The sequence below is a fragment of the Hyla sarda genome, chromosome 1 (genome assembly GCF_029499605.1).
Source record: "Hyla sarda isolate aHylSar1 chromosome 1, aHylSar1.hap1, whole genome shotgun sequence".
Classification (NCBI taxonomy): Eukaryota; Metazoa; Chordata; class Amphibia; order Anura; family Hylidae; genus Hyla; species Hyla sarda.
This window is the reverse complement of record NC_079189.1, coordinates 57762025-57834113: the sequence shown is the minus strand read 5'-3', so window position 1 is coordinate 57834113 and position 72089 is coordinate 57762025. Positions and strand designations below refer to the sequence as shown.

The window sequence follows — 72089 nt, the reverse complement described above, 5'->3', positions numbered from 1 at the left end:
CTCTGGAATGCTTTTAGTTATCATTCTGATTCCGAGACTGTTTTTTCGTGACATATTCTACTTTAACTTAGTGGTAAAATTTTATGGTAACTTGCATCCTTTCTTGGTGAAAAATCCCAAAATTTGATGAAAAAAATGAAAATTTTGCATTTTTCTAACTTTGAAGCTCTCTGCTTGTAAGGAAAATGGATATTCAAAATATATATTTTTTGGGTTCACATATACAATATGTCTACTTTATGTTTGCATCATAAAATTTATGAGTTTTTACTTTTGGAAGACACCAGAGGGCTTCAAAGTTCAGTAGCAATTTTGAAATTTTTCACAAAATTTTCAAACTCACTATTTTTCAGGGACCAGTTCAGTTTTGAAGTGGATTTGAAGGGTCTTCATATTAGAAATACCCCATAAAAGACCCCATTATAAAAACTACACCCCCTAAAGTATTCAAAAAAACATTCAGTAAGTGTATTAACCCTTTAGGTGTTTCACAGGAATAGCAGCAAAGTGAAAAATTCAAAATCTTCATTTTTTACACTCGCATGTTCTTGTAGACCCAATTTTTGAATTTTTGCAAGGGATAAAAAGGAGAAAATTTTTACTTGTATTTGAAACCCAATTTCTCTCGAGTAAGCACATACCTCATATGTCTATGTTAATTGTTCGGTGGGCGCAGTAGAGGGCTCAGAAGGGAAGGAGCGACAAATGGTTTTTGGGGGGCATGCCGCATTTAGGAAGCCCTATGGTGCCAGGACAGCAAAAAAAAAACACATGGCATACCATTTTGGAAACTAGACCCCTCAGGGAACGTAACAAGGGGTAAAGTGAACCTTAATACCCTATAGGTGATTCACGACTTTTGCATATGTAAAAAAAATATATATTTTTTTTACCTAAAATGCTTGGTTTCCCAAAAATTTAAAAATTTTTAAAAGGGTAATAGCAGAAAATACCCCCCAAAATTTGAAGCCCAATTTCTCCCGATACAGAAAACACCTCGCATGGGGGTGAAAAGTGCTCTGCTGGCGCACTACAGGTCTCAGAAGAGAAGGAGTCACATTTGGCTTTTTGAAAGCAAATTTTGCTCTGGGGGCATGCCGCATTTAGGAAGCCCCTATGGTGCCAGAACAGCAAAAAAAAAACACATGGCATACCATTTTGGAAACTAGACCCCTCGGGGAACGTAACAAGGGGTAACGTGAACCTTAATGCCCTACAGGTGTTTCACGACTTTTGCATATGTAAAAAAAAAAAATTTGTTTTTTACCTAAAATGCTTGTTTTCCCAAAATGTTTACATTTTTAAAAAGGGTAATAGCGGAAAATACCCCCCAAAATTTGAAGCCCAATTTCTCCCGATTCAGAAAACACCCCATATGGGGGTGAAAAGTGCTCTGCTGGCGCACTACAGGTCTCAGAAGAGAAGGAGTAACATTTGGCTTTTTGAAAGCAAATTTTGCTCTGGGGGCATGCCGCATTTAGGAAGCCCCTATGGTGCCAGAACAGCAAAAAAAAAACACATGGCATACCATTTTGGAAACTAGACCCCTCGGGGAACGTAACAAGGGGTAATGTGAACCTTAATAGCCTACAGGTGTTTCACGACTTTTGCATATGTAAAAAAATATATATTTTTTTTACCTAAAATGCTTGGTTTCCCAAAATTTTTACAATTTTAAAAAGGGTAATAGCAGAAAATACCCCCCAAAATTTGAAGCCCAATTTCTCCCGATTCAGAAAACACCCCATATGGGTGTGAAAAGTGCTCTGCTGGCGCACTACAGGTCTCAGAAGAGAAGGAGTCACATTTGGCTTTTTGAAAGCGAATTTTGCTCTGGGGGCATGCCGCATTTAGGAAGCCCCTATGGTGCCAGGACAGCAAAAAAAAAAACACATGGCATACTATTTTGGAAACTAGACCCCTCGGGGAACGTAACAAGGGGTAATTTGAACCTTAATACCCTACAGGTGTTTCACGACTTTTGCATATGTAAAAAAATATATATTTTTTTTACCTAAAATGCTTGTTTTCCCAAAAATTTTACATTTTTTAAAAGGGTAATAGCAGAAAATACCCCCCAAAATTTGAAGCCCAATTTCTCCCGAGTACGGCGATACCCCATATGTGGCCCTAAACTGTTGCCTTGAAATACGACAGGGCTCCAAAGTGAGAGCGCCATGCGCATTTGAGGCCTAAATTAGGGACTTGCATAGGGGTGGACATAGGGGTATTCTACGCCAGTGATTCCCAAACAGGGTGCCTCCAGCTGTTGTAAAACTCCCAGCATGCCTGGACAGTCAACGGCTATCTGGCAATACTGGGAGTAGTTGTTTTGCAACAGCTGGAGGCTCCGTTTTGGAAACAGTGGCGTACCAGACGTTTTTCATTTTTATTGGGGAGGGGGTTGTATAGGGGTATGTGTATATGTAGTGTTTTTTACTTTTTATTTTATTTTGTGTTAGTGTAGTGTAGTGTTTTTAGGGTACAGTCGCACGGGCGGGGGTTCACAGTAGTTTCTCGCTGGCAGTTTGAGCTACGGCAGAAAATTTGACGCAGCTCAAACTTGCAGCCGGATACTTACTGTAATCCTCCGCCCATGTGAGTGTACCCTGTACGTTCACATTGGAGGGGGGGGAATCAGTGCAAAACTACAACTCCCAGCATGTACGGTCTATCAGTGCATGCTGGGAGTTGTAGTTTTGCAACCGCTGGAGGCTCCGTTTTGGAAACAGTGGCGTACCAGACGTTTTTCATTTTTATTGGGGAGGGGAGGGGGGCTGTGTAGGGGTATGTGTATATGTAGTGTTTTTTACTTTTTATTTTATTGTGTGTTAGTGTAGTGTTTTTAGGGTACAGTCACACGGGCGGGGGGTTCACAGTAGTTTCTCGCTGGCAGTTTGAGCTGCGGCAGAAATTTTGCCGCACCTCAAACTTGCAGCCGGATACTTACTGTAATCCTCCGCCCATGTGAGTGTACCCTGTACGTTCACATTGGGGGGGGGGACATCCAGCTGTTGCAAAACTACAACTCCCAGCATGTACGGTCTATCAGTGCATGCTGGGAGTTGTAGTTTTGCAACAGCTGGAGGCACACTGGTTGTGAAACACCGAGTTTGGTAACAAACTCAGTGTTTTGCAACCAGTGTGCCTTCAGCTGTTGCAAAAGCTACAACCCCCAGCATGTACGGACAGCGGAAGGGCATGCTGGGTGTTGTAGTTATGCAACAGCTGGAGGCATACTACTTTGGCTGGGGATGCTGGGGATTGTAGTTATGCAACAGCTGGAGACACACTGGTTTGCTACTTAACTCAGTGTGCCTTCAGCTGTTGCAAAACTACAACTCTCAGCAGTCACCGACAGCCAACGGGCATGCTGGGAGTTGTAGTTATGCAACCACCAGATGCACCACTACAACTCCCAGCATGCACTTTAGCTGATTGTGCAAGCTGGGAGTTGTAGTTACACAACAGCTGAAGGTACACTTTTCCATAGAAAGCATGTGCCTCCAGCTGTTGCAAAACTACAAGTCCCAGCATGCCCATAAGGGCATGCTGGGAGTTGTGGTGGTCTGCCTCCTGCTGTTGCATAACTACAGCTCCCAGCATGCCCTTTTTGCATGCTGGGAGCTGTTGCTAAGCAACAGCAGGAGGCTGTCACTCACCTCCAACGATCCTCGCTGCACCAGGTCAGTCCCTCGTCGTCTCCGCCGCCGCCGCTGCTCCTGGGGCCCCGATCCCAACAGGGGCGCCGGGGATCGGGGTCCCCAGCACCCGGGGTGCACGTCCCGCACCCGCTCACGTCCTCCGGAAGAGGGGCGGAGCGGGTTGCGGGAGTGACACCCGCAGCAGGCGCCCTGATTGGTCGGCCGGTAATCCGGCCGACAAATCAGGGCGATCGTGAGGTGGCACCAGTGCCACCTCACCCCTGCTGGCTCTGGCTGTTCGGGGCCGTCGGAGACGGCCCCGAACAGCCTGTAATTCCGGGTCACCGGGTCACTGGAGACCCGATTGACCCGGAATCCGCCGCAGATCGCTGGACTGAATTGTCCAGCGATCTGCGGCCATCGCCGACATGGGGGGTCATAATGACCCCCCTGGGCGATATGCCCCGATGCCTGCTGAACGATTTCAGCAGGCATCGGGAACCGGCTCCGCTCCAGATGGTTGCGGGGGGCCGGTAAAACACATGACGTTCTCATACGTCATGTGTCCTTAAGGACTCGGAAATGGAGACGTATGAGAACGTCATGTGTCCTTAAGGGGTTAATATACATAATTTCAATATATATTAAACGGGACAAAATTCCATTCTGATATGAGACTTTTTCCATTTTAACATGGGACTTCTTTAATGCTCTAATAATAATAACTGTTCTTTTATGTATTATGTTTAATGAGAATATTGTTACCACACTGGCAAGGGCCCTACTAGTGGAAATATCCTTTCTTTTTTTTTGAGTAGATTTAATAATAATACCTTTTTATATCAGTTTTATTGTGCCATATGTGACAGACCTTGAGCACTGGTTTCTGTTTTGGTTTCTAACATATATGTTTATGCAGCGTGCTGCTGTATTCTACTGTTGCTGCATATTTAGCCCAGCAGCCTGCCTGTAAGCCAGGTCCATATAATAGTTTGGAATCAATAGTGCTGGCTAACTTATCCTTTGTCTGTATTGTACATACGGGGGAGTGGCTACCTCCATGTTGGCTCTTGCACCCCACCCACCTCTATCAGGTGTATATAAGGTGATTTGGATGTTCCAGATCCTGCAATGCCTGCTGATCTATTCACACAGAGGCATATTCATAGTGTAGGGTCCGTCCCAATAAGATCACCTTAGTGTGGTGGGACGGTTCAAGCTATTTGGCCGCCAAATTGCAAGCTAAGTATCTCACTATTTCATTACTTCACAGTTTTATACTTTCATTTACTGCACCATAGCTGAATAGCTTCTCATGTTGTATCTATATACTCATGTTTTATCTATATCTTTGTACCAGCAGTGTGCTGCTGTATTCTCCTGTTGCTGTATATTTAGCCCAACAGCCTGCACCTGTAAGCCAGGTCCACATAATAGTTTGGAATCAATAGTGCTGGCTAACTTATCCTTTGTCTGTATTGTACATACGGGGGAGTGGCTACCTCCATGTTGGCTCTTGCACCCCACCCATCTCTATCAGGTGTATATAAGGTGACTTGGATGTTCCAGATCCTGCAATGCCTGCTGATCTATTCACACAGAGGCATATTCATAGTGTAGGGTCCGTCCCAATGAGATCACCTTACTGTAGTGGCACGGTTCAAGCTATTTGGCCGCCAAATTGCAAGCTAAGTATCTCACTATTTCATTACTTCACAATTTTATACTTTCATTTACTGCACCATAGCTGAATAGCTTCTCATGTTGTATCTATATACTCATGTTTTATCTATATCTTTGTGCTAGCAGTGTGCTGCTGTATTCTCCTGTTGCTATATATATATATATATATATATATATATATATATATATATATATATATATAAAGTCTTCTGTCCTAGCTGTCTCGCCAGCTTTACTCATCATCACTTACAATTGCCATTGTCTTTGTTAGGAATGAGGCAGTACACTCTGTCTCTCTTTAAAGCCCTGCTACTTGGTGGATATTTCAACAAGTACCATGTTAATTGATAAAACATATCATCATATCCACCACGTTACATCAAGTGGTGGATGGCATCATCTGACCTGCTTAATATCTATACACCATTATTTCAGTGCCATTGCTGTGTCACTTATTTACATCTGGTCCCCTGAAGTTAAGTACAACTTTATTATTCTCTTTTATCACAACTTGTCTGGGAACATTTTCTATATGCATCTCAGGTACAGTATTCTGATACATCTTTGTGTGATATTGAAATTATAAATATTGTTAAATGCTCGTTTCTGCTGCTCATTCTAAGGGCAGTTCAACCATCTAGACCAAGGGCTATTGTATTTTGAACCCCGTTGTAGGGTTAGTTTCTAAGGTCCTTATAAGATTGGTGTTACTTACCTTAAACCCGTTAAGGACCACGGGTGTATGGGTACGCCCTGATGCCCTGGTACTTAAGGACCAAGGGTGTACCTGTACACCCGTGGGAATTTCGGACTGGGGTGACTGCTGATATTGATCAGTAGGCACCCCGCGCAAATGCCCAGGTGGGTCATCAGACCCCCCATGTCGTTGATCGGCGCAAATCGCCGGTGAATTCACACTGGCGATTTGCGTCGATTCCGGGTCATACAGGTCTCCGGTGACCCGGAAAATAAGGGGGATCGGGGTGTCCAAGACACACGATCCCCCTGAAGGGATAGGAGTGAGGTGGCAGGGGTTCCACCCCTTCTATCCCTGCTATTGGTTGTCTAAAAGCGACGATCAATAGCAGATCGCGGGCGGTTAACTTTTGGTTTCCCTGTTCTGCCCACCCACAATAGGCGGGGCAGAACGGGGAAACCGACGAGGACTGGCGCCGAAGTCCACTTATCCATCGGCGGCGGTGATTGGCGCCATAAGAGGACGGCGATGCAGCTCCCTGGATCCTACGGAAGCCGGTGAGTTGCCTAGCAACATCTGAAGGACTACAAATTGAGACCACTATACAGTGGCCTCTAAACTGTAGTCCTCCAGATGTTGCAAAACTACAACTCCCAGCATGCCCAGAAAGCTGTTTGCTGTTTGGGCATGTTGGGATTTGTAGTTTAGCAACAGCTTGAGGGCTACAGTTTGGAGATCACTGTGCAGTGGTCTTTAAACTGTGACTCTCTAGATCTTGCAAAACTACAACTCCCAGCATGCCCATACTTTTTATTTTCACAAGCGTAAAAGGAAAAAAAGACCCCCAAAATTTGTAACACAATTTCTCCTGAGTACAGAAATACCCCATATTTGGGTGTAAAAATGCTCTACGGACGCACAACAAGGCTCAGGAGTGAGAGCGCACAATGTACATTGGAGGCCTAAATTGGTGATTTGCACAGGGGTGGCTGATTTTACAGCGGTTCTGACATAAACGCAAAAAAATAAATACCCACATGTGACCCCATTTTGGAATCTGCACCCCTCACGGAACGTAACACCACACAGGTGTTTGACGAATTTTCGTTAAAGTTGGATGGGAAGAAAAAGTTTTTTCACTAAAATGCTGGTGTTACCCTAAATTTTTCATTTTCACAAGGGAAAATAGGGAAAAAAAGCCCCCCAAAATTTGTAACCCTTTCTTCTGAGTAAGACCATACCCCATATGTGGATGTAAAGAGCTCTGCGGGTGCACTACAATGCTAAGAAGAGAGGGTGCGCCATTGGGCTTTTGAAGAGAAAATATGTCCGTAATTGAAGGCCACGTGTGTGTGTGTGGGGGGGTCCGTAGTGCCAGAACAATGAACCCCCCCCCACATGTGACCCCATTTTGGAAACTACATCCCTTAAGTACTGTAATAAGGGGTACATTGAGCATTTATGCCCAACAGGTGTCTGACAGATTTTTGGAACAGTGGTCCATGAAAATGGAAAATGTAATTTTTCATTTGCACAGCCCACTGTTCCAAAGATCTGTCAAACGCCAGTGGGGTGTGAATACTCACTGCACCCCATATTAAATTCTGTGAGGGGTGTAGTTTCCAAAATGGGGACACATGTGGGGGGGGGGTCCACTGTTCTGGCACCACGGGGGGCTTTGTAAAGCACATGGCCCCTGACTTGCATTCCAAACAAATTCTCTTTCCAAAAGCTCAATGGCGCTCCTTCTCTTCCGAGCATTGTAGTGCGCCAGCAGAGCACTTGACGTCCACACATGGGGTATTTACATACTCAGAAGAAATGGTGCTTACAAATTTTGGGGGTAATTTTCTCCTATTACCCCTTGTAAATATGTAAAATTTGGGGAAAAAACTGCATTTTAGTGAAAAAAATATATCTTTCTTGAATGGGTTTCCGCTTTTGTTGTGTAATCTCTATGCTCCTAATGCTTCTCAAATCCCTTTCTTGCGCAGGGTTCTGGCCATGCTTCATAAATACCCCTCCTCCGCCTGGCTACTTGGGGGGACTTTAACCTCACCTTCTCTCCTTCTCTGGACCGCTACTCTCTCTGCTGCCCCTACTACCCCTTCTCAGATGCGCCAAGCTTCCATATTTAGACGGTTATTCGGGCCTCCTCACTGTATGACTTGTGGCGGATTAACCACCCGACGGACCGCTCTTTTAGCTTTTATTCTCACCCTCATAAATTGCACACGCGCGTAGACTATGGTGCGCATGCTCTCCGCTGCGTCTATTGAACCGATCTCTTGGTGTGACCATAGTCCCATCCTCTTTTCTTTTTCTCCCTCTCCTCCTTTTCTTCAGAGCTGTCACTGGCGGGTTAATGACTCTCTTCTGAAGTCGCTACCTTCCCGGGAGTCGATCCAGCAGTGTTTGGTTGACAACTTTGCTACCAACGGGGAATCAGTCTCCTCACAGGCCATCCTCTGGGAAGCACACAAGTCGGTCGTCTGGGGTCATTGCAATGCTGTGGGTGCGCGACTTAAGCGCAAATCTTTGGCCCGCTCCCGGGAACTTTGTGCTCAAATCACCCACCTAGAAGCCCTCCTCTTGCTGTCCTCTCCCTCACTGTCCACCTTGAGGTGCTTGATTGCTGCTCACTCCCAGCTGGGTGACCTGGCCCTCCATAGAGTAGAGCAACACTTTTATGAAAAGGGCAATAAGGCACACACCATGTTGGCCAGGTGCCTACAGGATCGTGCAGTAGCTCAATCTCCCTCTGCTTTGAAGGACCCCTCTGGTGTTCTTCACTACCACCCCGCTGATATTTCCCGTCTTTTTACTGATTACTATGCTAGTCTTTACTCTCTTCTAGTGATGAGTGGCATTGCCCATATTCAAATTTGCGATATTTCACGAATATATAGACGAATATTCGTCCTATATTCGCGAATTTCACGTATGTGAATATTTGCATATTCGAGGAAGAAAACAGTGCGGTGGTTATTTCCATCATTCTAATTGGCCCACAAGTGAAAAGAAAGAATTTGTGAATATTCACATATGCGAATATTCACATATGCGAATATGCGTGAAAAAGCGAATATTCGCAATTTCAAATATATAGGGAATATATTTGCAATATTCGCGAATTTGCGATATTCGCAATAAAAATTCAAAATGCAAATATTCGCGCCCAACACAACTCTCTTCCCTCTCAGCTTCCGTCTGACCCGGGGGCACGAGCGGATGCTTTAGATCTTATCTCTCCCTGTCAGAAGCCGATCGTGAGGTCCTCAATGCTCCCATTTCTGAGGAGGAACTCCTGGAGGTCCTCAAATCTCTCCTTGCTGGTCGCTCCCCCTGGCCCAGGCGGCTTCACATACCTGTACTATAAAACCTACTCCTCTATTCTCGTTCCTTTCTTTGTTCCTCTTTTTAACTCTTTCATGGGGGTTGAGGAGATCTCGCAGTCCTTCTTACACTCATTGATCACCTTGATACCTAAACCCGGTAAGGATCATCATGACTGCCCTAGTTACAGGCCCATTGCCCTCCTTAATTGTGACCTAAAGCTTTATTCTAAGGTCGTAGCTGTCAGACTTTGCTCCTTTCTTCCCTCTCTGATCCATAAGGACCAGGTCGGGTTTATCCACTGTCGCCAGGGTGGTGACAATACCAGGAGGGTAGTGGATCTTGTTGACTTGATCAATCGGAGGTCTGAACAGGCGTTGATTTTAAGTTTGGATGCTGAGAAAGCCTTTGATAGGTTGGGATGGCCATTTCTTTTCGGCACTCTCCAGAAATGTGGTATCTCAGGCAACTTTCTGACTGCATTGCGGGGTCTCTACTCCTCTCCCGCCTCTCTTAAACTCCCACACGCCTCACCCCCTACCTTTCCTCTCTTTAATGGGACTCGTCAGGGCTGTCCGTTGTCCCCCCTGATTTTTGCCCTGTGCATTGAGCCTCTGGCTGCCATGATACGGAGAGACCCAGACATCACTGGCATTCCCTTACATGATAGAGACTTTAAGATATGCCTCTTTGCTGACGATGTCCTTCTTACCCTTTCCCGGCCTTTACTTTCTCTTCCGAACCTCTACAGAGCTCTCCATGACTATAGTGTAGTAACTGGCTATAAAGTTAATCTTTCTAAATCTGAAGCACTTCCTCTTAATCTTCCGTTGCCTTTGTCTACCCTCTTGCGCTCTCAGTACTCTTTTATATGGTCTACCTCAGCTATTAAATATCTAGGGGTCTATATCACCTCTCACTATTCCTCTCTTTACTCTACCAACTATCACCCCCTTTTTCGGGAGCTCCGTGCACTCCTGGAGAAATGGCGGTCACAATATATTTATTTTTTTGGTCGTATTGCGGCGGTTAAAATGACGATTCTTCCAAAACTGCTCTATTTTTTTTAGATGTTTCCTGCCCTTGTCCCGCTCTCGGCCCTTTGCTCTTTCCAATCAGCGATTTTTCATTTTATTGGGGACGGGAAGAGACACCGCTTGCCCATGTCGGTCATGATGGCTAGTCGGGCTATGGGATGGCTGGCAGTTCCTGATATAGTAAAATATTACTGGGCGGTCCACCTTCGCGATCTAGCGGCATGGTCTTCGTACCATGTGTACAGCCGATGGATGGAGTTGGAGAAGCTTTGGCTGGCCCCTGTTCACCCTAATGCTCTTTTATGGTCCCCCCGGAGTCTACTCTCTCCCCTCTGCTTGGCCCTATGTCCTCTAAGAATGTTTGTGGGTACTGCTCAGTCAAATTTAAGCTGTTCTCTCCCTCCTCCCCTCTGCGGTCCTTCCTCTATCATCCTGCCTTTCCTCCTGGTCAGTCCCCTGTTATGGTTCGGGAATGGGTTTCTAGGGGACTTTTCTGTTGGGCTGATGTGCTAGACCCTATCACTCGTTCCCTTCTGTACTTTGATCAGTTGTTGGCTCAATGGGAGCTGCCCTCGTTTGAGCGCTTCCACTTCTTACAATTGCAGTACTATATGTCCTCTATGATTGGTTCTGTGGTCTCTCTGCCTACTGGCCTTGAGAGGTTATGCCGTGGAGGGCCTCAGACGAGGGGTCTTCTCTCCGAGATCTATTCTTTGCTTCTTCATCCCCCTAGTGGAGACCCCCCGTCACACCGTTACATGGGCCTTTGTGAAGCTGCTCTGAACACTGCCATCACTTTGCCACAGTGGCGGGTCATATGGGAGAGGACTTCCAAGGCCTCCATTTGCACGGCTTATAAGGAAACTCAGTATAAACTGATTATTGGTTGGTATCACACTCCGGAGTTATTAAATAGATTGAACCCTGACATCCCTCCTCAATGCTGGCGTTGTGGGGTGGGTTTGGGTCCTGTCCTCTCCTTATAGACTACTGCAAAATAGTTTATAATGTGATACCCTGGGTGTGTTGTTTCCTTCTTCCCCTATCTCCTCCTACTTTCTCTAAGAAGCTGTTTAAGCTATTTATGCATATAGCCTTGGCTGCTAAAACTTTGGTGGCGAAGTGCTGGAAGAGGACCCTTCCTCCCTCTGAAGCTGACTTGTTGGCCCGTATACGTGAGCTTCGCTCCTTGGGATACCTCACGGCCTCTCTGAACAACTCTATTCCCTCTTTTCTCTCTGTTTGAGAACCTTGGGACCGATTCTCCGATAGGCAGCCACCCTGAGTTCTCTACCTTTCTCTCTTTCAACTCTTTTTTCCTTCCTCTTTTATCTTTCCCTCCTTCTCCTCCTCTTGTGTCTTGGGGTTGTTTTGTGTTCTATTTTTGTCTCTCCCCTCCTCCTTTTCCCTCTCCTTACCTGTGTTGGTGGCTCTCTGGGCCCACAGTCTGTCTTTGTGGGCTGGCGTACCATGCTCCCTTAGTTTTACTATAATTGCTGGTAAGGTTGTTTTTGTGTTATTGGCATTCTGACAATGGAGGCTTCCTTTATATGCATATGGTGTCTTCTGCCTACTGAGGTACTCCTTATTGTTGTTAATATATTCCTTGTCACGCTGCGCGTTTTTGGGCCTCGGCCCTGTTGATGTGGCCTGTCTGTTCTTTTCTTATCTTTTCTTTGGATTTGGATTTCTGAAAAATTCTTTAATAAAAATTTACAGTTGAAAAAAAAATGCAAAATTCTAAATTTTTTCATCAAATTTTGGAATTTTTCACCAAGAAATGATGCAAGTATTGATGAAATTTTACCACTAACATAAAGTAGAATATGCCATGAAAAAAACGTTTCGTAATCAGAATGAAAGATAAAAGCATCCCAGAGTTATTAATGCTTTAAGTGACAGTGGTCAGATGTGCAAAAAACGCTCTGGTCCTACAGTGAAAATTGGCCTGGTCCTTAAGGAGTTAAAGGGGTACTCCACTGGAAAACATTATTCTTTAAAAAATTTTATCGACAGGTGCCAGGAGTTAAACAGATTTCTAAATTACTTTTATTTAACCCCTTAAAGACCAAGCCCATTTTCACCTTAAGGACCAGGCCAATTTTATTTTTGCATTTTCGTTTTTTCCTCTTCGCATTCTAAAATCCATAACTCTTTCATATTTACATCTACAGACCCATATAAGGGCTTGCTTTTTGCATGACCAATTGTACTGTGTAATTAAACCTCTGATTTTACCATAAAATGTACGGCGGACCTAAAAAAATATTTTTTAGGGAGGAAATTTAAACCACAATTTTTCACATTTTGGAGGGTTTCGTTTTCACACTGTACAATTTATGGTAAAAATGACATGTGCTCTTTATTCTGTGGGTCAATACAATTAAAATGATACCCATGGCTAGATACTTTTATATTTTTGTACCGCTTAAAAAAAAATCTAAAACTTTTTGTACAAAATCAGTAATCTAAAATCGCCCTATTTTGATAACCTATAACCTTTTCATTTTTCCGTATATAGGGCGGTATGGGGCTAATTTTTTGCGCTGTCATCTGAACTTTTTATTGATACCATATTTGCATATATAAAAATTTTATTTCATTTTTTATTAATTTTTTTTGAATAAAATGTGACAAAAAAGCAGCATTTTTGGACTTAAAAAAAAAAAAATTACGTTTATGCCGTTCACCGTACGTGATCATTAACATTATATTTTGATAGTGCGGACATTTACGCACGCGGCAAGGGGAGGGGAGGGGATTTTTCACTTTTTTTTACTTTTTATTTTTACATTTTTCTACTTTTTTTTTTTTAGACTTTTTATGTCCCCATAGGGGACTATCTATAGCAATCCTTTGATGGCTAATACTGTTCAGTGCTATGTATAGGACATAGCACTGATCAGTATTATCGGCTATCTCCTCCTCTGGTCTGCTCGATCTCAGACCAGAGCAGGAGATGCCGGGAGATTATCTATTTTATTATGCGCATTGCCGCAGATGCCGTGATCTGTACAGATCACGGCATCTGAGGGGTTAATGATGGACATCCGCGCGATCGCGGATGTCGGCCATTACCGGTGGGTCCCCGGCTGCTCATAGCAGCCGGAACCTGCTGTGTATGACCCGAGCACCGTTCCGATGCTCGCGGTCATACACAGGACGTAAATGTAAGTCCTGGTGTGGGAAGTACCGCCAAACCAGGACATACATTTACGTTTGTGGTCGTTAAGGGGTTAAACATTTTTAAACTTTCCAGTACTTATCAGCTGCTGTATGCTCCAAAGGAAGTTATTTTCTTTTTGGATTCCTTTTCTGTCTGACCACAGTGCTCCGTGTCAGGAACATCTCTGTCCGTGTCAGGAACTGTCCAGAGCAGGATAGGTTTTCTATGGGGATTTTCTATTACTCTTATCCTCTCCATTAAATAGAGACTCTTGTTTTGGTGCAAAAACCACAGCGGATCTACTTTTATTAACAATTAATATTAAATAACAACCACGATAAATAACCAGGTAAACATTACCCATGTAACATTTAATAATGCAAAAACACACCCTGACTATCCCTGAGTGTATACCCCTTAGCAGCTAAAGGCAACTCATCTTCGTGAGGTCTCCTACTTTGCCCTTGGTCGTCAAGCATCTGACCCAAGGTCACCTCATTCAGAGACTACACTTTTCCTCACCCACAGGTAAATCCGAAGCCAACGGCCACCCTTTTCTTAAAGTGCCTCCAAATCCTCCTCCAGCTCCTGCCACTGCTAAAAAAAAAAACAGGAAATCCCCTTGACCCCTAGTATACCAAATTAACAGGATTGGCAAGCAACTTCGGCAGCACGCTATGCAACTGCCACTCCCACTAAGGCCCCCACTGAAACCTGCCGGATCCCACCCTTTTCTCTGACTAATCCTGTTTGCATTAACACCTACACCCCCTATCCTGTATCACTCCCATACTGTCCCCTGTCGTGTGCCCCATCTGCTCTCATGCTGTCCACTAGGGGGGATTTCTTTCCTTCTAATATTTACAATTACACAGACTTTACTCTTAAAACTGTGATGCTTTTTCCTCCTACAGATGCGCTACACTAAAATAGTGTCTGTGTGGCCAGTAGCCTTCGTTGGTGGACTGCGTTATGAATCAGTGAAAGTCAATGCCAAAGGCAAGGTGGAAGGATGGTTGGTGAAGTTTGACCCTTCTAGGCCATTTTCTATAGATATGGCTGGATTTGCCATTAAACTGAAGCGGATCCTCGAGAAACCCAAAGCTATATTTCATCTAGATGCAAAGCCAGGGTACCAGGAGCCCAGTCTGCTGAAAGACCTGGTCACCATGGATGAGCTGGAACCAAAGGCTGAAAACTGTTCCAAGGTAAGATTTAGGATGCTGCAAGTTATGGTAGTCTCACACCATGTATGATAGGTCAGGTTTTTTTTAACTGTACGGTAAGTAGAACTTCTCAGTTTGGAGTCACAATCTTATTAAACCTCTATGCAAAATATATACTCCCAGTCCAATACTGAATTGTGTTATTGAAGAGAATAAGAAGAGGCTGACAATGGGACCTTTAACACTGAGCTGGTAACATGAAGCTGTTAAAATGTGGCTGGTAACACGGGTTTGATAACATGAAGTTAGTAATGAAGGGTTAGTAACATGGGACTGGCATTTTCTTTTTTTTTTTTTTTTTTTTTGGGGGGGGGGGGGGGGGTTGGACCCGAGCAATTGCCTAGGGCCCCATCTCTAAGGAATGGCCCAGAATAGCTATAGGGCAATGTTTACTTTACTGCATGGTCCCATAACTCTTTGGCCTTCAAATAGCTTATAGACCAGCATGACTGAACAATCTAACTGGATCTGCAAGAACCTGAAAGGACATGCAATGACATCATCAGGTCCTTACAAATTCATTCTATGTATTTTCCAAGGGGAAATTCTGCTTGGAAATTCTGTTGCAGTGGCCTCCCATTGTTTTCAATGGGATTCTATTGCACCTTTCATACTACAGAATTTTTGAATACTACAGAAGTTTTGAATCCCAGATTTTACTGTAAATTTTTTTTTGGCGGAATCCACTCAGAAATGTCACATATGTATTCGCTGAATTTTCCAATTCGCTGAATTTTCCGAAGAAATTCGGTCCAAATCTATTTGCGCCAAATCTCTATTAAAAACAGCTATTTCTGGACTAAAGAGAGCCTAAATAGGGGTGTAGAACACTTTGCCTTGTTGTAAAACGCATAGGGAGTGTGCTGTGTTAGTGAAATAATACTGTTATTAAGTATGACATGCAGATTACAGGCATCACTATTAGAATCACTGCCGCAGAGCGTCTGGATGTGGCAGCAGGGTCAGGAGACCATATGGCGTCACAATTGAAGGGATTAAAGAGATTAATTTATGTAATTTTTATTTTATTTGAATTTGTTAAAAAAATGTAAAATCCTTTTTTGTGGGCCCATTCTGGTGAGCATTGAGCTGGCGATTCGCCACGAGGAGAGCTACCACCTGTTCCAGCCCCTGCCTCTCAGTGCCCCCGCCCCCTTTTCGACTGTCTTATTCTGTGTGGTTCATTTAACCCCTTAAGGACCAAGCCCATTTTCACTTTAAAGGGGTACTCCGCCCCTAGACATCTTATCCCCTATCCAAAGGATATTGGATAAGATGTCAGATTGCTGGGGTGAACACTATGGGGGGGGGGCTCACCGCAATACAATATATAGACGCTGCAGGGGACCCCGGGGATCGCTGCTGCAGCACCCCGCTATCATTACTGCGCAGAGCGAGATCGCTCTGCATGTAATGACGGGCAATACAGGGGCCCGAGCATCGTTATGTCACGGCTCCGCCCCTTGTGACATCACGGCCCGCCCCCCTCAATACAAGTCTATGGGAGGGAGCGTGGCGGTCGTCACGCCCCCTGCCATAGACTTGCATTAAGGGGTTGGGCCGTGATGTCATGAGGGGCGGAGCCATGACGTCACGCTGCTCCAGCCCCTGTATCGCCCGTAATTACGCACAGAGCGAACTCGCTCTGTGCAGTAATGATGGCGGGGTGCTGCAGCGGCGATCCCCGGGGTCCCCAGCAGCAGGACCCGGCGATCTGACATCTTATCCCCTATCCTTTGGATAGGGGATAAGATGCCAGGGGTGGAGTACCCCTTTAAGGACCAGGCCAATTTTATTTTTGCATTTTTGTATTTTCCGCCTTCTAAAATCCATAACTTTTCAATATTTCCATCTACAGACCCATATGAGGGCTTGTTTTTTGCGTGACCAATTGTACTTTGTGATGACACCTCTAATTTTTTCATAAAATGTACGGTGAACCCAAAAAATTTTAATTAAAACCACAATTTTGCTAATTTTTGAGGGTTTCGTTTTCACACTGTAAACTTTACGGTAAAAATTATATGTTTTCTTTATTCTGTGGGTCAAAACATTTAAAATTATACCCATGGTTACCTACTTTTCTATTATTGTATCGCATAAAAAAAATCTCAAACTTTTTGTACAAAATCAGTATGTTTAAAACCGCCTTATTTTGACCACCTACAACTTTTTCATTTTTCCGTATATGGGGCAGTATGAGGGCTAATTTTTTGCGCCGTGATCTGTACTTTTTTTGATACCACATTTGCTAATATAAAAAAAAAAATTGAATAAAATGTGACAAAAAGCAGCAATTTTGGATTTTTTACGTTTACGGCGTTCACCGTACAGGATAATTAACATTATATTTTGATATTTTGAACATTTACGCACGCCACAATACCAATTATGTTTATTACATTTTTTTTATGCTTTTTGGGGGTAAAATGGGAAAAAGAGACAATTTCCATTTTTATGGGGGGAGGGGATTTCTCAATTTTGTTTTTCCTTTTTACATTTTTTTACTTTTGCTTTACACTTTTTATGTCCCCACATCTATAGCAATCACTTGATTGCTAATACTGTTCAGTGCTATGCATAGGGCAGATTTCACCTTGGCGGTCTTGAACAAAACTACTGAGCTGCCGGAATGGTTTCACTTTCACTTTAGACTTGGCGATCAACTTTGATCGCCATATCTGAAGGGTTAATACCATGCATCACCGCGATCGGTGATGTCCGGAATTAGCCACAGGTCCTGGCCGTTGATGGTAAAATTTAAATTGAAGAATTATTTAAAATTTTTAAAGTTTCATTTAATGTGCCAACAGCATAAGGAGACCATATGGTGGAACAATAACACAGCCTGGAGGTGGCAGCAGCATGAGGAGAACATAGGGCCTCACAATTGAAAAGATTAAAGATATTTTGTGAAATTTAAATTGAAGATTTTATATAGATTTACATTTTTAAAGTTTCATTTAATGTGCCAGCAGCAGGAGGAGACCACATGGCCATGTGTGTCTGGGTCCTCTGCTCCTCCTCTCCTGTCAGATGACTATAAAAACCACCTATTTCACAAAACCTTGCCTGCGCCCCACTGTCCCCCTCCTTCTCCAGTTCAGCCCCACGGGGCTCATGTGGCCCTGAGATGTAGGCGCCCCGTCTCCAGTGCTCTGACCAGCCATCGTTTCCAACACGTGTTGTAGGAAATGGAGCAGTGGAATGACGTTGTTCATCTTGTAATCCTTGTGACTGACTAATAATGTGGCTTCCTCAAAGGGCCTGAGCAAACGGCAGGTGTCACGTATGAGCTGCCACTGGTTGACATTGAAGTTACACAGTGGAGTAACCCTATCCGCTTGGATTATCAAGAAATTGGTAATGGCTTTTCTCTGTTCATAAAGTTGGTCCAACACATGAAAGGTGGAATTCTTACATGTGGAAATGTCGCAAATCAGACTATGTTGGGGGATGCACTTCTGCCGCTGCAGCTCAAGGAGGGTGTGCTTTGTGGTGTACGAGTGGCTGAAGTGCATGCAAAGTTTCCTTCCCATTGTTAAGATGTCTTGCAGATGGGGGGAATGCTTCAGGAACCGCTTGACAACCAGATTGAACACATGCAGGGCGCATGGCTCAGGCTGCCTTGACGAAGCGCAAACAAGATGTCCTTCCTATTGTCGGTCACCATGGTTCCCATTTCCAGTTTTCATGGAGTAAGCCATGATTCAATTTCTTGATGAATGACTTTTAGCAATTCCTCCCCTGTGTGACTCCATTCGCCAAGGCAAGCCATATGAAGAACAGCATGACACTGCCGTGCCCTGCACATATGGTATGCTGGAGGGGCACTCAGACTTGTCCGTGCAGTGGAGGCTGAGGACACGATGGATGATGAGGAGGAAGAGTCGCACACTGTTGTAGGACCAACGGACGGAGAGCGTGGAGGTGGAAGTGGTGTGACCTGTCCAAGTTGCTGTTGTGGCTGTGCAGGAATATTCTATTCTATCTAGAATATTATTCTTAGGATAAAATATATGGACCCCAATTTTTTTTTAAATCTAACAAAAGGAAAGGTGTGCAAAAAACACCATGTGCCACCTACACCACCAAGTGGAGTAACACTTGCCTCCAAAAGGTGTAAGGGAACAACGTATTGTCCATTGTAGCAGGTGGGGGAAAAACTTCCCCTGTAAGGCCCTACACTTGCACTATTAATTCCCCTTTTGGCAAATGTTATTCAACCTAAAAAGGGCAGCCCCACACAGGAACCTCTCCCTATTTCCACGTAAAAAAAACTGGGAAATGGCAATGTTTTTAGGGAGTGGTTCCTGTGTGGGGGCTGCCATTTTTAGGGTGAGTAACACTTGCCAAGAAGGGATTCAATAGTGCAAGAGTAAGGCCTTACAGGAGAAGTTTTTACCCCCACCTGTTACAATGGACCATACGTTGTTCCCTTTCACCTTTTAGAAGTCTTTGAATCGCATCAATACTTGGTGGTGTAGGTGGCACATGGTATTTTTTGCACACCTTTACTTTTGCTAGATTTCAAAAAAATTGTGGGTCCATATATCTTTTCCTAAGAAAAGTTAAAGGGGTATTCGGTCCAAAAACATCTTATCCCCTATCCAAAGAATAGGGGATAAGATGTCTGATCACGGGGGGCCCGCCGCTGGGACCCCCCGCCATCTCCCTGCAGCAGCCCGCATTCTATGCGTGGCTGCGTCTGCTTTTTCTGAAAGCTCCGGGCTTCCAAGACGGGGACGTGACGTCACGCCACACCCCCTCCATTCATTTCTATGGGAGGGGGCGTAAAGGCCACAACGCCCTCTCCCGTAGATATGAATGGAGGGGGCGTGGCATGACGTCAGGTCCCCGTCTCGGAAGCCCAGAGCCTTCAGAAAAAGCAGACGCAGCCACGCATAGAATGCGTGCTGCTGCAGGGAGATCGCAGGGGGTCCCAGCGGCAGGCCCCCCACGATCAGACATCTTATCCCCTATCCTTTGGATAGGGATACAATGTTTTTGGCCGGTATACCCCTTTAAGTTTTAGCTAATTCATATCCTCAATACTGACTTGTGGTCTGAAACGGAGGAATTTCTGTAACTGGGGACCAGCACCTTAATTATGTTTTGCAGTATCCATGGCAGCACAATGAGAAAGCCTGGAGGTGGTAGCATCAGCATAAGGAGACCATATGGCGGCACAATGAAAGAGCCTGGAGGTGGTAGCATCAGCATGAGGAGACCATATGGCGGCACAATGAGAGAGCCTGGAGGTAACAGCATCAGCATGAGGAGACCCTATAGCAGCACAATGAGAGAGCCTGGAGGTGGCAGCATCAGCATGAGGAGACCATGTAGCAGTACAATGAGAGAGCCTGAAGGTGGCAGCATCAGCATGAAGAGACCATATGGCGGCACAATGAGAGAGCCTGGAGGAGGCAGCATCAGCATGAGGTGACCACATATAGCAGCAAATTGAGAAGGCCTGGAGGTGGCAGCATCAGCATGAGGAAACCATATGGCAGCACATTGACAGAGCCTGGAGGTGGCAGCATCAGCATGAGGAGACCATATGGAAGCACAATGACAGAGCCTAGAGGTGGCAGCATCAGCATGAGGAGACCATATGGCAGCACAATGACAGAGCCTGGAGGTGGCAGCATCAGCATGAGGAGACCATATGGCAGCACAATGAGAGAGCCTGGAGGTGGCAGCAACAGCATGAGGGCCATGCCAACTGAGGGTTGAGTCTGAGGAAACCACCCATTGTTGACTGGGGGTGTCGGACGTCACTTGGGGGAAGTGGATGACGGAGTGGACCAATCAATCACTGCTGCTGGGTTGCTGGTCGAGACACGACTGCTAGCTGACACCGGGAGCTCAGACCTCTTGTTTCGACTCCTGCTGCCAAAAACCCCTACTCTGCTGTGATCTCTGCCTGCGCCTGATGAATTTAGGCCTCTGACACTCCTGGGCACGTCCTGCACTTCTCTGCCTGACATACTTATACACCAGCTGAGTGCATGTAGGTTACACTTATAAGAGGAAACAATGGGCTCCAGTACGCTTTAAACTTTATTAGACTACATAAACAAGGGTGTAGCTTTAGTAAAAAAAGAGACTGTGTGTGCAGCCCACAACCTGGGATATTCGAGGTTAATGTGGATAAAAATCGGTCCCCACCGATCAAATAATGAAAAATCAAGTATGCAAATTTAACCATCACCCTACTGGGTACACAATGAATAAGAAATCAGACAGATGGTTTCTGAAAAAATGCAAATTTTAATAAAAACAGAAATGACAATATAAAATAGTAGTTAAAAAGATCAGAGCATTAGTAATAGTAAACTGTCATTGGGCCCTAATGACAGATAGATGTTGAAGCAACTACCTAAACAATTCTAGTATAATCCATGGATATTGCTCCGAATTGGACCATTAGTCCGGCAAAAAATAACACAGTAGATGTTTCAATAATGGCACAATTTTTAAAGTGGTATTAGATGGATTTGCTCACAGTTTGTATAGAATGAATGGAACAGTCTCACCCTGGCTGCTGGTTCTGCACTGCGGCGGGCCAATGGAAACAAGTGCTGTATTCTCTGCGATGTTCTCGGCGTGAATGCCTTGGCAGCTGTAGGGTTCCGGCAAGGAGCTCCCTCGTAAGCGGTCTGTGGTGTCAGCAAACACCAATGTCAGTAACGGACTAGCATTAGAAGCAGCAGGCTTGTGGTAGGCTTGATGAGCGAGATCAGTAGTTAGTGCAGCAGGGGGTTGCGAACTTCCGTGCCGGCTAAAGTTCAGATGTTGTTGGTAATTAAGGTAGTGCTTGTATAGCGCTCTGTTCAGATGAAATGGCCTAGACACGTTTCAGGGTGCTCAAATTGACCCCTTCTTCAGTAGGCAAGTATAAAGAATAGTACCTATGCATCCTTTATATGCTGGATACACATGTGTCCTTCATTAGTGAGGCAGAGAAAAACTGTGGGATGGACTTGGAAATAAAACCTGGTTAGTGGATTTTCGATCACTACCTTTCTAAGGATATAAGACTTTACTCAATCTCTCTATATAACTAAATATTGGATATAACCACACGATAGATATCATAATATCTTTCTTGATAGTTGATCCTTACCAAACAAATTTTTGTATAGATATAAACACAAAACAAAAGGAATACACAAATTAAAACTGGCTCAGACATTAACAAATAAAATGCATGAGGAATCCGAGGTGTGAATAGGGGCCAAAAATTGTATTATGAAAGTTGCAAAAGTGGTATATGAATATAAAAGTGTGTAGCGTTGTCTGGCCTTTCACAGTAACTAGGCCCAAATTAGTTTAACAGGAAAATATATAAAGGACACCACATAGGTGTAAGTACAGTTTAAACTTATGAGAGGAGGGCTATGCACTCCACTACAAACTGTATAAGGCTACAGAAACAAGTGGGTAGCTTTGGCTGGCTTTTCACAGTAACGAGGCCCAAATTTGTTTTACAGAAGAAAAAAAAACGTACCCCACCTATGTATGCACAGGTTACACTTGTGAGAGGTGGACAATACGCTCCGCTTAAAACTGTATTAGGCTACAAAAACAAGGGTGTAGCTTTGGCTGGCCTTTCTCAGTAACTAGGCCCAAATTAGTTTTACAGGAAAAAGAAAAAAAAGGAAATCACCTATGTAAACCACCTATGAACGCACAGGTTACACTTATGAGAGGTGGGCAATACGCTCCGCTTAAAACTGTATTGTAACACTCACGTTTCTGAAGACGGGAACTCCAGGGTGAGTGGATCCGCTGGACCTGTGTGGAAGATGACTCGGACTGTACCAGGGAGCGGAGTCTAAGGTGCCGCTGGTCCTCACCAGAGCCCGCCGCAAAGCAGGATGGGCTTGCAGCTGCAGGCGACACCCAGGTCGCTACCCCTAGCACGGCTCGACCACACAGGCGGCCGAGTAGATGCGAGGCACAGGAGGGATGAGGCAACTCATAGTCAGGATAGCAGTAGGTCAGGACAGGCGGCACAGTAGCGTAGTCAGGACGTAGCAGGAGTTCAGTAGGCAGGCGGGTGAGGAGCAAGGTCAAGTCACAAGAGCAGGAGATCTGTTACACGGCAAGGCAATACAATGGAACACTTTCTCTAGGGCACAGGGCAACAAGGATCCGGCAGAGAACTGAGGAGGGTGGAGGAATTTATAAACAAACCACAGGTGGTTACACTAATGGGCGTACTGGCCCTTTAAATCTTAAAGCTCCGGCGCGCGCACGTCCTAAAGGAGGCAGAGGCAGGAGTAACATCCGGAGAGTGACGGACTGGGGCTCACATGCGGGCGCGTCCCGCGATGCGAATCCCAGCCATGTTGGCAGCAGAAGGAAAGGGGACCATGCGCTCACGGCCAGCGTGTGAGGCAGGAGCACATAGTGTAACAGTAACCCCCCCCCCTTTTGGTCTCCCCCTCCTTTTACAAGAGAAAAAACTCCTGAGAAGGTCAAGGTCCAGGATATTCTCCTCAGGTTCCCAAGATCTCTCCTCGTAATCCTCCCAGTCGACCAAAAAAATTTTGCTAACCTCTCACAGTTTTTGCGGCAAGAATCTGTTTAACTTTGTAAATGTCAGATGAGTCGGAGACAGGTGTAGGGACAGGATTCTTCTGAGAGAACCGGTTTATGACAAGAGGCTTGTGGAGAGACGTGGAAGGAATTGGGAATACGTAACATAGCAGGTAGAAGGAATTTGTAGGAGATAGGATTGATCTTTTGTAGAATCTGGAAGGGACCAAGGTAGCGGGGACCGAGCTTGTAACAGGGGATCTTGAAGCGGATGTATTTAGATGAAAGCCCCACCATGTCACCAGGAGAAAAGGACGGAGGAGGTCTTCTACTTTTATCCGCTTGTGCCTTCATGCATGAAGAAGCTTGGGACAATGACTGTTGGGTCTGTTGCCAGATGGTGGAGAAGTCACGGACCAGCTCATCAACAGCAGGCACACCGGAGGAGACTGGGAGAGGAAGAGGAGGACGGAGATGAAGTCCATAGACAACAAAAAAGGGAGACGACCTCGTGGACTTGGAATCCTTAAGATTAGATGAGAATTCCGCCCAGGGGAGAAGGTCGACCCAATCATCTTGGCGAGCTGAAACAAAATGCTGAAGATAAGTCTCAAGGATTTGATTAACCCTTTCCACCTGACCGTTGGACTGAGGGTGGTAGGCCGAGGAGAAGTCCAGATTGATGTCCAGACGGTTACAAAGGGCTCGCCAGAACTTAGAGTCAAACTGTACCCCTCGATCCGAAACTATAGGCTGTGGAAGACCATGAAAACGAAAGACATGCAACAAGAAGTACTTCGTCAGCTGCGGAGCAGAAGGAAGACCTGGTAGAGGAATGAAATGAGCCATCTTAGAAAACCGATCTACCACGACCCAGATGACAGTGTTATTATGAGAAGGTGGCAAATTGGTGATGAAATACATGGCAATATGGGACCAGGTAGTCTCTGGAATGGTTAAAGGCTGTAAGAGTCCAGCAGGTCTTTGCCGAGGAGCTTTGTCACGGGCACAATTTACACAGGACCGAACGAAATCAGAAACTTGGGAAAATATATGTATATACCAGTCCTCAAGAACACTAGGGATGTGTAGAATAAAGAGGAAAGAAAATAGTGGATCTAATAAGGATTTATTAATATATGTATATATGTAAGTAAATGCAAATAAATCACCAATCACTCTGCAGGGCCCTTGCAGGAATGAATTGGTAATAATCAATGTCTAAATAAAAATGCTAATGAAAATGCAGATAAAAATGCAGATAAAAATAATATAGCAGAAATGCACCAATGTCCACTACGGTGGTTAGCAACGTGTCTTTTTTGGTTAGTAGTCACTCTTGGTCACAGTTAAGTCCAAGGATATCCAATTAAAAGAGTCACAGTTCAGTAATCAACTCCTATGATACTGTAGCCAAATATAGCAATAGTGGCAATAATAGCAACAGTTGTAGCAATTATGGCAATAGTTTGTAGAGTATCGGTGCACAGCACCACTCACCCTTCTTCTCGGCTGTTAGCGATCCCGGCAAACTTCAGAAACTTCACGTTCAAGATGGGGCCACCAGTAGTGCCAGGAAATAAGAAGCGTATTCCAGGATGTCCTGCTGTCAAGGAGGAATGACCCCATTTCAGTACCTTGCGTCTCAATCTGGTGGGCACAAAGGATTTTCCCGGAGGAACTTGCTGAATCTCGACAGGAACAGCAGGAATCAAACGGTCAGGAGGAATAATATGTCTTGGCGTGGAGTCCAAACCAATGACTTCAGAGGACCTGGAGTGAGCATCAGCCCTGATGTTCTTGTCTGCTGTACGGAAGTGAATAAAGAAGTTGAACCTGGAAAAGAACAGTGACCATCTTGCCTGGCGGGGGTTCAAGCGCTGAGCAGACTGAAGGTATAGAAGATTCTTATGATCGGAGTAGATGCTGACCGGATGAGAAGAACCTTCCAATAAATGTCCCCATTCCTCCAAAGCTAGCTTGGTAGCAAGAAGTTCACGATCTCCAATGGAGTAATTCCTCTAAGCAGGAGAGAAAGTCTTGGAGAAGAACCCACAAGTTTTTCTGAGTGAGAACGGCACCCGCTCCAATAGATGAGGCCTCAACCTCCAAAGCAAAGGGCCTCTCTGGATCAGGTCTAGTAAGCACGGAAGCAGAGGCAAACACAGACTTTAGATGGGAGAAGGCCTCTTCAGCCTCTCAAGGCCAAGATTTAGGATTTGATGCCTTTTTAGTGAGAGACACAATTCGAGCAACCAAGGATGAAAAATGTATGATATACTGACGATAATAGTTAGCGAATCCCAGAAAGTGTTGAATCGCACATAGGCCCGAGGGCCCAATACTGCAGACAACTTATCTGGATCCATCTGCAGTCCCTGATGAGAGACAATGTAGCCAAGAAACGGAAGACTAGATTTCTCGAACAGACATTTCTCCAGTTTGGCGTAGAGATGATTCCTCCGTAGTTGCTGAAGAACCAGACGAACATGAGTATGATGCTCCTCTATGTTGGAAGAGAAGATCAGGATGTCATCTAGGTATACGACAACACAGGTGTAGAGAAGATCACGGAAGACGGACAAACTCCTGGAATATGGCTGGAGCATTGCAGAGACCAAAAGGCATTACAAGATACTCAAAATGTCCGTCACAAGTATTGAAGGCCGTTTTCCATTCATCTCCCTTGCGGATATGAATGAGGTTATACGCACCGTGTAAGTCCAACTTGGAGAAGAACTTGGCACCACGTAGATGGTAAAAAAGTTCAGAGATAAGAGGTAGAGGGTAACGGTTCTTGACCGTGATTTTGTTAAGTCCCCTGTAGTCAATGCATGGACGGAGTGAGCCATCCTTCCCTACAAAGAAGAAACCTGCTCCAGCAGGAGAAGAAGACTGACAGATAAAACCCTTTTGGAGATTCTCCTGGATAAACTCAGCCATGGCTTTGGTCTCAGGAACAGAAAGAGGGTATATCCCCCCACGAGGAGGAGTGGTTCCAGGCAGAAGATCAATAGGGCAGTCATAAGGACGATGTGGAGGCAGAGATTCAGCCTGTTTCTTGTAGAAAATGTCCGAGAAATCTTGGTAAGGTGGCGGCAGGCCAGGTAAAGGTGAAAGACAAGAAACAACTTTACGCAGAACAGGTTGGAGGCAAAAATTTCAACAGGATTGTCCCCAGAGAATTATTTCTTCAGTTCTTCAATCTAGTTGCGGGGAATGGCGTTGCCGCCAAGGAAGACCAAGAAGAATCTCATAAGTACAGTGTGGTAGAACATAGAATTCAATCTTTTCTTTATGCGATACTCCCACTTGCGTGACGAGAGATTCAGTACGGAAGTGAACCTTACAGTCCAGATTTTGTCCATTAACAGAGGAGATGAACAAGGGCTTGGCAAGCCGAGTAAGGGGAAGATGATACTTGTGGACTAAAGCTGCATCAATAAAGTCACCTGCTGATCCGGAATCCAAAAATGCTGTAGCGCTGAAGGAAGACTTGGCTGAAGCAAAGACTTGTACAGGAATAGTTAAGCGTGGAGAGGTAGTATTCACACCCAGGGAAGCCTCTCCCACGTACCCTAGGTGCGGACGAACTGTACAGTCCTTGAGAAAGCGCTCCGGGTTAGCACAGTACAAATTCTCATTGAGTCATCGTGGCCTCACCTGTTGCGTAAGATGAGAACGATCTCCTTGTATAACCTCTTCGGCAAGAGGCAAAAGAGACAGAATAGGTGAACGTTGGAACACAGGTGTCAGGCGGGAAGATTCCCTCTTTAAGCACAATTCCTCCTGTCTTTTGGCAAAATGCACATCATTGCGTGTGGCCAAGTGGATTAGTTCAGTCAAAGAAGATGGAGGATCTCGTGCAGCAAGGGCATCTTTAATCCTGAAGGCCTCTTCATTCAAGGCAAGTTCAGAGGCTAGAATGCGGAACTGAACCGCGTAGTCACCAATGGTAGAATTCCCTTTACAGAGGTTTAGCAACGCCATCTCCGCTGAAGAGGCACGTGTGGGTTCCTCGAAGACACTGCGAAATTCAGCTAAGAATGCTGACAAATTTGAGGATGTCTGGATCACCACGGTCCCAAAGGGGTGTAGCCCAAGCCAGGGCTTTTCCGGAAAGTAGACTAATGACAAAGGCCACCTTACTGCATTCCATCGGAAACAGTTCAGACATGAGCTCCAAATGCATGGAGCACTGTTTAACAAAGCCTCTGTACGACTTGGAATCCCCAACATACTTGGCAGGCAAAGGCAGGTGCAGCTGGGAGCCAGAAGACACTGCAGGAGCTGGAGGTGGGAATGGGCCTGCTGGTATCTGCTGCTGTTGCAAGGCCAAAAGCTGTTGCATCATGGCTGCAAGTTGGGAAAATTGCTGCGCCTGTCGGGCCAACTGCTGTAACTGACGTATCACAACGGAGGAAAGATCCGCAACTTCAGACAGGGGTACCTCAGCGGGATCCATGGCCGGATCTTACTGTAACACTCATGTTTCTGCAGACAGGAACTCCGGTGTAAGTGGATCCCCTAGATCTGTGTGGCAGATGACTAGGACCGTATCAGGGAGCGGAGTCTAAGATGCCGCTGGTATTCACCAGAGCCCGCCGCAAAGCAGGATGGGCTTGCAGCTGTAGGCGACACCGAGGTCGCTACCCCTGGCACGGCTCGACCACACAGATGGCTGAAGAGATGCGAGGCACAGGAGGGATGAGGCAACTCGTAGTCTGGACAGCAGTAGGTCAGGACAGGCGGCACAGTAGCGTAGTCAGGACGTAGCAGGAGTTCAGTGGGCAGGCGGCTGAGGAGCAAGGTCAAGTCACAAGAGCAGGAGATCTGGTACACGGCAAGGCAATACAATGGAACGCTTTCTCTAGGGCACAAGGCAATAAAGATCCGACAGAGAACTAAGGAGGGTGGAGGAATTTATAAACAAGCCACAGGTGGTTACACTAATGAGCATACTGGCCCTTTAAATCTTAAAGCTCCGGCGCGTGCCGGAGAATAGAGGTGGAGGCAGAGGCAGGAGAAACACCCGGAGAGTGACGGACTGGGGCTTGCATGAGGGCGCGTCCCGCGATGCGAATCCCTGCCCCGTCGTCAGCAAAAGGTGAGGGGACCATGCTCTCACGGTCAGCGTGTGAGGCTGGAGCGCATAGTATAACATGTGTTAGGCTACAAAAACAAGGGTGTAGCTTTGGCTGGTCTTTCACAGTAACTAGGCCCAAATTAGTTTTACAGGGAAAAAAAAACGTACACCCCCCATGTACGCACAGGTTACACTTATGAGAGGTGGACAATATGCGCCACTTAAAACTGTATTAGGCTACAAATACAAGGGTGTAGCTTTGGCTGGCCTTCCACAGTAACTAGGCCCAAATTAGTTTTACAGGGGGGAAAAAATACACCACCTATGTACGGGTTACAGTTATGAGAGGACAATAAGCTTCGCTACGCAACCTGTATTAAGCACTGTAATCAGGTTACTATGGCTTTTAGTGCTCAGCCTAACTGGCCCCTGTTAGCTTTAGAGTTGTTGTACACCCAACTCAGGGGCGGACACAGACAGCATAGGGCCCATGTGCAAAGAACGTGCCTGCCCCCCCCCCCCCCCTCCCCCATACATCAATTGTTCAGGTAGGAGATACATATGAGATAGATAGATAGATAGATAGATATGAGATAGATAGATATGAGATAGATAAATAGATATGAGATAGATAAATAGATATGCAATAGATAGATAAGAGATAGATAAATATGAGATAGATAGATATGAGATAGATAGATAGATAGATAGATAGATAGATAGATATGAGATAGATATGAGATAGAAAGATATGAAATAGATAGATAGATATTAGATAGATAAATAGATAGATAGATAGATAGATATGAGATGGATATGAGATACATAGATAGATAGATAGATAGATAGATAGATAGATAGATACAGCACAGGAGAAAGTAGAGCAGCACGTCCCACAAGAATATGATAGCGGTGCAAGCAGCGAGTGGAGCCCCGGTCAAGGCAATTCAGACATCTAGGAAGGATGCCGCAGCACACGGGAGGTTCAAAAGTGTAAACAGTGGTTTATTCCATGATAATACAAGTTAGCAATGTTTCTGCTGCCAATGCAGCCTCTGTCAAGCAACAAAATGGTGACCATACAAAGTATTTATATGCAAATGAACAAACAAATCAATCAAGTCAATTAATGTGAATACAGTGTAAAAAATACGTTTACGATATAGGGTAATTAAAACCGCTATAATATACATATTGCACAAGTGCTCAATAGTGAGTTAAAATCAATATACATATGCAAGGACTGCAAAAAGAAGTTATAAACAGTATAGCATCATAAATTGTCTAACAAGATTACATGTGTACCTAATGATTGTAGATGAGAAGCGAGGGCTGAGTGGTCACATTTTCCCGGCTCGTCTCCATGCGAACGGCCGTTGCTGTGGGTAACAGCGGAGCTGCAATGTATGTCTGTGGTATTCTAATAATCGCAGGACGCCAGGAGCGGCCGCGCGGCTCCACCGTGTCAGCTGACCAGGGTGTCACGTGACCGCTCTTCCGTCCGTGCATGCGTACTATAGAAAATGAACATTGTACTGCCATGGTGGTTAAGGGAAAAGGGGAATCTGATCAATCTAACTGGAATATATCAAAATCGGGGCAAAAAACAACACTGAAAGCAAAGATTTTTTTGTGTATATAGTGAGTAAAATAAAAGATCAGGTGTTTAGGCATCAATACCCTGAATATATCATCAGGAGAAAAGATATATATAAAAAAAGAGGTGCGAGTCAAAAATAAATGGAGGATAAATAAATATAGGGATAATGAATAAATGAAAAATAAAAAAATAAAAAATAAAAAAAAATGGGGAAAAATAGAAAAAGATATAGAAAAAATAAAAATAAAAAAATTATTAGAAAAAATAAATAAATAAAAAAGTAAAATAAAAATATATGTAGAAAAATGTGTATAAAAAAATATTTAAATAAATGTGAACAGATAGTAGTTGTAAGGATAATGAGGAAAAATATAATAAATGATAATAACTGATAATAAAGTAATGAATAAAGAATATACAATAGAATAGAAAAAGTATAAATAAATATAAATAAATATAAATAAATAAAAATAATTTTAAATAAAAATGATTTTAATTTTAGACTGTAATCTAGCCCGGCTCCATACATGATTAACACGCACATTGGGCTATTGAGGCCCAACACCTCAGTTGCCCATGCTCATCCCAATATTATGGGGGAGTCACTCTGGGGTACCCAACGGCGTCAACCGTAAAATTTAGGTCCCCAGTAACAGGCCTATAGAGGTGGGAATCCACCAAGGGCAGCCCCGCATTCGTTTTCTCACACACTGAGCACGGGTATGTTTAATGATTACTGTTATCTATAATAAATATGAGAGTACTCCATACATATGGAGTTGTTCCATGCGCAAGCAAGAGAATGATAAATAATAATAATGAAAGTAAAAAATAAAAAGATCAAAATAACAAATAAATAAACAAATGTATGATCAAAAAAAATGTAAAAATAAGAAGGATAGATAAAAAGTAATAAAAATAAAGTTTAAGAGACGTAAAATAAAAATAGATAAAATAAATAAAAAGAATGAAAAGAATAAATAAAAAATATAGAATGAGGTAAAACCTAAAAGTAAGCAGACTAAGTGAATCAAAAATAAAATAATATAATAGTGGACATGATAAGTGTATGGATGTGTGAAAAGATGAAAGAAAATATATAGATTAAATGAAATGGGCCTCATTTATTACTTCACCATGGCAGAATTAATCACCAATCAAATCATTGTACAAATTGCTCAGTGTAATAGAAAAGCGGCAACTGACAAGCAGGGACATTGATGACCACCCTATTCCCGCGTATATCTGTAAGACAAAAAATAATACAAAAGATAAGAAATAAAATTATGTCATAATAAATATAGTTGTTACATACATAAAGGTCACCTTTCCTACTATAGGGTTACATCAATTTATTCTAACATCATAATTATGCATTATAAATTTGAGGTGTAATGCTAAAATCTACATTAAGTCCTTTAGGCCGAAGTGCCTGTGTCTCAAAAATCCATTTGAGTTCCAATTTTCTCAGTTTGTTGATACGGTCGCCCCCCCCCTCTTTAATGGGGGGATATGGTCCACAAGAACAAACTTAAGATCCCATTCCGAGTGGCCTTTTTCTGTACAGTGTTTTGACACCAGTAGGTCTAGTCGTTTTTTGCGAACAGTGTAACGATGGTGATTGATGCAAGTTTTGAAGTCCCATGTGGTCTCACCAACATAGATGAGACCACATGGGCACACCAAAATGTAAATAACAAATGAAGAGGTACATGTTAGGTAGTGTTTTAATTGATAGACCTTGCCGTTGTACGGGTGTACAAATTGAGGTCCCTTCAACATCTGTGCTTTCAGTGTTGTTTTTTGCCCCGATTTTGATATATTCCAGTTAGATTGATCAGATTCCCCTTTTCCCTTAACCACCATGGCAGTACAATGTTCATTTTCTATAGTACGCATGCACTGATGGAGGAGCGGTCACGTGACACCCTGGTCAGCTGACACGGTGGAGCCGCGCGGCCGCTCCTGGCGTCCTGCGATTATTAGAATACCAGCTCCGCTGTTACCCACAGCAACGGCGGTTCGCATGGAGACGAGCCGGGAACATGTGACCACTCAGCCCTCGCTTCTCATCTACAATCATTAGGTACACATGTAATCTTGTTAGACAATTTATGATGCTATACTGTTTATAACTTCTTTTTGCAGTCCTTGCATATGTATATTGATTTTAACTCACTATTGAGCACTTGTGCAATATGTATATTATAGCGGTTTTAATTACCCTATATCGTAAACATATTTTTTACACTGTATTCACATTAATTGACTTGATTGATTTGTTTGTTCATTTGCATATAAATACTTTGTATGGTCACCATTTTGTTGCTTGTCAAAGGCTGCATTGGCAGCAGAAACGTTGCTAACTTGTATTATCATGGAATAAACCACTGTTTACACTTTTGAACCTCCCGTGTGCTGCGGCATTCTTCCTAGATAGATAGATAGATAGATATGAGATGGATGGATAGATAGATAGATAGATAGATAGAAAGATTAGATGGATAGATAGATGATAGATACAGTAGATAGATAGATGATAGATAGATAGATAGATAGATAGAAGATAGATACAGTAGATAGAGTAGATAGATAGATGATAGATAGGACATGGATATCTTTTTACCAACCAGGGTGCCTCCAGATGTTGCAAAACTAAATAACTACAACTCCTGGGCCTTTGGCTGTTGAGGTATGCTGGGAGTTGTAGTTTTGCAACAGCTGGAGGCACCCTGTGGGATGGATAGATAGATAGATAGTGTTTTCCAACCAGGGTGTCTCCAGCTGTTGCAAAACTACAACTCCCTGCATGCCTGGACTGTAGTTTTGCAACAGCTGGAGGCACCATGGTAGGAAAACACTGATCTATGCCCAGTCAATCTATCTCAGTGTTTACCAACCAGTGTGCCTCCAGCTGTTGCAAAACTACAACTTCCAGCATGCCCGGACAGTCTTTAGCTGTTGTAGAAGTTGTAGAAGTTGTAGTTTTGCAACAGCTGGAGACTCCCTGGTTGGGAAACACTGCCTTAATGGATTAATGATAAATAAACAAGCAGTGTGTCCACATGTTGTGGCCCCAGTGGGGTCACTTTCCCTGTTCCGGTGTCCACAGGTCACCTACAGGTCACATTACAAGAACAATTTTTTGACAAATCACGGCAAAAATCACGGTAAAACCGAGCCATTTTTGCCGCAATTTTTCCCAAAAATTGTTCTTGTAATGTGACTTGTAGGTGACCTGTGAACACCGGAGCAGGGAAAGTGACCCCACTGGGCTGCTACCCCCCAGCCCCAGGTATACTGCTAGTGAGAAGAGAGGCAGGACAGGGGACATAACTTCCCCGCTGTGCTCCTGGGAGGCCCGTCAGCTCTCGGCCTCCGTCCTCTTCCTGTGCTGGGGGTGGAGCCATGAATCAGATGACTTCATCCCTGCGCTACTGCCTGTCTCCCTAATGATACCGGAGCAGGAGCAGCGCAGGGATTGTAAAAAAAAATAGCGCTTGTCTGAGTGGGGATCGGGACAACTGTCCTGGATCCTCCCCAGCTGCACCTCTCAAGGGGGCCCTTGGCCAGTGCCTGAGGGCTCATGTGTAGTGGTGGGCCCCTGTGCAGCTGAACATGCTGCACATGTGATTTGTCTGCCCCTGACCCAACTGCAGCAGTACAGAATTGTTGTGTAGTAGAGCCCAGTACAGTATTATTAGGCACTAATAGCAGGTGACAATGGCTTTTAGTGCTCAGCCTAACTGGCCCCTATAAGCTTTAGAGTTGCTGTACACCACTGCAGCAGGACAGAATCGCTGTGTAGTAGAGTACAGTACAGTATTATTAGGCACTAATAGCAGGTGACAATGGCTTTTGGTGCTCAGCCCAACTGGCCCCTATGAGCTTTAGAGTTGCTGTACACCACACTGCAGCAGTAGAGTCATTGGGGGACATGTATCAAAGATTTTACCCCTGTTTTGTGTGTATTATTTTGCGCAAAATTTTGTGCAAGCCCTTTTTTGGCGCATTTTTTTCTGCACGTTTTGGTAGAGCATGTCCTCCAGGTGTGGCTGAATCGGGGTACCTTGGAGTGACATCTATAGTACACAGGGATTTATTAACTGCGTACTTTTCCTTTACACCAAAAACTTTGCCGCAAGAGCTGTTTTTTTTGTGCAAATATAAGCCATCTTGGACTTAACGTAGCAAGATGCTCTAAATCATCGATTCTATTTTCCAAAGAGTGGATTGAGGAGATTACTATATTTATCCGCAATTTATGAAGCTCATTGCGCTTGATTGATAAATTTAGCGCTTCTGCTCATAATTTAGTATTCGGGAAAAGGGGTAAATTACTTCTACCATACACAAATAATGATACATGTCCCCCATTGTGTATTACACCCAAGAGTGAACTTTCTCTCTCTGTCAGTGCTTTTCTGCAGCGATTTTGGCTTGTGCTGAATCGCTGCTGTCAAGCTGTTTATCTGTGTAACACACACTGCTCTAACTGTCCCTGCAATGAAACGCTCTCTCTGAAATAAAACGCTGGAATGCTTGGCCGCAATATGGCTGCCGATTATATAGGGCTGTGGCATCACAGGGGTGGCTGGCCGCTGATAGGCTGCATCCTGCATGTGATTCAGAGTCCTCCTGCCTACCCACCTTCCCAGAGTTCCTTACCCCATGTCCTCACATGTGGATCCACCATTATAGATACCCTGGAGCCTGGACCGCACTAAATGGAGTTTAATGAAGCGATTTGTGCAATCAAATCGCGGCAATATTCGGATTCGTTGAAAATCAAATTTTTTCCTGAAATACGTAACAAATTTGGATTCGTCAGATTCGATTCACTCATCCCTAATCATTAATATGTTTACTAAAGGGGGTGGTGGGGTTAAATTAATGGTACAGTACAATTTACAGAGTATGTAGGATTTTTACAACTCTATCCACATGAAGCAGTGGAGAAGTTTACTAGACTGTGTGCTGACAGTTGTCACGCTTACAGAATGTGCACTGACTGTGTGTGCATTGCTGGCCACCATAAAGGGTTTTATGCACTGCTGTGTTGCAGGGTGGGAAAGCCCCAGGCTAAAGTTTCCACTTCGGCCCATATGACTCTTGTTATCCTCCTAGATATGGCCATGATTTTTTTGAGGCTGATGATTCTGGTAATGAGTTCATGAATAAATAGAGATATAGACATATATTTCTTTAAGCTGTATAATTCCTTATGGTTTTCCAGTTTGTCCATAAATGTTTGGTTTTAGCTGCCTGTGTCGTCCATAAGAATTTAAAATTTAGGATGGCAACTCTGAAGAAGGTTGTAACATGGTGCTGCGACACAGGGTTGGTAACAAGGGGCTGGTTATATGGTACTGGCAGGGACGGACTGATCGTCCGGTCAATTCAGACATGGTCCAAAGTCCCAGCCACTACTATTGGGGATCCAGGACACTTGTCTCGATCCCCAAGCAAGCGAACATTGCTTTCAGTGTAAACCGTATCTGTAGCCTACACTGAGAGGAGGCCTGTGACCTTTGCCCCCAAGCAGTGCAGGCACTGATTATGTCACTCATTGACGCCTGAACTGTGGAGGTAGAAAGACGTGTGAGCTTGCGCTCCGGAGGAGATGGCTGCATGTGACATGAACAGGTGAGCATAACAATTTTTTCCCTATTTATACATTTTTTTCCATACTTTGATCAGTGGGGGTGGGCGGAAAAAAGTTAGAGGTTGGGCTGCTGGCTACCCACCCGACTACCTGGCTACAAAACTACCCACCTGACCACCTACAGTAGCTACATAGCTACCTACCTGACTACCTGGCTACATAGGCACCCACCTGACTATAAAGCTACCTAACTGACTATATGGCTACATAGCTACTTACCTGCCTACATAGATACCCACTAGACTGCAAGGCTAAATAGCTACCCACAAGACTATCTGACTACATAGCTACCTACCTGACTATATAGCTACTTGGCTACATAGCCACCCACCTGACTACCTGGCTAAAAATCCACTGACCTGATTACCTGGCTACATTGTTACCCACCCAACTACCTGGCTACCTAGCCAGCCACCTTACTACCTGGCTACCTACCCATCCACCCAATCCCAGAACTACATAATCACCCACCCGACTACCTGGCTACAGAGCCATCCACCCAACTACCTAGCTACAAAGCTACACATCTGATTACATAGCTACCTACCTGGCTACCTACATAGCTACTTATCAACCTACCCACATGGCTCCCTACCTGGCCACCTTTTTATGTACCTACTTACTTACCTAACTGCTTACCTACCTAGCTGCCTACCTACCTACTTATTTATTTATTTACTTACATACTAAGCAACCGACCTATCTACATAAATATGCACTTACCTATTTGTACCTACTTGTCTACCTACCTTGCTACTTGGCTACCTACCTATGTACCTACCTTGCTAGCTAGCTACATACCTACTTACCTGGAAAGTTAGCTTCCTAACTGACTACCTATCTACCAATAAACATATTAACCTACTTAGCAACGTAACAATGTATTTATTTACCTTCCAAAATATCTGCCTATGGGGAGGGGGGGGGGGGACGGGGGACTACCTAATAAGGGAACTAACAGCTGTGGGACATACAATCTGCCTACTGTGGGGGATATACCTATTTTATGGAGGACCTACTATTCTACTTACTTTTACTGTACAGGACACCAAGAAGGGCATTATTACAGTTTGGGGCCTATAGATGGGGAGATAGTGTAGAGGTGGGGAGGGCACTGAAAAAATGCAGAGTCCAACATGATTGTCCTGCAAATGCTGAAGAGATGATATTTTGGCTGGAAGAAGTTGACATGTTAGTTTGAGCTGGATAGAGAAGAAAAAGAAAGAGGACAATGATGTTCAGACAAGATGTCTTCTGTCACTAGATGTAACTATAATTACTTATATGTTATACAGATCGTGTGTACAGCTCATCTATCTCTATATGGCCCTGTATGTAGGAATACTGATCTGTGTGGTTTTATTCAGTAAAGTATGGTGCATTTGTCAGTGACTGTGTTATGTATAGTGTATTTCTAGAGCACCAGTATAATTTGGCCCTTGTATACTGTTGGTATGTGCATTATGGTTTTTTCTCAGTAGCAGTATTATCCAGTCATTGTGTGGTGGCATATATTTCCTCCTTGTATACTGGTATTATTGGTCATGGAAAATTATATTACCTATGTTAGGGATTTGGTGGCTGGGATAGGAATAGGGGCGTGGCAGAGATGTGGCTGAGGGTCTTTGCTTTATTTGGTACGGGGGCCCTGAGTGTTGTCAGTCCACCCCTGGGTACTGGTAACACAGGGTTTGTAACTGTTTAAAATGAGCCTGGTGATATAAGGATGGTAACATGGGGCTTGAATCATGGAGCTGGTTATATGGTGCCAGCAACAATCGTGCTCTGCTCAGTAGATCATGTCTCAATAAATGGTCTGACCAATAATGTCTGCTATGACTTTATTGAGGGGTCCGGTCTGTGGTTTCCCAGTATTTACTGCAGTGTGATGTTGCTGGTACCCAGCTCCCTAGATAACCTCCTAGCCCATACAGTGGATGTTTATTACTCAGTCACTCCTCCAGTCCAAACTAGGTTAAGAATGGAGGATCACTATACCCAGTCTCTTCGACAGCATTTATTTAGCTTACATCCAATACCCAACGCCCCGTGCTTCTAGGATATGTAATTTCCAGGCTCCCTGTAGTTTGAGCAGTATAAGAAGGATGAAAGCTTATCAGATGAGTCCTGCTTACACATTGCTGCTTTACATTAGATGAGTGCACTAAGCTTTGCTTTGTGCAGTTGACTTCTCATTGTGCACCAGTCTCCATGGAAGAAGCTCCCTTTTTGGGTTACATTTGGGGCAAAGATGAACATACACATGAGATATTTTCTTAAGAATTATGGGGCATCCTGACTGGCCACTGCTGACGTCTTCTGTCAGTGAAAATACAATCAACATTTTTATTAACCCTTCTCATCCCTTGTTCCCCAGAGATAACCATTGCCAAGGTCTGGTTGAGCTGACGACTATCTGATGTGTATGCCCATCTTCAGACCTTCTCCTGGATAGTCGATGATCTATATCAGACAGAGGCCTGTGTTCTACTCTTCTTCCTGACATTTCACACCATTTTGTTGCAGATTATGGTTTGGCACACGAAGACCATGACTCCCAATATAAAAGGAGACAAAGACTTCACCAACAGAAGTGTTGAAGTATAAGACCAAGAAGATGCATATATAGACCAAGTACCAAATGTCATGGTATATTATATTTGACATAAGAGTAAAGCATGTGACTTTTGAAACGGATATGATGGATATGACGACATAGATCAGAAGAATGTATTGGACAATTTAACTAAACAACAATTAACCATTATTGAGTGTCCTCCCTCCTGACCTAGGAAATCCTTCCATAATTCGTAATACTTCTGCCTGCCAGGGCCTTCAAAATAAAGAAATAATTAATAATTTCCTTGAATTATTGTATTTGAGATAATTCGTATAAGGGAAAATAACCACTCACCACAGTGTACACAATACAGCACCAGAACAGCAAAACCAGGATCCCTACAACCATCCTGACATGTGCGAAAATAATCCCAATATCCAAAATATGTGAAACATCAAAGAGAAGCAGCAGCACATGTAAAGGGGCAAACACTGAAGGAGCAAATAGGCTCATTTATATAATAAAGATACAAGGGATCTAAGAATCATGAGATTATTTGAGATCCAATTCATAGATCTGTGAATATGTTTGGTGAACAATTTGAATTGGTGACTAATATTGTAAATTGAAGATTGAGATGAAGTAGGAAAGATCAAAATTTTTAACAACAGGTTTCCTATATAGTGTAACAGAAACCTGTGGTGTACCGATAATGTAGCCCATTGAAGAACATCATTTATGCTTTATTAATAATAAAATATACCAGTTTGAATATAATACAGCTATATACTGTGCCCTCTACAAACTGTGTCCTCTGGACATGGTACTGTCACACACTGCCCCCCTTTACATATGATACTTAATTACACTGTGCCCCTTAAAATAAGAAATAGCCTCTTGCATTGATTCCTTTAATTACCATACTACCACACTCTGTGCTACCTTAAAGGGGTACTCTGGCAAAAAACATCCAAAGGATCGGGGATAAGATGTCTGATCGCGGGGTTCCCGCCCGATCTCCGGGCCGGCAGCAGCATCTGGAACATGGAAGCTTGGAGCTTCCGTGTTCGTGATGTCACACCAAGCCCCCTCCATTCATGTCTATCGGAGGGGATGTGATGGCTACTCCTCCCATACACATGAATGGAGGGGGCGTGGTGGCTATATTTGCCAGTCATCTGGCACAGAGCAGAGTTCGCTACCCCGGGGATTGTGGGGTCCCCAGCTATGGGACCCCCACGATCAGACATCTTATTCCCTATATTTTGGATAGGGGATAAGATGTTTTTTTGCCTGAGCACCCCTTTAAGCCCTCATTCATACTACCATTAGGACACGGTAGTGTGATGGCCGTCGGGGCCGCCGGGGAAAATAGCAGGAGAAAAAATACAGCTTGTGCCATCTTTTTCTCCTGCTACTTCCGCTGAAAAACAGCGGTGCCCGACGGACCCGATTGACTTGCGCCCCAGTGTGAAAGAAGCCTTATACTGTAAAATATTCCCTTTTATTGTAACCTCTGAATCAGCATGTCCACCTGAAATTAATTAGTATATTATTTTTCTTTGCCACGTAAAATTAATTAATAATATACACAGCGCCCCCTGAGATGTTTTATAATACAGACTGTATCCCTGATAATAAAGGAAAAGTCTCATACAAAAAAACTTATCCCTATTCCCTAAAGAATCTCAGGGGCCACTATGTATATTTTAATAAATTCCAGGAAACACAGTGTATATTATAACAAATTTGGGAGTATATTTAATTGAATTCCAGGGTGCACAGTGTGTATTATATTTAAAGTTCACTGAGGAAGGACTACGATAGTCCGAAATGCGTCTGATCACCCACACACTGTCTGACACACCTCTCCAGAGATCACCACCAGATACCCCACGTTTACAATCTCAAGTCACTATCTCCTAATAACCTACGGCTATTACAGAGCGCTCCACGGCTATCACCAAGGAGCACCGAGCATTACCAGCATTACCACAAGGACCGAGACCCCCATAGAGAGAGAGAAAGGGGAGGGGGGCTCAGCTAAAATATGTAAACCCTGGGTGCTTAACCAACATTATATGAAGCCAACGCTGCAACAAACCCAGAAACAATGTACAATGGAAGCACACCAAAAAAATGATACAATAGGTACAAAATATGACAATCTTTATTAGGAGCACATGATTACATAGCAAAAAAAACACACGACATGATAATGATAGACACAAAGAAAGTATGATTAAAACCATTTAAAAAGGCCCATGTCGGGCCACACCACACAGATGAGACATGGTATATGTCTCATCTGGACCTGGTCCCAGGTCCGGATGAGACATATACCATGTCTCATCTGTGTGGTGTGGCCCGACATGGGCCTTTTTAAATGGTTTTAATCATACTTTCTTTGTGTCTATCATTATCATGTCGTGTGTTTTTTTTGCTATGTAATCATGTGCTCCTAATAAAGATTGTCATATTTTGTACCTATTGTATCATTTTTTTGGTGTGCTTCCATTGTACATTGTTTCTGGGTTTGTAGCAACCCCACAGAGAGAGAGACTGACAAATCCTGCGCACGGACTAGGCGACCTGCCTATCGGCAGACAGACCGTACCGCCAGGACATCCCAGCGCCACCGACATCGGGAACCCATCTCGCAGAGCCTCGTTCCACCTACCCACAGGACGGGTAAGTGGTACATACCGTATATACTCGAGTATAAGCCGAGTTTTTCAGCACGATTTTTCGTGCTGAAAAAACCCCCCTCAGCTTATACTCGAGTGAACTCTCCGCCCTCAGTGGTCTTCAACCTGTGGACCTCCAGATGTTTCAAAACTACAACTCCCAGCAAGCCCGGGCAGCCATCGGCTGTCCGGGCTTGCTGGGAGTTGTAGTTTTGAAACCTCTGGAGGTCCGCTGGTTGAAGACCACTGCGGCCTTCAACATCATCCAGCCCCCCCTCTCACCCCCTTTAATTCTGTACTCACCTCTGCTTGGCGGGACGTTAGGGTGCGCTGGTCCGGTGCTGCAGGACTGTCCGGTGGGGAGGTCGTCCCTTGTCATCATCACCACATGTCATCAGCCCTCCCCCCCCCCCACCTTCATCATCACCGCTTGTTAATGTCTGATACAGTGGTCTTCAACCTGCGGACCTCCAGATGTTTCAAAACTACAACTCCCAGCAAGCCCGGGCAGCCATCGGCTGTCCGGGCTTGCTGGGAGTTGGAGTTTTGAAACCTCTGGAGGTCCGCAGGTTGAAGACCACTGCGGCCTTCGACATCATCAAGCCCCCCCCTCTCACCCCCTTTAGTTTTGTACTCACCTCCTCTCGGCGGGATGTTAGGGTGCGCTGGTCTGGTGCTGCAGGACTGTCCGGTGGGGAGGTCGTCGGGTGGGATAGTGGTTCCAGGCTGCCATCTTCACCGGGGAGGCCTCTTCTCCACGCTTCGGGCCTGGCCCCGGAATAGAGGCGTTGCCTTGGCGATGACGCAGAGGGACGTTGGTAATGAACGTACCTCTGCGTCGTTAAGGCAACGTGACTATTCCGGGGCCAGGCCCGAAGCGTGGAGAAGAGGCCTCCCCGGTGAAGATGGCAGCCTGGAACCACTATCCCACCGGACGACCTCCCCACCGGACAGTCCTGCAGCACCAGACCAGCGCACCCTAACATCCCGCCGAGCAGAGGTGAGTACAAAACTAAAGGGGGTGAGAGGGGGGGGGGGGGGGGCTTGATGATGTCGAAGGCCGCAGTGGTCTTCAACCTGCGGACCTCCAGAGGTTTCAAAACTACAACTCCCAGCCAGCCCGGACAGCCGATGGCTGCCCGGGCTTGCTGGGAGTTGTAGTTTTGAAACATCTGGAGGTCCGCAGGTTGAAGACCACTGTATCAGACATTAACAAGCGGTGATGATGAAGGTGGGGGGGGGGAGGGCTGATGACATGTGGTGATGATGACAAGGGGATGATGAAGGGGGGGTGGGATGATGACAAGGGGATGATGAAGGGGGGGGTGGGATTATGACAAGGGGATGATGAAGGGGGGGGTGTGGGATTATGACAAGGGGATGATGAAGGGGGGGTGTGGGATGATGACAAGGGGATGATGAAGGGGGGGTGTGGGATGATGACAAGGGGATGATGAAGGGGGGTGTGGGATGATGACAAGGGGATGATGAAGGGGGGAGGGGATGATGACAAGGGGATGATGAAGGGGGGGTGTGGGATGATGACAAGGGGATAATGAAGGGGAGGGGATGATGACAAGGGGATGATGAAGAGGGGGTGTGGGATGATGACAAGGGGATGATGAAGAGGGGGTGTGGGATGATGACAAAGGGATGATGAAGGGGGGGTGTGGGATGATGACAAGGGGATGATGAAGGGGGGGTTTGGGATGATGACAAGGGGATGATGACAGGCGGTGATGATGAAGGGGGATGATGACAGGCGGTGATGATGAAGGGGGAATGATGACAGGGTGATGATGATGAGGGTGTTAATGACAGGGGTCTGGATGATGACAGGGGGGATGATGTATTTCCCACCCTAGGCTTATACTCGAGTCAATAACTTTTCCTGGGATTTTGGGGTGAAATTAGGGGCCTCGGCCTATATTCGGGTCGGCTTATACTCGAGTATATACGGTAGTACCGGAGACTTTATCTTTACGGCCGCTGAGCCGTCAATTCATTTGAACTGTAGTTCCTACAGCGCTCCATACTATCGCACAGCTGCCGCGTTGTGTATGCAGGAACCATCAAATTACACCATCATTAGAGACATTGTCATCTATAGCTTTGAACCTATGGATTAGTGACTTGGTATATATCCCCACCACTGTACTTTACTTGAGCCGTTCCTCTGTTTTTTCGCAACGGTGGGCCCCAAACTGGGGGTCTTCAGAGGTTGCAAGTACACATAAGTGAATTTGCCTCTAACCACCACTGAACTTTTGAACTGAGAGTGTGTTGTCATTTTATCACATATACTGTGTGTTTCATTTTATATACTTTTCTTCTTTTTTGAATGATCTTTACCTCTTAATTATAACAGGTGCATTCTTACTCCATATATCTACCTAACTGTTTAAATTGAACAATAATTGTTTTTATTTGATTAATAAATGTGTTGTACCCTGGACATTTAGTACATCAATTTAATTGATACATCTATTGCAGTAGTCATTTCAGAAACACTTGATACATTTTGCAAAATAGTATACATACACACAACAGTTACCATTCATTTGCATCTACACCAGTGATTCCCAACCGCGGTGCCGCAGGATTTTGCTGTGATTTTACAATTTTTTTATTGATTTTTTTTAAAAAAATATCCCGCCCTGGCCTGCGCGCTTATGACTGGTGGCGCAGGGGGGAAGGGAAGCCTGCGTGCGCACTGTGCACACAGCGTCCCCCTCCCCACTGCGTCCCCTGCGTTCCCTGCATCCCCTGCGTCCCCCTTCTACCTTGCGGTGCAGTGGGCCGAAAATGGGTCCCTGGGGCGGAACGATCTTCACCTGCGCCGGACTCCCGTGCCTGCCGTGAACCTGCAAGCTGCGCGGACCGACTTGCTTAAGGTACTGTACCCTTTCCACCCCTCTGTTACCCCTTCTCAACCCTGTCCAACCCCCCCTCCCCATCACCCGGGTCCACCGTATACCCCCCCCCTGTCACCAATGTCCACCCCCCCTGTCACCCATGTCCACCCCCCCCTGTCACCCATGTCCACCCTGCCCTGTCACCCATGTCCACCCCCCCCCCTGTCACCCATGTCCACCCTCCTGTCATCCCTGTCACCCCCGTCCACCCTTCTGTCATCCCTCTGTCACCCATGTTCACCCTCCTGTCGACCCATGTCCACTCCTCTGCACCCCTGTCCACTCCTCTACACTTCTCTGTCCACTCCTCTGCACCCCTGTCCACTCCTCTACACCTCTCTGTCCACTCTTCTACACCCCTGTCACCCATGTACGCTTCTCTACACCCCTCTGTCCACTCCTCTACACCCCTGTCACCCATGTACGCTCCTCTACACCCCTCTGTACACTCCTCTACACCCCTGTCACCCATGTCCGCTCCTCTACACCTCTCTGTCCACTCCTCTACACCCCTGTCACCCATGTACGCTCCTCTACACCCCTCTGTTCGCTCCTCTAAACCTCTCTGTCCACTCCTCTACACCCGTCACCCATGTACACTCCTCTACACCCCTCTGTCCACTCCTCTACACCCCTGTCACCCATGTCTGCTTCTCTACACCCCTGTCACCCACATACACTCCTCTACAGCCCTCTGTCACCCATGTACACCCCTATCACCCATGTACACTCCTCTACACCCCTGTCACCCATGTCTGCTTCTCTACACCCCTGTCACCCATGTACGCTCCTCTACACCCCTCTGTCCACTCCTCTACACCCCTGTCACCCATGTACGCTCCTCTACACCCCTCTGTCCACTCCTCTACACCCCTGTCACCCATGTCTGCATCTCTACACCCCTCTGTACACTCCTCTACACCCCTGTCACCCATGTACGCTCCTCTACACCCCTCTGTCTGCTCCTCTACACCCCTGTCATCCATGTCCGCTCCTCTACACCCCTCTGTCCGCTCCTCTACACCCCTGTCACCTCTGTCCACTCCTCTACACCCCTTTCACCCATGTACGCTCCTCTACACCCCTCTGTCCACTCCTCTACACCCCTCTGTCTACTCCTCTACACCTCTGTCACCCATGTACGCTCCTGTACACCCCTCTGTACACTCCTCTACACCCTTGTAACCCATGTACGCTCCTCTGCACCCCTCTGTCTGCTCCTCTACATCTCTGTCCACTCCTCTACACCCCTGTCACCCATGTACACTCCTCTACACCCCTCTGTCCACTCCTCTACACCTCTGTCACCCATGTACACTCCTCTACACCCCTCTGTCCACTCCTCTACACCTCTCTGTCCACTCCTCTACACCCCTGTCACCCATGTACGCTCCTCTACACCCCTCTCTCCACTCCTCTACACCCCTATCACCCATGTACGCTCCTTTACACTCCTCTACACCCCTGTCACCCATGTACGCTCCTCTGCACCCCTCTGTCTGCTCCTCTACACCTATCTGTCCACTCCTCTACACCCCTGTCACCCAGGTACACTCCTCTACACCCCTCTCTCCACTCCTCTACAGCCCTGTCACCCATGTATGCTCCTCTACACCCCTCTCTCCACTCCTCTACATCCCTCAGTACACTCCTCTACACCCCTGTCACCCATGTACGCTCCTCTGCACTCCTCTGTCCGCTCCTCTACACCTCTCTGTCCACTCCTCTACACCCCTGTCACCCATGTACGCTCCTCTACACCCCTCTCTCCACTCCTCTACACCCCTATCACCCATGTACGCTCCTTTACACTCCTCTACACCCCTGTCACCCATGTACGCTCCTCTGCACCCCTCTGTCTGCTCCTCTACACCTATCTGTCCACTCCTCTACACCCCTGTCACCCAGGTACACTCCTCTACACCCCTCTCTCCACTCCTCTACAGCCCTGTCACCCATGTATGCTCCTCTACACCCCTCTGTACACTCCTCTACACCCCTGTCACCCATGTACGCTCCTCTGCACCCCTCTGTCTGCTCCTCTACACCTCTCTGTCCACTCCTCTACACCCCTGTCACCCATGTACGCTCCTCTACACCCCTCTCTCCACTCCTCTACACCCCTCTGTACACTCCTCTACACCCCTGTCACCCATGTATGCTCCTCTACACCCCTCTGTACACTCCTCTACTCCCCTGTCACCCATGTACGCTCCTCTGCACCCCTCTGTCTGCTCCTCTACACCTCTCTGTCCACTCCTCTACACCCCTGTCACCCATGTAAACTCCTCTACACCCCTGTCCACTCCTCTACACCCCTGTCACCCATGTACACTCCTCTACACCCCTCTGTCCACTCCTCTACACCCCTCTGTCCACTCCTCTACACCCCTGTCACCCATGTACGCTCCTCTACACCCCTCTGTCCACTCTTCTACACCCCTGTCACCCATGTATGCTCCTCTACACCCCTCTGTCCACTCCTCTACACCTCTGTCACCCATGTACGCTCCTGTACACCCCTCTGTACGCTCCTCTACACTCCTCTACACCCCTCTAAACCCCTTTGTCACCCATGTCCACCCCTCTACATCCCTCTGTCACCCATGTACACTCTTCTGCACCCCTCTGTCACCCATTTAAAAAAAAGTTTGGCGCCTAATAGATTAGTTTTGCAGGTTTAACGGTGAAGAATTGTGTGTGGAAGAAATCGTGATGATGGCCCGGACCAGATGGAGAAGAGAAGGCAACATTGCAAATTAGAGAAGACGTCATTGGTGAGTTGCTGTATAAAGCAGTTTTTTAAACTAAATACCCACTGATAAATAGATATAGTGCATTGCATTTTTTACCATTTTACCCCCTTTTTTTTTTTTTGGCTCGTCAACCTCTGTAGCGGTGCCCCGCGGAATTTTTTTTTTTTGAGGTGTGCCCCGACCCGAAAAAGGTTGGGAAACACTGTTCTAGACTATGCTCGTGTGCTGCCTGCTCTGACCTACTGCTATTCTGACCACGAGTTGCTGTATCCCTCCTGTGCCTCACATCTCCTCAGCCACCTGTGTGGTAGAGTTGTGCCAGGGGAAAAGACCTGGGTGCCTCCTGCAGCAGCAAGGTCATCCCGCTTTGCGGCAGGCTCTGGTAAAAACCAGCAGCACTTTAGACTCCGCTCCCTGGCACGGCCCGTGTCATCTGCCACACAGGTTCAGCGGATCCACTTCCTCTTTGAGTGTCCTGCCAATTGCCGTGAGTATTTACAGTAAGATTCTGCCATAGATCCCCCTGGGGTGCCTCTGCCAGAGGCAGCAGCAGTTAGCTCATCAAGCACAACAGCTGAATCAACTTTCTGCTATGGTGCAACAACTTTTAGCCGCTCAGCAGCAACAACAGCAGCAGCAACCTGTTCCTGAGCCTCCTCCTGTGTCAGCTGTTTTTTCCAGGTCCAAGCTTCACTTATCCTTGCCTTCAAAGTTTGACGGAGATTGCAAGCTGTGTAGAGGCTTTGTGTTCTATGCATCTAGAACTCATGGCGAATCAGTTCCTGACGGAGTGTGCTAAAGTGGCGTTTGTGGTCAGTCTAATGTCAGGTAAAAAATATTGGTTGGGAGCTCTACATAAAACAAAACCTAAGCCGAGGATACTGTGATACACATTACCCTATGTGTCAAAAACATACAAGAACTGTTAACATTTTTTGTTTTTTCTTGTACTGTCAGGTAAAGCCCTGGCCTGGGCTACACCTCTCTTGGATCGTAATGATCCTCTCTCCTGCCACCCTTCCTTGCAGAATGACGCAGAGTATTTGAAGAACCCGCCTGAGCCTCCTCTGCCGAGACGGCTCTTCTGACGCTTTGTCAAGGTAACTCCTCTGTGGGTGACTATGCTGTTCAATTCTGCACACTGGCTTCTGAACTGGCTTGGAACGACAAAGTCTTGTGTGCCACCTTTAAAAATGGATTCTCCAGTAGAATTAAGGATGCTCTCTCTGCTCAAGATCCTCTGACTAACCTGAGCGAACTTATCCATTTGGCCACACGTATTTATGTGCGTTTTGCTGAGAGGCAGGAAGAACTTCATTTGGAAAGAGAATCTGCCCGAACATGCCGATTACCCCAACTGGCTCCTGTGTTCCAACCTCCACCTCTTCTGTCTTCTTTGCCTCCTGCCGAAGAGGCTATGGAGGTGGATTGCTTTCACCTACTGCATTAGGAAAGATCCCGTCGATGCAATGGGAATTTGTGCCTATATTGTGCCAGTCCGGAGCACTTTCTCAAAGACTGTTCTATATGTCCTCCACGTCTGGGGGAACACTTGCATCTTAATCAAGTAAGAGTGGCATCCCTATATGTGAATATTACCTCTCCTCATTTGACCATTCCAGTTCAGGTCTTTTCTCCTGCCAAGACGTCTTTCAACGCTTCTGCATTTTTGGACTTTGGTTCTGCTGGCGACTTCATTGGTGTCTCCCTGGTCCATAAACTTTGTCTTCCAGTGACTCGTCTTGACAACCTCTTTTACATTTCCTCTGTTAATGGACAAAATCTGAACTGTAAGGTGCTATGCCGCGCTGAACCTATCATCATACAAGTAGGAGATTTGCATAAGGAAAACATTGAGTTCTGTGTGCTACCACATTCTTCTTGGTCTTCCTTGGTTTCGACATCATTCTCCTCAACTAGACTGGAAATATGGTGAAATAACATGTTGGGGACAGTTTTGCCCAAATCATTGTCTTCTGCCGATCCAGTCTAAAACTCTTTCTTCACCTCCTCCTAGGCCTGCTAACAAAAACTTCAGGGCAGATGCTTTTTCCAGGTTCACTCCAGGCCAAGGCATAATATTCCTCCTGAGCGATTGATTCCTTTAGCTCCTGTCTATCTTCATCACGTTCCACCTGGAAAATCTTTTATATCTGCTGAATTGAAACATAAAGTCTTGAATTGGGGACATTCTTATTTGCTGCATGTTCCCCCTGGAAAACGGAAGACTATTCAACTGATCTCCCGGCATTACTGGTGGCCACACCTTGAACGTGATGTCGCAGATTTTGTTCGTTCCTGCACTACCTGTGCCCGTAACAAAACCATTTTATAGAAATCTGCGGACCACTTATAGCTTTTGCCCTCCAAGAAGTGTTCTCCTCTCATGTCCCCGCTGCTAGCGGGGCTGGGATTCACATCGCGGGACGTGTCCGCATCCGAGTTCCAGCCCATTGCTCACCTCCCTGGTCTTCCGTGTTGTCACTCCCGGCGCACATGCCCCCACTTCCTAGGATGTGTGCGAGCTGGAGCTCTGTGATTTAAAGGGCCAGTACGCCCTAATTAGTGTCTTCACCTGTTCCTTCTCTATAAGTGTGTGCACCTCCCCCTGCCCTGGGCCGGATCTTTGTTGCCTTTGTGCCCTAGAGAAAGCATTCCTGTACCTTTGCCTATCCGTGTTCCTGACCCATGCTCCGTGACCTGTTCCTGCTCTCCTGGCACCTGCCTATTGACCTCCTGCTACGTTCTAGACTACGCTCCTGTGCTGCCTGCCCTGACCTACTGCTATCCCGACCACGAGTTGCTGCATCCCTCCTGTGCCTCGCATCTCCTCAGCCGCCTGTGTGGTCGAGTCCTGGGGGCATCCTGCTGCAGCAAGACCATCCCGCTTTGAGGCGGGCTCTAGTGAAAACCAGCAGCACCTTAGACTCTGCTCCCTGGCATGGCCCGCATCATCTGCCATGCAGGTCCAGCAGATCCACTGTGAGTGTCCTGCCAATTGCCGTGAGTCTTTACAATTTCTAACTTCATGCGCCCACTTATCCAATGGCACAGAAGCTGAATGTGCTCCTGTTCAAGTGGCTGGTACTGCAGTCCCTCCCTTTTAAAGTGGACACTCAGAGTATGGGGGTGCGCTGAGAGGCAGGAGGTGGAACATGTAGTAGCTCGCCTTGCTGCGGACCGCCAGCTCGATGCTCACCAGAATGGGTATTCAAAGAATTAAAATAAATTCAAATTAAATTAAATAAAAATGACATAAAAAATCTGCCACATGCAGAAGCTCTATGGTAGTGATTCTAATAGCGATGCCTGTAATCTGCATGTCATACTGAATAACAGTATTATTTCACTAACACAGCACACTCCCTATGTGTGTTAGAACAAGGCAAAGTGTTCTACACCCCTATTGAGCCTCTCTGTAGGCCATAAATAGCCATTTTTAATAGCGATTTGCTGCAAATAAATTCGGACCGAACCTACATTTTTGGGAAAATTCGGCAAATTGGCCAAATCAAATTTTTTTTAAATTCGCTCATCTCTATTAATTATAATACACAGCATGTGTCAGGATCCGGATAGGTATGCAGCGAGGACACTGGTGGTGGATCCTCTGTGTCAGTGGGGTGATGACGTGGGCCGTACCAGGGGAACGGAGTCTAAGGGGTTACTGGTTTTCACCAGAGCCCGCCGCAAAGCGGGATGGACTTGCAGCGGCAGGTAACCCCCAGGTCGTTCCACCCGATAGCTACTCAACCCCAGCTGACAGCTGAGACAAGCGCAGTACAGAAGGACAAGGCAGGATCAAGGTCTGACGTAGCAGAAGGTCAGGGCAGGCAGCAAGGGTCGTAGTCAGGGGCAACAGCAGGGGGTCTGTAACACAGGCTTGGGAACACAGAAAACGCTTTCACTGGGCACTAGGCAACAAGATCCGGCGATGACAGGAAGGGGAAGTGGGATTTTATAAGGAGGGCACAGGTACAGGTACTGATTGGGCCAGGCGCCAATCAATGGCGCGCTGGCCCTTTAATCTCAGAGAGCCGGCGCGCGCGCGCCCTAGTGAGCGGGGCCGAGCGCGCCGGGACTGAGCAGACGGAGGACGGGGCAGGTGAGGAGATTGGGATGCGAGCCGCGGGCGGGCGCGTCCCGCTACACGGGTCGCATCCCCGCCGGTGACACTAGTGCAGCGCTCCCGGTCAGCGGGCCTGACCGGGGCGCTGCACGGAGGTAAACGCCGCGAGCGCTCCGGGGAGGAGCAGGCACCCGGAGCGTTCGGCGTAACAGTACCCCCCTTTGGTCTCCCCCTCTTTTTGGAGCCTAGGAACTTGTGGATGAGCTCCTGGTCGAGGATATTATCCTCGGGTTCCCAAGACCTCTCTTCGGGGCCACAGTCTACGAGAATTTTTTTTTTACCTCTGACTACCTTGGAGGCGAGGATTTCCTTTACAGTGAAGACATCAGAGGAGACAGAGATAGGAGCAGGAGCGGTGACCTTGGGGGAAAAGCGGTTAAGAAGGTTTGAGAAGTGAAACGTGAAAGGAGTTAGGAATACGAAGAGAAGAAGAAGTTTGTAGGGTACAGGATTGATTTGACTCTTGATTTTAAATGGTCCAAGGTATCGTGGGCCCAGCTTGTAGATGGGAACGCGAAAGCGGATATACTTGGCAGAGAGCCACACTTTGTCCCCAGGAGCGAAGACAGGAGGGGTTCTTCTCTTCTTATCAGCATGTCTCTTCATACGAGACGAGGCCAGTAGGAGCAACTTTTGAGTCTCCTTCCAGATAACAGAGAAGTCCCGGGTAACTTCATCTACAGCAGGCAGTCCAGAAGAAGTGGGAATGGGGAGGGGGGCAGAGGGTGACGGCCGTACACCACAAAGAACGGGGATTTGGCAGAGGATTCCGAATTTTTGAAATTGTACGAGAATTCAGCCCAGGGTAGAAGGCCGACCCAATCGTCTTGGCGGGAGGAGACAAAATGTTGCAAATAGTCACCAAGAATCTGGTTTACTCTCTCTACTTGTCCATTGGATTGGGGGTGATAGGAGGACGAGAAATTTTATTTGATTTTTTATTGGTTACAGAGAGCTCTCCAAAATTTTTACACAAATTGAACGCCTCTATCCGAGACGCTATGCGTGGGTAGCCCGTGAAGGCGAAAAATATGCAGAAAAAATTGCTTCGCCAATTGTGGCACAGAAGGAAGACCTGGAAGTGGAATGAAGTGTGCCATTTTGGAGAAACGATCAATGACCACCCAGATGACGGTGTTGCCATAGGATACAGGCAGATCCGTAATAAAATCCATGGCAATTTGGGACCATGGCTGTTCGGGAATGGGTAAAGGAAGGAGGAGTCCAGCAGGCTTCTGGCGAGGGGTTTTATCCCGGGCGCAAAAAGTACAGGCCCGAATGAAATCAGTGACATCACCCTCCAGCATAGGCCACCAATGCAAACAAGAAATAAGCTGGATGGACTTATTGATGACAGCATGGCCAGCAAGGTGAGAGGAATGTCCCCATTTGAGCATCTTGAGGCACTGGCATGGAGGGACAAAGGTCTTTACAGGAGGAGTTTGTCCTAGTGAAGCTGGAGCAGAGGAGACCAGGCACTCAGGAGGTACGATATGCTGCAGATTTGGTGGCATCAGAGGAACGTGAAAGGGCGTCAGCCCTGACGTTTTTGTCTGCAGGACAAAAGTGTATCTCGAAGTTAAAGCGGGCTAAAAACCACGACTATCTAGCCTGGCGAGGATTCAGACGCTGAGCAGACTGGCGGTACGAGAGATTCTTGTGGTCAGTGTAAATGACAATGGGGTGTTTGGAACCCTCCAAAAGATGCCTCCATTCTTTGAGTGCTAACTTGATGGCTAGAAGTTCACGATCTCCAATGCAATAATTTTTTTCTGCCGGAGAGAAAGTTTTAGAGAAGAAACCACAAGTAATGTTACGTCCGGTAGAGTTTTTTTTTGGAGAAGTACAGCTCCGGCTGCGACTGAGGAGGCGTCCACTTCCAGAAGGAAAGGTTTCGAAGGATCAGGTCTGGACAGCACTGAAGCAGAAGCGAAGGCTGTTTTGAGACGATGGAAGGCCTCATCAGCTTGAGGAGGCCATGACTTGGGGTTGGCATTCTTCCTGGTCAGGGCTACAATAGGGGCCACAATGGTGGAGAAATGGGGGATAAACTGTCGGTAGTAGTTGGCAAATCCCAGAAAGCATTGGATAGCACGGATTCCAGAAGGGCGTGGCCAATCTAAAACCGCTGAGAGTTTATCTGGGTCCATTTGAAGCCCTTGGCCAGAGACTAGGTAACCTAGAAAAGGAAGAGAATTGCATTCAAAGAGACATTTTTCCATTTTGGCATACAGGTGATTTTCACGAAGTCTCTGGAGCACCAGGCGGACATGACGACGGTGTTCCTGCAGGTTAGAGGAGAAAATCAAGATGTCGTCCAGGTAAACCACAACACAGGTATATAATAAGTCCCGAAATATCTCATTAACGAAGTCCTGGAAAACTGCAAGGGCGTTGCAGAGCCCAAAGAGCATAACTGGATATTCGTAATGTCCGTCTCTGGTATTGCATGCGGTCTTCCACTCATCACCTTTCCTGATGCGAATAAGATTATATGCGCCTCTTAAGTCCAATTTAGTGAAAATATTGGCGCCACGAAGGCAGTCAAAGAAATCTGAGATCAAAGGCAGGGGATAATGGTTTTTGATGGTGATTTTATTTAAACCACGGTAGTCAATGCATGGTCGTAAAGATCCATCTTTTTTAGAGACAAAGAAGAACCCCGCTCCAACAGGGGATGAGGACTTCCGAATAAAACCTCTCTTTAGGTTCTCCTGGATATAGTCGGACATGGCTTGAGTCTCTGGGGCAGACAGAGGGTAGTTCCTGCCTCAGGGTGGAGTGGTACCAGTAAGGAGGTAAATGGGGCAGTCATAAGGCCTATGAGGTGGTAAGATCTCTGCTTGTTTTTTGCAGAAAACATCAGCAAAGTCCTGGTAGGCCTTGGGAAGACCCAGTATAGGTGGAGCCACAGGGTTTTGACAAGTGAAAGCAGACGTGAGGCATCGTTTGAGGCAAGATGGACCCCAACTTTTAATCTCCCCGGTGGTCCAGTCAAGGGTAGGAGAATGACGTTGGAGCCATGGCAGACCGAGGAGGATTTCAGAGGTGCAGTTGGGCAGGACAAGAAATTTAATTTTTTCGTGATGCAGTCCAATGCTCATAAGCAGGGGTTCTGTGCGGTAACGCACAGTGCAGTCCAATTTTTTTTCGTTGACAGAAGAAATGTAGAGCGGCTTGACGGGACTGGTCACTGGGATGCTGAACCTATTAACAAAAGAGGCCAAAACAAAATTTCCTGCAGAACCGGAGTCCAAGAAGGCCACAGCAGAGAAGGAGGAGTTAGCAGAAGGAGAAATCCGCACAGGCACAGTGAGACGTGGAGAAGCAGAATTCACACCAAGAGTCGTCTCACCTTGGTGAGGTAACGGAGTGCGTTTCTCCTGACGCGGAGGGCGGATGGGACAGTCTTTTAGGAAATGTTCGGTACTAGCACAGTACAGGCATAGATTCTCGTTACGGCGGCGAGTTCTCTCTTGTAGGGTCAGGCGGGACCGATCCACTTGCATAGCCTCCTCGGCGGAAGGCACAGGAACAGATTGCAAAGGACTTGGGAAGAGAGGAGCCGGGGAGAGAAATCGTCTGGTGCGAACAAATCCTTTTCCTGTCGTAGCTCCTGGCGTCTTTCAGAGAAACGCATGTCGATGCGGGTGGCTAAATGGATAAGTTCAGACAGGTTAGCAGGAATTTCTCGTGCGGCCAGTACATCTTTGATGTTGCTGGATAAGCCTTTCTTGAAGGTCGTGCAGAGGGCCTCATTGTTCCAGGATAGCTCTGAGGCGAGGGTACGAAACTGGATGGCGTATTCGCCAACGGAAGAACTCCCTTGGACTAGGTTCAGCAAAGCAGTCTCGGCAGAGGAGGCCCGGGCTGGCTCCTCAAAGACACTACGAACTTCAGGAAAGAAGGACTGGATAGTAGCAGTGGCAGGATCATTGCGGTCCCAGAGCGGTGTGGCCCATGGCAAGGCCTTTCCAGACAGGAGATTGACCACGAAAGCCACCTTAGACCGTTCAGTGGGGAATTGGTCTGACATCATCTCTAAGTGTAGGGAACACTGGGATAGGAAACCACGGCGCAGTTTAGCGTCCCCATCAAACTTGTCCGGTAGAGACAGGCGGAGGCTGGGAGCGGACACTCGCTGCGGAGGAGATGCAGGAGCTGGTGGAGGAGATGATTGCTGAAGCTGTGGCAAAAGTTGTTGCAGCATGACGGTCAGTTGAGTCAGCTGCTGTCCTTGTTGAGCGATCTGTTGGGATTGCTGGGCGACCACCGTGGTTAGGTCAGCGACACAAGGCAGCAGAATCTCAGCGGGATCCATGGCCGGATCTACTGTCAGGATCCGGATAGGTATGCAGTGAGGACACTGGTGGTGGATCCTCTGTGTCAGTGGGGTGATGACGTGGGCCGTACCAGGGGAACAGAGTCTAAGGGGTTACTGGTTTTCACCAGAGCCCGCCGCAAAGCGGGATAGACTTGCAGCGGCAGGTAACCCCCAGGTCGTTCCACCCGATAGCGACTCAACCCCAGCTGACAGCTGAGACAAGCGCGGTACAGAAGGACAAGGCAGGAGCAAGGTCGGACGTAGCAGAAGGTCAGGGCAGGCAGCAAGGGTCGTAGTCAGGGGCAACAGCAGGGGGTCTGGAACACAGGCTTGGGAACACAGAAAACGCTTTCACTGGGCACTAGGCAACAAGATCCGGCGATGACAGGAAGGGGAAGTGGGATTTTATAAGGAGGGCACAGGTGCAGGTACTGATTGGGCCAGGAGCCAATCAATGGCGCACTGGCCCTTTAAATCTCAGAGAGCCGGCGCGCGCGCGCCCTATGGAGCGGGGCCGCGCGCTCCGGGACTGAGCAGACAGAGGACGGGGCAGGTGAGGAGATTGGGATGCGAGCCGTGGTTGGGCGTGTCCAGCTACGCGGGTCGCATCCCCGCCGGTGACACTAGTGCAGCGCTCCCGGTCAGCGGGACCCGGAGCGCTCGGCGTAACAGCATGCTTCCTAAAATGAATTGCAATGTGCATCGTGCCCCCTGAGCGTCAATATAAAGCACACCATGTAGCCCCTAATATTCATTATAATACACAATGCCACTGATATTTATTTTAATACAGATCATGGCCCCTGAGATTATTTTCAAAACACAATATTGCTCTGGCTGAGTCTCTCTGAAGCTTTGGTTTGTATTCTAAAGTGTTGTATTCTTAAGTGTGAACATCTGAGAAGTTTTATACGCAGAAGTTTAAAAAGCAGGAGTTGTAAGCAGGGCCTACTGTAACTGTAAGTATTACTCTCCCTTGATAAAAGTAGTTTTTCTTAATAGTTAATAACAGCTGTTTGTCACCAAGGATACGGATAGCAGGATTGGAGGTTTTCTTCAGTGCACATTGTGCCACATGTATACATCTCTGGAGCAGCAGCTTCAGGGTGAATACCGCTGTGCCCACCTGGAAGATCTTATTAGAGATCTAGAGGAGCAAAATGCAACATTGAGGGCAATTAACAATCTTGAAAGGAGCACACTGCTTACAGAGCAAGCAGTTAGTGGGGTAGAAATGGAGGTTGGAGAAACTAGCCATGAGGTCCAAGTAGGGAGCTGGGTTAATGTAGTTAGAGGGACTGGAAAGGGGGCAAGGAAAAGGAAGGCCACTTCTGTTTCTGATCTCCCAAGTATAATTGCCAAGTTGGGCGATGATGCGAGGGCCTCAGTATCAGAGATGGAAACCCTAGTGGATACTGGTCTCCCTAACAGCCGGGGGAACAGCTCAACTAGAAGTGTGGGGTATGGTAACGCAGGTAGGTCAAGACAGTTAGTTGTGGTAGGGGATTCTATAATCAGGAAGATGGATAGAATAATTTGTCGCCAAGACCACCTCAACCGAATGGTTTGCTGTCTCCCTGGTGCCAGGGTTCGGCATGTGGTGGAATGGGTGGACAAATTACTAGGGGGTGCTGAGGATGACCCAGCTGTCGTGGTCCATGTGGGAACTAACGACAGAATACATGGTAGGTGGAGGTCCTTGAAGAATAATTACAAGGAACTAGGTGCCAAGCTGAAGGGAAGGACCTCTAAGGTTGTGTTCTCTGGAATACTTTCTGTGCCATGCGCATCGCAGGAAAGACAGCGGGAGCTTAGGGAGTTAAATGCATGGCTTAAGTCATGGTGTAAGGGGGTGGGTTTGGGTTTTTTAGAGCACTGGGCTGACTTTTCATTGGGGTACAAACTCTGTTCTACGGATAATTTGCACCTGAATGGAAGGGGGTCTGCTGTGCTGGGGGAGAGAATCCTGGAAGGGGTGGCAGAGTATTTAAACTAGGTGAGTGGGGGGAGGATAATAAAGCAAAGAAAGCAGACAGTGGGATGGATAGGTTAGAGAGGGGTCAGGACATAATGGTGGGTGGAGAGGAGTCCTGTGGGGGGAGGTTAAGAGCAGTGGATAAGGAGATTCATGGGTTACAAACCAGCCGTAAAAATAAATGTAGCCCAAAAAATTGTAACCCCAATAATTCAAAAAATTCCATTAGCCCCAATAACTCAATAACTACAATAATCCCCATTAACTCAAAAAATACCATTAGCCCCAATAACTTAAATAATAACGTTAGACCCAATAACGCAAAAAATCCTATTAGCCCCAATAACTTAAATAATAACTTTAGAACCAATAACTCAAAAAATACCATTAGCCCCAATAACTTAAATAGTACAATTAGCCCTTATAACTCAAATAATAACATTAACCCCAATAACTCAGAAAATCCCATTAGTGAGACTACATGTGTAAAACTTAATGGAAATGATGTAAAGTGTATGTTCACAAATGCCAGAAGCCTAGCAAATAAAATGGGGGAACTTGAGGCCTTGATACTGGAGGAACATATTGATATAGTTGGGGTCACTGAGACATGGCTGGACTCCTCGCATGACTGGGCCGTTAATCTGCAGGGGTTTACATTGTTTCGCAAGGATAGAATGAACAGAAAAGGTGGTGGAGTCTGTCTGTATGTTAGAAGTGGTATGAAAGTCAGTGTGAACGATGCCATAGTGTGTGATGATTTTGAGGATGTGGAATCATTGTGGGTAGAATTACAAAAGGAGGGAAATACTGAAAAAATAGTATTTGGTGTAATCTACAGATCCCCTAATATCACTGAAGAGATAGAAGGTCGGCTGTATAAACAAATAGAGAGGGCCGCCCGAGCCGGTACAGTGGTAATAATGGGAGATTTTAACTATCCAGATATAGGTTGGGGACGGGGGCTGGCTAAAATTACAAAGGGGAGAAAATTCCTAAATTTATTGCAGGATAATTTTATGGGCCAGTTTGTGGAGGACCCAACAAGAAGTGATGCCTTGTTGGATCTGATCATTTCCAACAACGCAGAGCTGGTTGGTAATGTAACTGTGCGGGAAAACCTTGGTAATAGCGACCACAATATAGTTACTTTTGACTTAAAATGTAGAAAACAAAGACAGGCGGGGAAGGCAAAAACATATAACTTTAACCCCTTAAGGACACATGACGTACTGGAACGTCATGTGTCCACTCCCGATCTATAACGCGGGGCCACGGCGTGGCCCCGCGTCATAGCGGGTCGGGCCCGGCCTCTAACAACGGCCGGGACCCGTGGCTAATAGCGCGCGGCATTGATCGCTGTGCCGCGCGCTATTAACCCTTTAGACGCGGCGTTCAAAGTTGAACGCCGCGTCTAAAGTGAAACCGAAAGCATCCCGGCTAGCTCAGTGGGCTGTTCGGGATAGCCGCGGTGAAATCGCGGCATCCCGAACAGCTGACAGGACAGCGGGAGGGCCCCTTCCTGCCTCCTCGCTGTCCGATCGCCGAATGACTGCTCAGTGCCTGAGATCCAGGCATGAGCAGTCATCCGGCAGAATCGTTGATCACTGGTTTCTTATGAGAAACCAGTGATCAACATAGAAGATCAGTGTGTGCAGTGTTATAGGTCCCTATGGGACCTATAACACTGCAAAAAAAAAGTGAAAAAAAAAAGTGAATAAAGATCATTTAACTCCTCCCCTATTAAAAGTTTGAATCACCCCCCTTTTCCAATAAAAAAAAAAACACAGTGTAAATAAAAATAAAAATAAACATATGTGGTATCACCGCGTGCGGAAATGTCCGAATTATAAAAATATATCATTAATTAAACCGCTCGGTCAATGGCGTGCGCGCAAAAAAATTCCAAAGTCCAAAATAGTGCATTTTTGGTCACTTTTTATATCATTTAAAAATGAATAAAAAGTGATCAATAAGTCCTATCAATGCAAAAATGGTACCGTTAAAAACTTCAGATCACGGCGCAAAAAATGAGCCCTCATACCGCCCCATACACGGAAAAATAAAAAAGTTATAGGGGTCAGAAGATGACAATTTTAAACGTATTAATTTTCCTGCATGTAGTTATGATTTTTTCCAGAAGTCCGACAAAATCAAACCTATATAAGTAGGGTATCATTTTAATCGTATGGACCTACAGAATACATATCAGGTGTCATTTTTACCGAAAAATTTACTACGTAGAAACGGAAGCCCCCAAAATTTACAAAACAGCGTTTTTTTTTTCAATTTTGTCGCACAATGATTTTTTTTCCCGCTTCACCATAGATTTTTGGGCAAAATGACTGACGTCATTACAAAGTAGAATTGGTGGCGCAAAAAATAAGCCATCATATGGATTTTTAGGTGTAAATTTGAAAGAGTTATGATTTTTTAAAGGCAAGGAGCAAAAAACGAAAATGCAAAAACGGAAAAACCTCCGGTCCTTAAGGGGTTAAAAATGCAAACTTCCCTGGGCTGAGAGCTGCACTACAGGACATAGACTGGGGGGAGGTGTTCTCAAATACTGATACAGAAGGTAAATGGGACATCTTTAAATCAACTCTAAATAACTATACAGCTAAATATATACCAAAGGGGAACACATATAAAAGATTGAAACTAAATCCTACATGGCTGACAAATGATGTTAAAAGAGCAATAAACAACAAACAAAATGGCTTTTAAAAAATACAAATCTGATGGGTCAGATATAACATTTAAACAGTACAAGGAGTTTAATAAAATCTGTAAAAATGTAATAAAAACTGCAAAAATTCTAAATGAGAGACCAAAGAAAGGCCAAAGAAAGCAAAACTAATCCTAAATATTTTTTTTAGATATATAAATACAAATAAACCAAGGACAGAGCATGTAGGACCCCTTAATAATGATAATGGGGAGGTTGTCACGGGCGATCAAGAGAAGGCGGAGCTACTAAATGAGTTCTTTAGTTCTGTATATACTATGGAAGAAGGAGGAGCTGACATTGGACAGGTCAGTGCTGGTAACACATCATGTAATGTACTGAACTGGCTTAATGTAGAAATGGTACAAGGTAAGTTAAGTAAAGTAAATGTAAGCAAATCTCCAGGACCGGATGGACTACACCCCAGAGTTCTTAGAAAGGTAAGTTCAGTAATATCTGTACCCCTGTTCATGATATTTAGAGATTCTTTGGTGTCTGGTATTGTGCCAAGGGACTGGCGCAAGGCGAATGTGGTACCAATCTTCAAGAAGGGCTCCAGGTCTTCGCCAGGCAATTATAGACCGGTAAGTTTAATGTGCATTGTGAGTAAATTGTTTGAAGGACTTATAAGGGATTACATACAGGAATACATAGGGGATAATTGTATTATAAGTGATAGCCAGCATGGGTTTACTAAGGATAGAAGTTGTCAAACCAATCTAATTTGCTTTTATGAAGAGGTGAGTAGAAGCCTTGACAGAGGAATGGCTGTGGATATAGTGTTTCTGGATTTTGCCAAAGCGTTTGATACTGTCCCTCATAGTCGTCTGACAGGTAAGTTAAGGTCTTTGGGTTTGGAAACTTTAGTTTGTAACTGGATTGAACCCTGGCTCATGGATCGTACCCAGAGAGTGGTGGTCAATGATTCGTACTCTGATTGGTCCCTGGTAATTAGTGGTGTACCCCAAGGTTCTGTACTGGGCCCGCTGTTGTTTAATTTATTTATCAGTTATATAGAGGATGGTATTAACAGCTCTGTTTCTATCTTTGCAGATGACACCAAGCTTTGTAGCACGGTACAGTCTATAGACGATGTGTATAGGTTACAAGATGACTTGGATAGACTAAGTGTCTGGGCATCCACTTGGCAAATGAGGTTCAATGTGGATAAATGTAAAGTTATGCATCTGGGTACTAATAACATGCATACGTCGTATGTCTTAGGGGGGATTAAACTGGCAGAGTCACTGGTAGAGAAGGATCTGGGTGTACTTGTAGATCACAGACTACAGAATAGCATGCAATGTCAGGCTGCTGCTTCCAAAGCCGGCAGGATATTGTCATGTATAAAAAGAGGCATGGACTCAAGGGACAGGGACATAATACTCCCCCTTTATAAAGCATTGGTACGGCCTCACCTGGAATATGCTGTTCAGTTTTGGTCGCCTGTCCATAAAAGGGACACTGCGGAGCTGGAAAGGGTGCAGAGACGTGCGACTAAACTAATATGGGGCATGGAACATTTTAGCTACGAGGAACAATTAAAGGAGTTACAATTGTTTAGTCTTGAGAAGAGACGTTTAAGGGGGGATATGATAAATGTATATAAATGGCCCTTACAAAAAATATGGAGAAAAACTGTTCCAGGTTAAACCCCCCCCCCCCCCCAAAAGGACGAGGGGGCACTCCCTCCGTCTGGAGAAGAAAAGGTTTAGTCTAAAGGGGCGACACGCCTTCTTTACCATAAGAACTGTGAATTTATGGAACAGTCTACCTCAGGAACTGGTCACGGCAGGAACAATTAATAGCTTTATAATAGGGTTAGATACATTCCTGAAACAAAATAACATTAATGCTTATGCAGAATTATAAAACAACATCCCTTCCCCTTATCCCCTTACACCCTTCCCTTCAATTCCCTGGTTGAACTTGAAGGACATATGTCGTTTTTTCAACCATACTATGTAACTATGTAATATGCCTGTGTCTTCTGAAATTCATTATAATACACACTGTGCCTCCTGAAATTCATCATAATACACACCTTGCCCCCTGATATTAATTTAAGAACAATGTGCCACCTGATATTAATTGTAATATGCACCATGCCCCCTGATATTAAATATAATACATAACCTATGCACAATATTAGATATAAAACACACCGTGCCCCTTGATATTAATTAATACACATCATGCCCACTAATCTTATTATACACACCCTGCCCACTAATATTACTTATAATGCACACCTTGCCCCCTGATATTAATTAAAATATACACTGTGTCCCCTGATATTCAATATAATACATATTGTGCTTCCTAATATTAATTAGAATACTCAACCTGATCACTGATTATAATTAAAATGCACACTATGCCCCCTGATATTAATTATAATACAAACTGTGCCCCCTAATTTTAAAGGGGTATTCCATGAAAAAACTATTTTTTTTATATAAACTGGCTCCAGAAAGTTAAATAGATTTGTAAATTAAGAGAAAAGAAAAAGTGTAAGTGCAACTCACAATTAATAAATAACGCTATCGAGGTCAACAGGGCATGCAACTATACCACAGTTGCAAGAACTAGAAAATATATATATAGAAAAAATGTTGCCCGGACCTTCCAAGATAGTGTAATCAATTGTATATGGAAAATGGATTACTGGGTCGTGCTCCAATAATAATTCAAAACAATTTTTTATTGTTAAAATATTATCTAATACAGTGCATTACTCCTTACAGGGCCCATGTGAGAAGAACAAATATAATGTATATACACTTGCAGACAATCTTAAAATGTGAACAATTTTAAAATAAATCATTTTAAAATATCACTGGCATATAGGGTTGCTCTATATGGGCAAGATATGACTCAATTCTGTATGTATCCTCGCGGTGTGAAGATAATGCAAAGATACTTATAATGAATAAGTGTCCTTTTATATGACAGTTTGTATCAATTTAAATACTGTGTTACCGGTCCTATAGTGGAATGGATGAATTGGCTCAGACGGCTCACGCTGAAGGAAGTTGATGTTATTCCTGTGCCCTGAATGGGAAAGCTGCAGACAGCGATCTCAGATGGTGCTGTGGCTGTAGCTTGCAGAGTCCAGATGTTTTGCGGTGGTGGTCGTCACAGGCTGTTGGCGCTGGCAGGCGCCGATGGTACTTGGATGCAGGGAGACCGCTGGCGATGGCAAGCGCTTGTGATGTCAATTTCCTCACCGCTGGACTTAGAATAAGCCAGAGATCGCACGCTGAATGAATGGAACTCTCCTCGTGTAAGTGGCGTGTGACGTCAGCTGAGCCGGAGATAGAAATGTAGAATCAGGCCCAGACACAAGCCTGGATCGCTGATGAGCAGAAGTAAGTAGTCAGCTTACTCCGTAGGTACAGTTTATATAGAGCATAAATGCCAGTGGACAGGACTAGACGCGTTTCAGGGTTCTCAAATGTGACCCTTTCCTCAGTTTCCTCAGTCATGACTACTGATATTGCTATGGACTTCATCACCGATCTGCCACCATCCCGCAATAATACAGTCATCTGGGTGGTCGTTGATCGTTTTTCTAAAATGGCTCATTTTGTTCCTCTGCCGAGTCTTCCTTCTGCGCCACAATTGGCGAAACAATTTTTTCTTCATATTTTTCGCTTCCACGGGCTTCCCACGCACATCATCTCAGACAGAGGCATCCAGTTTGTTTCTAAATTTTGGAGGGCACTCTGCAGTCAATTAAATATCAAACTAAATTTTTCTTCTGCTTACCACCCTCAATCCAACGGTCAAGTGGAAAGAGAAAATCAGATACTTGGTGACTCCCTGCTACCCTTTCACCGGAGGGGATGCGATCCGCGGGATGGGACGTGCCTGCTCACTGATCGCATCCCATGTCTCTTCTCACCTGCTCCGTCCTTCCTCTGTCCCATCCCGGCTCGCGCGGCCCCGCTCTCTAGGGCGCGCGCGTGCCGGCTCTCTGAAATTTAAAGGGCCAGTGCACCACTAATTGGTGCCTGGCCCAATCTAGTCCAATCACTGTTTTCCCTATAAAACATCACTTCCCCTTACTGTCCCTGCCGGATCTTGTTGCCTTGTGCCTAGTGAAAGTGTTCCAGTGTGTCCTTGCCTGTGTTTCCAGAATCTCTGCTGTTGCCCCTGACTACGAACCTTGCCGCCTGCCCTGACCTTTCTGCTACGTCTGACCTTGCCTTGCCTTGTCCTTTTGTACCGCGCCATCTCAGCCGCCAGAGAGGTTGAGTCGCTACCGGGTGGAACGACCTGGGGGTTACCTGCCACAGCAAGTCCCTCCAGCTTTGCGGCGGGCTCTGGTGAATACCAGTAACCCCTTCGACTCCGTTCCCCTGGTACGGCCCACGCCATCACCTCTCTGGTACAGAGGATCCACTTCCAGTGTCCTCACCCTCCGCCAACCCGGATCCTGAAACTGGTCACCTGTCCTTGAGTGAAGCTGAGAGATGCAGCCTGGAGGCGCCAAAAGGAAGCGTCTCAGCAGGGCCAATTCAAGTTGGTGTGGGATTCTTTGCAATTTCTGAAGAAAGTCACCTCAGTTAAAACCCTGAGAAGATCCTGGTCATTGACTACTATTTGGGTTTGCGCTAGAGAACCCCATATGTCATAGTCTTTTCTACAATGTCAAAGAGCAAGTCAGGTAATGCTGCCCCAAGAGAAGTCTTGTGATAGACCCGACAGCTGAGTCCAGAACTCTTAAACAAGCAAGTACATTTTCCAAGCTAGATTTCTTACAATGACACACTGAAGCAGCAACCTTTCTCCTGCACGCATTAGTAATCCTTGCAGCACCTACAGTCTGGGAGTTGTTTACAGGCTGTACATTTTGTGTCCATAAAGAAACATATAAGTGTGCATTTAAACATTGATGTAGTACCTTGTATTGGTTGTTAGTGTGCTTGGAAATTACTGTCCTCCTCTGTAATTGCTGCAGACCACCCGGCTCATGAAGTGTAAGGATGTAAGAAATTATGCATAGCATCACTACCTACATCCACTGGCCATATAGTGCACCCATGTACACTGCTCAAAAAATAAAGGGAACACTTAAACAACACAATGTAACTCCAAGTCAAACACACTTCTGTGAAATCACACTGTCCACTCAGGAAGCAACACTGATTGACAATCAATTTCACATGCTGTTGTGCAAATGGAACAGACAACAGGTGGAAATTATAGGCAATTAGCAAGACCCCCCCCAAAAAAGGAATGGTTCTGCAGGTAGTGACCACAGACTTCTTCTCAGTTCCTATGCTTCCTGGCTGATGTTTTGGTCACTTTTGAATGCTGGCAGTGCTTTCACTCTAGTGGTAGCATGAGATGGAGTCTACAAACCACACAAGTGGCTCAGGTAGTGCAAAAAATGATGGCACATCAGTGCGAGCTGTGGCAAGAAGGTTTGCTGTGTCTGTCAGCGTAGTGTCCAGAGCATGGAGGCGCTACCAGGAGACAGGCCAGTACATCAAGAGATATGGAGGAGGCCGAAGGAGGGCAACAACCCAGCAGCAGGACCGTTACCTCCACCTTTGTGCAAGGAGGAGCAGGCGGAGTACTGCCAGAGCCCTGCAAAATGACCTCCAGCAGGCCACAAATGTGCATGTGTCCACTCAAATGGTCAGAAAAAGACTCCATGAGGGTGGTATGAAGGCCCGACGTCCACAGCTGGGGGTTGTGCTTACAGCCTAATAGGACATTTGGCATTTGCCAGAGAACACCAAGATTGGAAAATTCGCCACTGTGCCTTATGCTCTTCAGAGATAAAAGCAGGTTCACACTGAGCACATGTGACAGATGTGACAGAGTCTGGAGATGTTGTGGAGAACATTCTGCTGCCTGCAACATCCTCCAGCATAATCAGTTTGGTGGTGGGTTAGTAATGGTGTGGGGTGGCATTTCTTTGGGGGGCCGCACAGCCCTCCATGTGCTTGCCAGAGGTAGCTTGACTGCCATTAGGTACCGAGATGAGATCCTCAGACCCCTTGTGAAACCATATGCTGGTGCGGTTGGCCCTGGGTTCCTTCTAATGCAAGACAATGCTAGACCTAATGTGGCTGGATTGTGTCAGCAGTTCCTGCAAGAGGAAGGCATTGATGCTATGGATTGGCCTGCCGGTTCCCCAGACGTGAATCCAATTGAGCATATCTGGGACATCATATCTCGCTTCATCCACCAAAACTGTCCAGGAGTTGGCAGATGCTTCAGTCCAGGTCTGGGAAAACATTCCTCAGGAGACCATCCGCAACCTCATCAGTAGCATGCCCAGGCATTGTAGGGAGGTCATACGGGCACGTGGAGGCCACACACAATACTGAGCCTCATTTTGACTTGTTTTAAGGACATTACATCAGAGTTGGATCGGCCTGTAGTGTGGTTTTCCACTATGATTATGAGTGTGACTCCCAATCCAGACCTCCATGGGTTGATGAATTTGATTTTCATTGATCATTTTTGTGTGTTGTTGTTGTCAGCACATTAGACTATGTAAAGACAAAAGTATTTCATACGATTAGTACATTTATTCAGATCCAGGATGTGTTATCTTAGTGTTCCCTTTATTTTTTTGAGTAGTGTATAAAATACAGGAGCTGGGAATCCCATCACTAAACTGACAGGAGTCCCTGCTTCTAGCTGATGCTGAGCAGGAGATATACATTGTATATCTACTGCCCAGCATGAATTAACAATAAAATAGCAATGTGTATACACTGCTGATTCACTGTAACCTGTTGCTGAGTTGAGCGCTATGCGCTGGACCAGCAAGGTGTTGTAGGAATCCAGACTTGTAATAATATTCAGCTTCAGTGGTGCCTGCCCGGGATAGCGAATTTGCAATAGTTGGAAAAACACAGACAGAGTCAGTGATCCTGCAACGCGGTTTCTCCTCCAGTATAGGGAGAATACCTGCTGGAAGTCAGTGTCCAGTTTATTTATACAGACAACAAAAGGAGGATTTTCAATAGCCACTCCCACAGTACAGTATCAAATGTCACACCTACAGCCACTGTATCTAAAGGTCACTCCCACAGTGGACACAGACAAGTTACAATATGGTAATTAAGACTACTACACTGTGCATTGAGGTTTAAATGTCACTGACCATCATCACATCTGCAGCTGTGCTAATAGTCAATAACAACAAACCACTTTACATTGCACAATATGACGCTCGCCATGAAGGCAATGTGACAAACCAGAAAATATTTCCATGACAGTTCCCCCCTTTTTGTCATATTCCTTCCTAGTGGTATATTACCTAGAGGGAGGAAGAACTAGATAGGCCAAGTCAGCTCCCCCAATGAAAGCCAACCCAAAGGCCATTCCCACCAGCATGTCCAAAAAATGTAATAAAATAGTCCAAAAAGTGATGTAATAAAACAGTCCAACTTGAAGGTATTTGATCTTCCTGCTTTGAACTTCAAACTTGCGATGTGGCGGCTTGATCTTCATAGTAGATTGGTCTTGATCTCACAGTGTGGTTTGTCGCTCCTTGCGATTCTCTCCATCAGGCCGCAGGAACATTGGCAAGTACATATAAAATTAGGATAGAAAAGAATAGTATTAAAATATATACTTCAACCTGCTTCAACCAATCACCAATGTTCCAACCTCCAAAGTCACCTAATGCTTTGCTAAGCTGACAACACCATTCTTACACATTGTGATTTCCATGTCATTGACTCCAAAGCTGAAATAAAAACACCTGCGGATCACCCAGACTTCCGGAAAACCCTTGCTGAGGGTTATGCATGAGTTATGGTCATGGCTGAAGTCATATAGACCCCCCTTCCCATTCTGTCATCCAGAAATGTGCTGTTGAGTTCAATTGTTAGATCCCTATTACTTCTCATGGACAAGCCAAAACTATATACGGCATAGATGGCGGCCATGCCTGATGTGCTCTGACTATGAGGGCGGGATGGAGCACACCCAACAGTTGGTATGATTGGCAGCTTTAGCCAACTGTACATGTATTCTGAATAACAGATTAGGACGGCCACTCATACACAAACCTAGGGTTAAAAAGGCCAGACAGTAGCCGGCACTGATACTTAGACTCATTTTTCTGTGTATTTCAGCAGCTTGTCCTGGCATGCTGGGAGTTGTAGTTCTGCAACATCTGAAGCGCCAGATATTGCAGAACTACACGCCCAGCATCCCTGACTGTCTGGCCATGCTGGGAATTGTAGTTTTGCAACAGCTGTATGCACACTGATTGGGAAACACTGAGCTAGAGTATGTGTCCTAACTGTGTTTCCAACCCATGTGCCTCAAGCTGTTGCAAAACTACAACTCCCAGAATGCACTGACAGACCGTACATGCTTGGAGTTGTAGTTTTGCAACAGCTGGAGGCACATTGGTTGGAATCACTGAGCTAGAGTCTGTTTTCTAACTCAGTGGTTCCCCACCAGTGTGCCTACAGCTGTTGTAAAACTACAACTCCCAGCATGTACGGTCTGTCAGTGCATTCTGGGACTTGTCATTTTGCCAGAGCTGAAGGTTTGGGGTCCCCCCCCCTCCCATGTGAATGTACAGGATACATTCACACGGGGGCGGGTTTACAGTGAGTTTCCTTCTACAAGTTTGAGCTGCGGCAAATTTTCCGCCTCAGCTCAAACTCCCAACGGGAAAGTTACTGTGAACCCCCGCCTGTGTGAATGTACCCTAAAAACACTACACTACACTAACAAGTAATAAAAAGTAAAACACTACATATACACCCCCTTACACGTCCCCCCCAACGCCAATAAAAATGAAAAACGTCTCATACGGAAGTGTTTCCTAAACAGAGCCTCCAGCTGTTGCAAAACAACAACTCCCAGTATTGCCGGACAGCCATAGACTGTCCTGGCAGGCTGGGAGTCTTGCAACAGCTGGAGGCACCCTGTTTGGGAAACATTGCTGTAGGTTTTACTGTAGGTAACCGGGCCCACCCCTATTGCAAATTCCTTATTTAGGCCTCAAATGAACATGGCGCGCTCTCACTTCAGAGCCCTGTCGTATTTCAAGGCAATAGATTAGGGCCACATATGGGGTATTTCCGTACTCGGAAGAAATTGCACTACAAATTTTGGGGGGATTTTTCTACTTTTACCCCTTATGAAAAGGTAAAGTTGGGGTCTACACCAGCATGTTAGTGTAAAAAAATTAAAAAGTTTTACACTAACATGCTGGTGTTGCCCCATACTTTTTATTTTCACAAGAGGTAAAAGGAGAAAATGACCCCCAAAATTTGTAACACAATTTCTTCTGAGTACGGAAATACCCCATATGTGTACGTAAAATGCGCTGCGGACGAACTACATGGCTCAGGAGAGAGCGCCATGTACATTTGGGGCCTAAATTGGTGATTTGCACAGGGGTGGCTGATCGTTACAGCGGTTCTGACGTGAACGCAAAAAGAAAAACACCCACATGTGACCCCAATTTGGAAACTACACCCCTCACGGAACGTAACAAGGAGTATAGTGAGCCTTAACACCCTTCAGGTCTTTGACAAATTTTTGTTAAAGTTGGACATGAAAAAAAAAAAAAAATTCCCCCTGAAATGCTGGCGTTACCCCAATTTTTTCCTTTTCACAAGGGGTAATAGTAAAAAAGACCCCCAAAATTTGTAACCCCATTTCTTCTGAGTAAATAAATACCCCATATGTGGAAGTAAAGTGCTCTGCGGACAAACTACAATGCACAGAAGAGAAGGAGCGCCATTGGGCTTTTTGAGAGAATTAGGCTGGAATTGATGGCTATGTGTGTTTACAAAGCCCCCATGGTGCCAGAACAGTGCACCCCCTCCACATGTGACCCCATTTTGGAAACTACACCCCTCACGGAATGTAACAAGGGGTACAGTGAGCATTTATGCCCCACAGGTGTCTGACAGATTTTTTGAACAGTCGTCCGTAAAAATGAAAAATTTAAGTTTTTAATTTGCACAGCCCACTGTTCCAAAGATCTGTCAAATGCCAGTGGGGTATAAATGCTCACTGCACCCCTTATTAAGTTCTGTGAGGGGTGTGGTTTCCAAAATAGTATGCCATGTGGGTTTTTCTACTATTCTGGCATCATGGGGGCTTCCCAAATGCGACATGCCCCCAAAAACCATTTCAGCAAAATTCGCAAAAAAAGCCCAATGTTGCTACTTCCCTTCTGAGCCCTCTAGTGCACCCACAGAGCACTTTACATACACAAATGAGGTATTTCCTTACTCGAGAGAAATGGGGTTACAAATTATGTGGGGCATTTCCTCCTATTACTCCTTGTGAAAATGAAAAGCTTGGGGTAACACCAGCATTTCAGTGTTAAAAATAAAATTTTTAATTTACACGTCCAACTTTAACAAAAGTTTGTCAATCACCTGTGGGGTGTTAATGCACACTGTACCCCTTGTTACATGTCTTGAGGGGTGTAGTTTCCAAAATAGTATGCCATGTGGGTGTTTTTGTGCTGTTCTGGCACCATAGGGGCTTCCTAAATGTGACATGCCCCCCAAAAACCATTTCAGCAAAATTTGCTTTCCTAAAGCCAAATGTGACTCCTTCTCTTCTGAGCATTGTAGTTTGCCCGCAGAGCATTTTACGCCCTAACATGGGGTATTTCTATACTCAGAAGAGATGGGGTTACAAATTTTGGGGGGCATTTTCTCCCATTACCCTTTGTAAAAATGGTAAATTTGGGGAAAAAAACTGCACTTTAGTGACATTTTTTTTTTCATTTACACATCTGACTTTAACGAAAAGTCGGCAAACACCTGTGGGGTGTTAAGGCTCACTGGACCCCTTGTTACGTGCCTTGAAAGGTGTAGTTTCCAAAATAGTATGCCATGTTTTTTTTTTGCTGTTCTGGCACCAGAGGGGCTTCCTAAATGTGACATGCCCTTCAAAAATCATTCCAGAAAAATTCACTCTCCAAAATCCCACTGTCGTTCCTTCCCTTCTGAGCCCTCTACTGCGCCCACTGAACACTTGACATACACATATGAGGTATTTCCTTACTCGAGACAAATTGGAATACAAATTTTGTGGGGCTTTTTCTCCTATTAGCCCTTGTAAAAAATCTAAAACTGGGTCTACAAGAACATGCGAGTGTAAAAAATGAAGATTTTTAATTTTCTCCTTTACTTTGCTGCTATTCCTGTGAAACACCTAAAGGGTTAACACACTTACTGAATGTCATTTTGAATACTTTGAGGGGTGCAGTTTTTATAATGGGGTCATTTATGGGGTATTTCTAATATGAAGGCCCTTCAAATCCACTTCAAAACTGAACTGGTCTCTCAAAAATTGTGATTTTGAAAATGTTGTGAAAAATTGGAAAATTGCTGTTGAACGTTAAAGCCCTCTGATGTCTTCCAAAAGTAAAAACATGTCAACTTTATGATGCAAACATAAAGTAGACATATTGTATTTGTGAATCATTATATCATTTATTTGGAACGTCTGTTTCCCTTACAAGCAGAGAGCTTCAAAGTTAGAAAAATGCAAAACTTTCAATTTTTTCATGAAATTTTGGAATTTTTCACCAAGAAATGATGCAAGTATCGACAAAAATTTACCACTAACATGAAGTAGAATATGTCACAAAAAAACTATCTCGGAATCAGAATGAAAAGTAAAAGCATCCCAGAGTTATTAATGCTTAAAATGACAGTGGTCAGAATTGCAAAAAATGCTCCTGTCCCTAGGGTTATAATGGGCTTCGTCCCCAAGGAGTTAATGATAAAATTGGTGGGGGGTGAGGAGGGCCACCTCATACTTTGTCAGATGAGCTGCTGAAAGATGTTTAGTTTTTACCTGGTTCAAGATCTCTTGTACTTAGTGGGGCGTAAACAGTGTCTATGACCTTTAATAGTAAAAGTGGACAGGTGGCTGTGGCACGGACACATCCTGTGGATTCCCTGTTTACAGGGTCCAGAGCCTTCGAAGGATACATAATCGATCTGTATCTAGCCCCATGGCGTTGAGTCAAGACCCCTGTGGCATGCCCTTCGCTCTCGTAGCAGAATAGGAATAAGGACAGCTCGTAGTTGGGAAGGCCTCGGGCGGGGGCTGGAGAGAGTTCTTGAACCAGTTTCTGTAGTGTCAGCCAGTCATCATCTGTCAAAGTAAAAGGTGCTGCGGAGGCTTCTCATAAAGAGGACCCAGGTTTGTGGCAATGTTTGGTACCCGATCTCTACAATAATTTATTTACCCCAGAATAGCTCTAATTTTATGGGAGTTTTGCGGCCTAGAAAAATCTTTCAAGGCTTGTATCCTCTGGGCCATTACATTTTTAGTGTTCTGGGATATGCAGTGCCCA

At 45.5% G+C, this 72089-nt stretch overlaps 1 protein-coding gene across 1 annotated transcript; it reads left to right on the top strand.

Annotated features, from left to right (window-relative positions):
• The first annotated feature begins 14477 nt into the window (after window positions 1-14477).
• Window positions 14478-38319, top strand: LOC130301039 (galactosylgalactosylxylosylprotein 3-beta-glucuronosyltransferase 1-like). The gene is made up of 2 exons (XM_056551583.1): window positions 14478-14771; window positions 38214-38319. The coding sequence occupies exons 1-2, from the start codon at window positions 14478-14480 to the stop codon at window positions 38292-38294; spliced, it is 375 nt and encodes a 124-aa protein (XP_056407558.1). The 3' UTR covers window positions 38295-38319.
• The last annotated feature ends 33770 nt before the right edge of the window (window positions 38320-72089 follow it).

What these genes read in the sequence shown, in the direction of transcription:
- LOC130301039 (XM_056551583.1), top strand. Translation starts at nt 14,478, where the DNA reads ATGCGCTACACTAAAATAGTGTCTGTGTGGCCAGTAGCCTTCGTTGGT. An exon ending in AGGCTGAAAACTGTTCCAAG is followed by an intron (nt 14,772 to 38,213) that starts GTAAGATTTAGG and finishes ATTTTGTTGCAG; the next exon opens with ATTATGGTTTGGCACACGAA.